The sequence below is a fragment of the Electrona antarctica genome (assembly GCF_951216825.1).
Source record: "Electrona antarctica genome assembly, contig: SUPER_24_unloc_1, whole genome shotgun sequence".
Taxonomy (NCBI): Eukaryota; Metazoa; Chordata; class Actinopteri; order Myctophiformes; family Myctophidae; genus Electrona; species Electrona antarctica.
The window spans coordinates 575,320-647,408 of NW_027638775.1; the positions used below are offsets into that span (position 1 = coordinate 575,320).

General features: G+C 43.6%; 2 protein-coding genes across 2 annotated transcripts; both read right to left on the reverse strand.

Annotated features, from left to right (window-relative positions):
- Positions 1-15,607: 15,607 nt before the first annotated feature.
- Positions 15,608-22,738, reverse strand: LOC306917690 (uncharacterized protein). The gene is made up of 4 exons (XM_079530599.1): positions 21,926-22,738; positions 20,887-21,081; positions 19,574-19,978; positions 15,608-16,534 (listed from the first exon to the last, which is right to left on the reverse strand). The coding sequence occupies exons 1-4, from the start codon at positions 22,209-22,211 to the stop codon at positions 15,621-15,623; spliced, it is 1,800 nt and encodes a 599-aa protein (XP_079386725.1). The 5' UTR covers positions 22,212-22,738; the 3' UTR covers positions 15,608-15,620.
- A 27,228-nt stretch (positions 22,739-49,966) lies between these two features.
- LOC306917694 (uncharacterized protein) lies at positions 49,967-52,791 on the reverse strand. Its single transcript, XM_079530603.1, has 3 exons — positions 52,715-52,791; positions 51,786-52,188; positions 49,967-50,414 (listed from the first exon to the last, which is right to left on the reverse strand). The coding sequence occupies exons 2-3, from the start codon at positions 52,032-52,034 to the stop codon at positions 50,280-50,282; spliced, it is 384 nt and encodes a 127-aa protein (XP_079386729.1). The 5' UTR covers positions 52,035-52,188; positions 52,715-52,791; the 3' UTR covers positions 49,967-50,279.
- Positions 52,792-72,089: the final 19,298 nt, after the last annotated feature.

Sequence of the window (72,089 nt, forward strand, 5' to 3'; positions counted from 1 at the left end):
ATGCATAACAGCTTTTGATCTATAAAGTGACGTTTGAGTGACACATTTTATATTTCGTCACTGTCAGGCAGAAGACTCTTAATTATCCCCCCCCTGGCCTCCCTGTATTTTAACTTTATCACTGTCAGGCAGAAGACTCTTATCCCCCCCCTGCTGGCCTCCCTGCATGTATTTTAACTTTCTGTGTGTGTTTTTTTTTGGGTAAATTAACTCCCTACGTGATCATACACTACAGCAGTCACACACAAAAGTTGTCAAAAGTAGCAGATCCACAAGCTCCACAATTCAAATGTAAAAAATGGCACGAGTAGCAGATTGAGTACATAAATATCAGCTTTTTTTTATCCTTAAAAGTAATTGAGGTTTTCAAAAACTAAGGGCCTATATCTCGGCCTCGCCCTTAGAGTATATATGAATAGAGACGGCACCCAGATGAAACCCTGAGGCGAAATGGACATAGTGGCCGAATTTGATATTGCAGCGTGGGCCCAAACACATGAACGCGCTGGTCCGTTGACTATCATTGTGCACATTCACGATGACACGTGAACGCTGAATGCCTGCAATGATAGTCAGCGGCAGCGCGTTCATGTGTTTGGGCCCAATCCATCCCAGAATGCACTCTGTTCCTACCCAGAATGCAGTGAAATCGCCTCATGCGCTTTTGAGCAACTTAATGCAAGTGGATGGGAGGAGAACACAGGTGCCGTCTCTATTCATATATACTCTAAGGCCTCGCCCCGCTCCCATTGGGCTACCAAGATGGCGGCAGCACCAGGAGGGGGTGGGGCGGAGGGGGGCGGGGCAAGGCGAGGCCGAGATAGGCCCTTATTATTTGTCTAGAATGTTTACATTATTCCCCGCCAACGTTTAAGGTAAAACAAAACCCTGTGAACCGGAAGTAATAATCTATCGTTTCTGGGGCACTCTCTAAAGACTTTCGTTTGACAGAAGCGCTAAAACGGCATCGCGAGGTTGCTGGGATTTTTTATTGAGCTCCTAAAACATGGATGTTTTGTATGATCACTTCAATCTGAGCTTCAATTCTGAGTAAAACGCTGCTAAAGATCGTCGCTAAAGATATGGACGGAGGGAAAATATTGAATGACGACACAACACGGAAGCAAAGCGCTTCCCTGTGACAGAGACGCCCGTCGCCAAGAACTGGTAAATATAACATTTGCGATGCTGGATCGCATTATAACACTAAGGCCTCACTTACACCTTTTGATCTAGCATACAACATTGATGCATGCTAGATGTAAGCAAGATGTAAGTGTCGGCCGCCCCAATGCATTTCCAATGGAAGTCACATGGTTTGATACAACATTTTGGACTACAAGCTGTTGTATGGCTTTCGGCTGTGTTTCGACTGCCCCCATCCCCCTCATACAACACAAATGTTGTGTCAAACCATGTGACTCCCATTGGAAATGCATTGCGAGCTTGCATCAGCTATACATCTCATACAACAAGCATACATCAATCTGTTGCGACCGTGTGAGTCGCCCCTATGGGTGCGTCCGATCACGTCCTAGGAGATCTGTTGACTAGTATAATCCGTCCAAACACGCCCTTAGCTCCGCCACCAGGTGGAACCAACGCAACTTGTAAGGCAGCATCCCTCGACACTCCTTACTTACTAAATACTGCTATTTAACCCATTGATGCCTGGTGCAACCTATACGTTGTTCTACCCTTGATGCCGGCGCTCTCTCTGTGTCTCATCAGCTATTGTTATAATTTAGCTATTGAAAAATAGCAGATCTACAAGCTCATAGCGCGCCACCGAGTGGCGCGCTATGAACTTGTAGGTCTGCTATTTTTGAAAAAACATAACTATTTAAAAAAATAATGAATCAAAATTTGAAGGTTTTCAGAAACCTTAGGTCAGGCCCTAGAAGGCGTTCCCAGATTCAGCCTCAGGTATCAATGGGTTAAGCTATACAGTATACATGTACACATATTTTGGCATTATGTATGTAGCATTTATTTGACAGTATATTCATAGTTCAGTGAGGAAATGTCTGCATTTTGCCATCTTCTCGTTTCCTCACAAGGAAATGGTGTCACAGACAGAGCTGAAATCCAGTAGCAATGCTATACACACAGACATCTGTGAAGGGAAAATACAAATCTTTGATCTAGGGACTACTAATAAGCTCTACTGTAAAAGCCTACATTCATGTTGACTTGGGAAGAGTGGGAGTGACTCAGCAGTGAGAGCAAATGCTTTTTATTTTTAAATAATGCATCCCCAGCCTGAATATTCTTCACTTTTTAATCATGCATTTCACATTTCCATGTTTAAATATTTTAATTGTATCAGACTATCCAGTACAGACGGTAGGCCAAATACAAGTTTGTCTGCTGCAGATCTACAAGCTCGCAACGTCGTGATGGGACACATTGTAGCTCTGCTTTTAGTTTGCCGAAAATGTTGCCAATTTTCTTCAAATATTTGCCAGTTATGATTTAAGTCAACTCCAAAGTTAGTCGTATACAACTACAGTGCGCAAAAATGGAACCAATTGGACCCTTATGGGCCCTTTTGGTGACTAGACTATTTGACATTCAATGTTCTTTTTCCACAAATTAGTCTTGGGGGTCTTATACTCGGCACAATACGGTACTTCATAAGAACATAGACAAACAGACAGACACGTAAACTAACAAAGCCAGTTGTAGGAGTGGTTTACACCACTCAATAATACAATATGTTGAGTTATAATTGTACCACTGTGTTTTTGACTTATTTCTCTGCCCTTGATTTTCTATACTGCTGTAAATTTACATTGTCAGTAGTTATGATTGAATTGATGAATTTGGATAATTCTTTCCATCTAGATGACCAAGTTCCTCAAACTGAACAGTGACAAAACCGAGGTAGTCCTCATTGGTTCCAAATCCACACTCACCAAGCAACCCAGTTTCACTCTCACCATTGACAACTCCTCAGTTTCCCCCTCCCCTCAGGTTAAGAGTCTGGGTGTCGTCCTCGACAGTACCCTATCATTCCACACCCACATCAACACCACCATCCGGTCCGCCTACTTCCACCACAGAAACATCAACCGCCTCCGCCCCTCTCTAACTCCCCACAGTGCCGCAATCCTGGTTCACTCTCTTGTCACCTCCCGCTTGGACTACTGTAATTCCCTTCTTTTTGGTCTCCCCCACAAACTTCTCCATAAACTCCAACTGGTCCAGAACGCTGCTGCCCGTATCGTCACCAGAACCCCTGTCATCAGTCACATCACCCCTGTACTTCACCAACTCCACTGGCTCCCCATCAAATACCGCATCGACTTCAAGATCCTTCTCCATACTTTCAAGGCCATCCATAATCTCGCCCCCCCATACCTGTCTGACCTTGTCCATGTCAACATCCCCACCCGGTCTCTTAGGTCTGCCTCCTCAATCACCCTGAAAGTTCTCCCAGCCCGTCTCTCCACCATGGGGTCAAGAGCCTTCAGCCGCTCTGCCCCCCACCTCTGGAACTCCCTCCCCCCTGACATCAGAAACATGGGTCCTCATTCACAAAGGAGAAATACACCAGAGTGTAACGGAAGCGGAACGGAAGCGTAAACAGATGCGGGAAATTCCGTCCGATCACGCAACGTTGTTTTGCCGTGCAATTCAAAGAGCGGTGTGTACCACAGGTACGCAGGTGTATGTTGTGAGGTACGCAGGTGAATGCGAGCGGGTGCCAAATGATCGGAAAATCAGTGGATAACTTCATTTGCATTGATCCACGCCCCATTTCACACCATAAAAGGCGTCAAGCATGACTCAGCAGACAGCAGTAAAAAAAAACAAAAAGAACTATAGGCCTTACAGCTCAAACGAAATAGAGGTCCCCCTGACGGAATGCAACAAAATAATGATATTTTCCAGTATAGTGGCTTCACAAATTAAAATAAAAATGATTGCTGGAAAGAAATTAGGCTATATTAGGAAATTAAAATAAAATGATCTGACCATGTCAAGCGCCGGAGCGACGACCACCACCTGCAGTCTCTTTTTTTACATCCATATACCATTACATTTGTGCGTGATTCTTTATATTGTCTATAGCCTACCATTAAAATATATAAATCATTTTCCCAAGCTTACAAAACGGTGAACGCTGCTCCGCACCGCTGCAGCAATGTCAAGCTGACTTACGGTATAAAATGCAGCTTGGCCATTTATTTATTTAAGTTCGGGACCAAGGCAGCAAGCTAGCGTATACTTGGCAATTATATTATAAAGCCTTTTCTTTTCTATTGAACAATTGCTCACTCACACCTTTGCAGAGGTAAAACATATATCCGATATTTTTATCAGAGCTGCATTGATTCATGCGGGGAATAGATTAATATCATCTCACTGTCATCTGTCTGAATGCCATGTGGAGAATGGATTTGTTCTGATCATGGACACGTAGGCATAGGCCTATAGCTATTTAAAATTTCAACCTATACGGCGGAACCATATTCCTCTTTGTCAGATCTAAGTGCAGGTTCATTTATGATGATGTCGTCATATTAAAATGATTCGCGAATTTCGCGGGACATTTGGCACCAAACTTGATTGATCTCATCAATGTATGCCTAGCTATAAATTCCCCATATTATAATGAATTAAGGTGCACTGGCTTAAAACTATGACTGGCCGAATTGCACGCGCTGATGCAATAATGTGGACTTCTATTTTTTTATAGGGCTAATTAGCCCTTGTGACTGCTGTCTGTCTGTCAGACCGGCATGTCTGTGAACCATAGAAATAATCTGTTCTGTCCGGGCCGGGCTCACCGCACCGTTATATTCATTTTCCAATTAATTCGTACAGTGCAGAATGCAGATAAGTGTATGTTCTTATTATAATTGTGAGTTTGTTTTTTAACATGCAGCGCGAGTCCGCGAGAGCCGATCTACAAGCTCACAACGCGTTGCACTGCGAGTAGAAAGCTGTCAAGTGCAGCGCAATCGCGCATGCTAGAAATATCCTAATAAATGCATGCATTTAGGCATCCAAGTGATACTTGCACATTTTTTTTTTATGTGCTGACCAATGTTTTGGACACATGCCTACATATTTTATCTGAGATTTGGGGACTTTTAATTGATTCAGAATGAAGACTAAAGCCTTCTGAATAAATACGCAAGCAGTACACGACCCTCTGAGCTGGCGCAGCTTTCAGCGGAATTTCCGACCAACCCACGTCACCGTCAAGTTCACGTTCAAGTTCATGAATTCCCACGTAATGTGGAAATCCACGTAAATGCCTGTCCGCTCACGCTCCGCTCACGTTACGTAACGTTATGAGCGTAAACGCCGTTGTGAATGAGGACCATGGACTCTATCACCATATTCCAAACTCACCTCAAAACCCACCTGTTTAGGCAGGCATATGGCTGACCTCTGCTGCAAGCTGTGCCCTAGTTTTGTTTTGCTTTTAACTGTGTTTTGTATCAACTGTTTTTAACCTGTACGGCGACCTTGAGTGCCCTGAAAGGCGCCTTATAAATAAAATGTATTATTATTAAGTGGGGTCCGGGGACCTTCAGGGGTTCTAGAGGGAGTTCCAGGGGGCCCCCAGCTAAATGATAGTTAGCAACCAAATGGACCCTTATGGGTCTGTAACTCAGAGTGTACAAATGGAACTAAATGGTTCCATTTGTACACTCTCATAGTTAAATTAACATTGATTTGAAAATATAAATTGGGGGACCCAGAGATAGAAATACCAGAAATGGGGGTCCGTAGACTAATGCATGTCAAATTGGGGGATCACCGCTAGAGCCGTAAAAAAAAATCTTCTCTTATGGGGGGGGGGGGGGGGGGGGGGGGGGGTCCCTGGCATATGTTTTCAAATTAGTGTCAATTTGGGGGTCCTTGACATGAACAAGTTTGGGAACCGCTGGTCTAGATATAGCAGTAATATATAGTTTCATTTCCATCTAGTGGCTGTTATAAATCATCACACCATCCCTTTTTCTTGTAAAATCACAACAAAATACTTTTAAACATTTCTGTTGAACTCTGTGAAATTACACAACTCTTAATATATACATACAAAGATAAAGATAAATAGTATTAGAAAATAGATAAAATAGCAAAAAAGCTGTGGGATATCATACAATATATAGTGCAAATGTATCGGCTAGCAGCAGTTGAAATCCCATCCAAAAAATAGAAAATCATCAACACTGGTGTGTGTGTGTGTGTGTGTGTGTGTGTGTGTGTGTGTGTGTGTGCGTGCGTGCGTGCGTGCCTCAGGCACAGTAGAGGCGTACAGACAGTTGGACTGTCTGTACGGCAGCCCTCCTCCTCGCCTTCAGAACGAGACTTTGACCTGTGCGTCCACGAAGGCAGCGCCCAACGCCTGCACTGCGTCGCCAAGGTCTGCCACTCACTCACTCGTTAACTAAAACACCTGAAACAGACAGGGGAAGCATATTGTTTTTTAAATGACCGGTTAGTTTGATTAGAAAGTTCTGCATTGTCCCTATAACTCATGCATCAAATCACAAAACGTGTCGGCTGAGTACAGAAGGGATTCTTCTAATGGTTTGTTTGATTTATTGATTGATTGATTGATTGATTGATTGATTGAATACTTTAATAACAGCTTGCAAAGAAGTACAGAGATACAGATAATGCTAAAAGGATAACACAGGCCTTGTTTCCATTCTAGTTCTATGTATCCAACTCATCAAGCGTGGGCATTGTGTGTACAGGTTGACCTTGCAAAACAGTGCAAATAAAAGTGAGATTAGACAAAAGTTGCCTGCTAGTGATTGTAACCATGTTTTGCAATTATATACTCTGTTCATATCTCTCTCTCTCTCTCTCTCTCTCCTGCCCTGCCTACACATCTGTCAGACCCCACTTCTGCATTGCTGTACTGAAACGTCACACACCTGTCCTCAGACGATTGAGGGTTGTCCACTCCATGCGGGGCAGGTGCTGGCAGGAGCATCTGTTGCCTCCTTGATGTAGTGGTGAAGCCTGGATGTTCTGCTGCCTTCCACTGATCCCTCCATCTCGCCATCACCCAGGAAGCCTTGGAGGTGTCAGCTGGTGTTGTGTGAAGCAGTTCCTGGGCCTGTGTGGCAAAGGGGCACAGGGACTTGTTGTATGGTTAACCCATTCTGGGTGGGAACCCCTTTTGGTGTTTTAAGCATTATGTTATACTTTAGCTATTGACAAATAGCAGATCTACAAGCTCATAGCGCGGCACCGAGTGCGGCACTACGAGCTTGTAGATATGCTATGTTTGGAAAATCTTGAAAATGTGTTGCAAATATTAGAATATATATTCTTTTTTTTTTTCTTATAATTTTTATCCCACAATTTTGTAACCCATTTTTTCACCCCTGTGTCAATTATCTAATGTGATCCTGGGCTCTACACACCCTCCGCCAACCTAGTCCCCATATATGGGAGACATGGGGAGAGCAACAGACTTGAACTCGTGCTTCCTTCATGCCTGAGTGTCCAAGTTGCTCCTTTACACCTGACAGGGGGGAGTTTCCCTGGTTGGACGTAGCGCGTGGAAGGAACACGTTATTCCAACCAGTTCCTTTCCCCTCCATCAGGCGCCCCGGCTGGCCAGGGGGAGGCAGTTTAGAGACCAGGATTACTGCATGTTTTTTGTGAGGGTACCTACCCTAGGGGACACGGGGAGAACATGCAAACTCCACACAGAAAGGCCGTTTCGCCAACGCCGCCTCGGGTATGGGCACTGATGACGCGGAGGAGGAAACACGCCGCCAGCACCCACAGCGTCCCGAGCGGGAATCGAACCCAGGACCTTCTAGCTGTGAGGCGACAGCACTACCAACTGTGCCACCATGCCCCCAGAATATATATTCTTTCAGAGCGAATGTTTTTAACTCCAGTCTTTGCTTCTCGGAGGGGGGGGGGGGGGGGGGGGGGGTCAGCGGCCAAATACTGATAATTCTGGGGGTCCGTGACATGAAAAAGGTTGAGCACCACTGACATGAAAGCATAGGTTTTTCATGATTTAGAAGACACTTGTAGGATCGTCCTCAGGTCTACAACTGTTGAAAATATACTAAATAAAGTATCAAATAAATAAAAAAAGACAGTCATCCGCTTGCAGCGAGCTATACACCTTGAAAAGTACAGTCATGACTCTTACTAAACACCAAAACTCAAGTGTACACTTAAACTGTATGTTGGCTTGTTTACTGTTGAGTGAGAGACCCACAGTTTGGAAAACACTGCAAGCTGTCTGGGTATATGTTGATATGACAATTAAAATTGCATTGCTTTTTTTATTTATTTTTTTATTGGGTGGTTGAGTGGTTACATACATTCACACCTCATTCTTAGTTCTTACTAAGCCTCTCTCTCTCTCACACGCACACGCACACACACACACACACACACACACACACACACACACACACACACACACACACACACACACACACACACACACACACACACACACACACACACACACACACACACACTCACTCACTCACTCACTCACACACACACACACACACACACACACACACACACACACACACACACACACACACACACACACACACACACACACACACACACACACACACACACACACACACACACACACACCTACATGTCTATCCTCACCCACCTACCTACCCTGCCGGTATTTGGGCCCGACGTTCTTTCTATCCATCCTGGTGTTGGTTCACTATGTTGTCGCCAAGAACGAGCTCAATATTTACAAAAACATACCACCGTCACTCTATTCTGAGTGATGCGGGCTAAAGTTTAAAGCCCAGGAGAAGGCCGTCGCTAGCATTTCAGACGCCGCCCCCCTCTTGGGGACGTACACGTTTTTACACCCTATTCGAGTGCAATCTGAGCTCAGTCCAAATGAAAGCATTTGTTTTATTGAGCATAGTTAAGTTGACAAAACGGCACAGGAGGATGAATCACGCACAACATTACAACCTTGACTTGGGCTGAAAACCTTACGCCCAAATACGGAGATGACTGGTGTCATAGTGGTGATGTTATACTGTACATGAGTGATGTCATTATACTGGTGGTCACATGGAGTCTGGTTTAGTTGACTCGATGTCTTCTGGTTTTCCTTCATTTAGTGACCTTGTTGGCAGTGAGCACACTGTTGGTTGTCATGGCTACCAGTTCCCACCTGATGTCGTGTGGGAGTTCAGACTGATCCAGACTGTAATGAATAACTGCTAGTTTACATAAAGTCTTAAGAGAAGGACTCAAGTCTAAGATGTACAGCTCATCAGTGACTTTGCAGTCTCTGCGTTTGTATCCCCCAAAAAGGATGATACGATCTCCCACCATGCAACAGCTCATACCGATCATTGGACTCGGTCCTTTCCCCTTGGGCTCAACCTTCTTCCAGGAGAAGGTCTCTGGACGGAATTTCCACAAATCATTGAAGCGTCCATACTTCCAGTTCCAGCCACCAAATACGTACAGCTCTCCATTGTAGATAAATGCAGAATGACCACAACTTCCTAATGGAAGACGCCGTGCAGAAGGTGTGTACAGCCAGTGGTTGGTCTCTGTGTCAAACACTCTGATGGTGTTGTTGTTGTAGTAGTCGTTACTGTCACACAGGCCCCCAAATATAAACATCTTTGTCCCGATGATGATGGTGGCAGATTGACTGTATGAAGCAAATGGTGCAGTTCCCCTGTTGTTAATTAAAGACCAGACCATTGTGTTGGTGTCCAACTTGTACATGTCATTATAGTATACAGTCTGGTTGTATCCTCCATGGATAAACATGACCTTCTCCAACACACAGGCTGAGTGGTACTTACGCTCTGGAGCAGTACCAGAAACCATGCTGGGTTTGAACCATCTGTGGCCGTCGACATCAAATGCAAAAAGCACATTGCAGTAAGGATAGCCCCCCCAGATGTAGACTGTATCTTCAACCAACACAGCTGTGTGGCCGTAGCGCCTGGATGGAACCTCAAGGTGACCGTCTCCTCTTCCAGGTTCTACTGGAGGTAACTTCTTCCAAAAATAAAGACACTGTGTTGAAGACATGGGCATCCATTTGTTCCATGTTGTTATATCTAACTCCGTCACAGCAGCCTCCAAAGGCATAAAGTTTGTTCCTCACTGCTACAGCAGCATGTTCGGCTATCTTTGGTCCTCCTGCTGTGGAAACTGTCCAAGACAACATGTCTTTCTGTATTTCTGTCTGTCTGGTTCTGTGTCTTCTAGTCGCTCTCTTCTCTCTCGACGTCTACAGTGCATAATCTTATATATATCTTCCGTTGTTTGAAATCAAACGCAACACAAACTGTTGCCATGCACGCCTTAACAATACCAATTCGCACAGCAATTATTTTCTGCACCATTTGACTCAAATGTCTGTGTGTCATATTCTGCTATACTTGTGGGAACATTTGGTCCTCACTAGTGCAAGGGGATTTGGGAAGGAGCAGTTCACCGCAAACATTTTACTTATTACTTGCGCAAGCAGAGCGCGCAAGTAAGGTGCTTTATCCGGCTCTTTGATGTGTATGCCGTGGTACATACGATGGTGACGTAACAGAGATAGGTTTCATATTACATACATGTATACATAGAGACATTACCTTTAATCCACCCGACACTGAAACATATCTTTATTACGTCACCATCAAGAGACGTTAGAGGGTTATACCCGGCATTGATACATATCTTAATTAGGTCACACTCAAAATCAGTATATGTACCACGGAATACGCATACAAAACCCAAGTGACCACAATATACTATACTTTTCAACTTACAACTTACATATACATACATACAACTTACATATACATACATATGTTCATTACGTCACACTCAAAATCAGTATATATACCACGGCATACGCATAAAAAAAACCAGGCGACCATAGTACTTTTCAACTTACAACTTACATATATACAGTACATACGTTACCTATTAGCTAACCAATATTGAAACATATCGTAATTGCGTTACCATTGACGGACAGTTATAACCCGACTTCAGTATTTAATTCCAATGTTTTACAAAGAGGCTGAGATATGAAAGTCCGTAGCAGCAAGGAAAGCGTGCAAATATTGTGGTCGTGTTGGGACGTATGCATGTGAGCTTGGTAGCTATATATATATACTGGACCTTGATACCAACCAAATAATACAAATCCTGTTAGTGTGGAGGTTGATGGAAAGATCAAGACAAAACCAATAGACATTGCCAATCATTTTGCTGACCATTATGAAATCAAGGTAAATAATCTCAGGTCCAATATGCATGTAAATGCCTCAAACGAAGAACTGGTGGGAAATATAGATGCACAGATTATGCAGGGGAAAGAATGCAGTTTTGTCACCAGACATATCTTTTGGTGAAATTGAGAAAATGTTGTTGTTGCTCCCTGAAAACAAATCTCCAGGGCATGACCTCATTGACAATGAATTACTAAAATATGCTGCCCCATTTATCGCTAGACCTGTGAAATACCTATTTGATATTTCTCTGCAACAAGGCAAGTTTCCGACAATATGGAAGCATGCAAAAATCTGCCCTATTCCTAAGAATAGTAAGTCCGCTTTTACTGCCCCAAATAGTCGACCAATCAGCCTACTTTCCTCCCTAAGTAAAATCTTGGAGAAAGTAGTTAGTGATTATATATGGAAATACATGGAAACAAATAACCTATTAACTCGTGCCCAACATGCATACCGTAAAAACCATTCCACTGAAACAGCTCTCATTGACATGACGGATACCTGGCTGAATGCTCTCGACCAAGGTAAACTTGCATCCATTTTACTCTTAGATTTCACTGCCGCTTACGATCTGATTGATCACACAATTCTTCTAAAGAAATTAAATCATTATGGCTTCAGTCAGAATTCTATCAACTGGATGAAATCCTATCTGTATGGCAGAAAGCAGTCTGTATATGTCAACGGCTCATTTTCCTCACCTCGTTCTACTTCCTGTGGAATTCCACAGGGGAGTTGTCTTCGTCCTCTATTATATATTATATACACAAATGATCTTCCATTAGTACTAACCAAGGGGCCAGTGAGGCTATTCAACGTTGAAGCGCTGGGCCCTAGTGGTAGGAGGAGGGACTACAGGCGGATCCGTGTATTCATGACCGGGAAACCCCGTGCATGAGCTGGGCTTTAACATTGAGCGCTCGGTTGCACTTCCGCATTTGACCACCAAAATGTGATGGTCAAATGCGGAAGTAGACGTTCTGAGACGGTACTTCCGGCAGTCTTCCGGGTGCTTCAAAACGCCACTGAGCAACTTCCACTGACATGAATAGCTGGGGGGGCGGAGCTTCGCGCCAGTTCAGTCTCTATCCTTTTATATACTCTATGGTACTAACCAACTCAAATGCACACATGTTCGCTGATGACACAACCATCACTGCAGTAGCTGAATCACAAACTCAGTTGCACGAGCACCTGGCAAATGATTTTAAACACGTTGTTAAATGGGTTGAGAATAACAAATGAGTACTGAACACTGATAAAACTAAGAATATGGTCATATGCACCAACAGAAAAAGAAATGTGTTAGGGCCATGGAACTTATCTTATGGAGGGGTACAGATAAATTAGGTCACAGAAGTCAAACTACTAGGAATTAAAATACAAAATAATTTATCATGGACAGCTCATACCACAGATATCTCTAAAAAGGTAATGCAAATGGCAGGAATGGTTGGGCGAATTGCAGGGCTTCTATCTGAAGAGACGTTGAGGCTAATATCCCGTAATCTGATTTATAGTCATGTAAACTATTGCTGTGCAGTATGGGGCAACGCAGCTCAGACCGATATGAGAAGACTGCAGATCACACTAAACAAGGCAGCTAGAATGTGGGTATGAAACAGACTGATTGATTGATTGATTGAAATATTTATTAACAGTTTGCAGAATTACAGTACATTTCAAGCACAAACTCAATACAAAGGCTGTTAACTGTGAGTGGACGACCCAATTAAGCATTACACTCGTTTCCAATAGGGTCCACCATGTTCAATTCATCAAAAGCATTTAGAGACGTACAAATAGACACTTCTATATAGACAAAGAACAGAACAGTAATTCATCATAATGGAGGTAAAAAGGGAAAAGAAACATATACAGTGAGGGAAAAAAAGGGGTGGGCGGTATTCATGTTCAGCTCCGTTCATTTGTTTGTTTTCCTTGGAGGAGCTGCGTTGGGTCCCCAAGTCGGCTCCGTGGCCGTACCTTGAGTTGGCTGTGTGGCCGTGACCGTCTCTTGTGCAGACACGGGTTAACTGCATAACAGAATGGGATGGCCCACAGCACTTGAATGCATAAGAAAACAGTCTCTTGCATTGATTTCTAAAATAAAAACATATAATAAACCAGTAAACATAAAGAATAAATTAACATTAGTTCGCGAGAAACATCAGGTCAACACAAGATCAAGACACAAAGATATTTATGTTCTACCAAAAATAAGTATGGGAAGTATGGGAAGCCGATCTTTTATTTTTAGGGCAGTTAAATTATGGAACTCATCATTATAGCTGGGATTGCTTTTATTGATTCACTATTATGTTGTGATTTCTGTTTAGCTTTGTTTTTTTAGTTCTAGTTTCTGTGTTGGTATGCGGTCAGGTTTTCAGCTGGCTCAGGGAAGAGGATGACCCTGCCATGCATAGTCCACTATAGATAGGTGAATGAACTGTATCTGTCTGTGGGCAGGCATATTCTGTGCCTGTGTGTGCGTGAGTGTGTGCGGTTGTATGAGTTGAGGATTAGGTATCTGAAATGTATTTTTGAAATGCAATGTACTATTTTGTAATGTAATATAATGTATTCTGTAATGTATTTATTTATTTCTGGACTCTTGGAAGATTAGCCGAAAGGCTAAAAGAGATCCAAATAAAAATCAAATCAAATCAACCAAGCATATATGTACATAAAAAATCACACCCGTGTGAACTGAGTGGTGCAACTCCGTGTGGGGGTCCCCCCGGAACTTCCAGACCCACAGGAACGCGCCCAGGTTGCCAGCCCGGTTCCGGTGAGCTGCCCCGCGTCCGAAACGGTCGAGAAATAGGTTAGGACATAGTCTCAGGTTAGGACATAGTCACAGGTTAGGACATAGGGACATTGCTGTTCCTTGGAGTGGTTGCACCACTGAAAAAAATCACACCCATGTGAAGTGAAAGGCACTCTAATCACCGTACATCATCATGCTTAAAAATAAACACTATGCCTATTTGCTCAGACACTATGACGTAAAATTATCCATTCATTGTCAATGGGAATTTAATGTTTGTGTAGGACAGAAATAGGCACACTCAGATGTAGATATAGGATGTATTGTTCACAGTAGTTATGGGGTAAATACAACACATCTTTGATAACATTTCTGTAATGATAAAAAGCACACAGAGGACCTGTAGTGTTGAAACCTTTATTAAACCAAGAAAACAAACACATTATCAATATTTCCATCACCCTAACCCAGGTATAAAAGGGTTTCTTTAAAGGGACACTTCACCCTTTTTGCAAAAAATAAATAAATGTTAATGACGTTTAGAAGATTTAGAACACTTTCCTGGGGGTCTTTATGTGTGTAATATGTGGTTTTATATATTTTAGATTTTAGCAGTGAGCCCAGTGTCTCTGATGTCATCGACACCGGGCTCGCTTCCTTCCTGGACTACAATTCCTATAATGCTTTGGTGCACTGCTCCTCCTTGTGGATAGGGGGAGGGCTGTCTTACTGAGACAAAATGTAGTCCAGGAAGTAAGTGAGCCCAGTGTCGATGGCCTCACTGGGCTCACTGATAAAATCTAAAATATCTAAACCCACATATTACACACATAAAGACCCCCAGGAAAGTGTTCTAAATCTTCTAAACGTCATTAACATATATTTCTGTGTCCCTTTAAGTTCCGAAAAAAACACCTCAATAAAGACACTAATCTCTGTAGACTATAAACAATCAATAATAAAAAAACTAACTCAACCGTCTCTGGAATCGACCATATTATGTACTATGATAATGTAACAATGTAAAGAACACACATGTCAACACACAGTGAACAGCTACACAAACCCAGCAGCTTGTCAGCACTTTACTGCACCATAATTTACTGCATATCAATGAACATAATAATTCCTCTGCTTTTGAATCATTGTCATCCTAGATTAGACTGCCTGATCATATGTGACTAAATTTGACTGAGGGACTGCCATTGGATTTTTTTGAATTTTCGTTTTTTCATGTCATATTAAAGCAGGGAATCATATAAAATTGACATATTGGTTGTTCAGTTTGACCCACCAGTTTTGGAGATATGGCTTATAGAGTAATGTCTTGCAGAAAACAATAAGTTGTGAAAACAGGCTTGAAAGGTTCACTTCTGTGGTCTCTAACATTACACCTAGCTACATGTTTAAGCATTTATTTCATATTTACATTTCAGCTCTGACACTTATTTCAGACATGCTCTATTATGTGAAGAGTCTGCCTGTGCTATTAACTCATTTTTGGAAAAAAAAGAAAAGAAAAAACTCCTCTGGTGAAAAGTTGGAATTTGCGCGATGGCAGTCTCTCAGTCAAATCTGGTCACATATGTCTTACACTAAAGGCTTTTGCCTGTATGAGTCCTCATGTGTACTTTTAGACTACGCTTCTCAGTAAAGCCTTTACCACATACTGTACAAGAGAAGGGCTTTTCACCCGTATGATGTGTGTGATGTGTGATCATGTGTGATTTTAGATTACCTGTCCGAGTAAAGCCTGTACCACATACTGTACAAGTATAGGGTTTTTCACCCGTATGAGTCATCATGTGTGTTTTTAGATTACCCGTCACAGTAAAGCCTTTACCACATACTGTACACAAAAATGGTTTTTCGCCTGTATGAATCATCATGTGTCTGTTTAGATGTCCCTTTAGATTAAACATTTTGCCACACTCTGTACAGCTAAAAGGTTTCTTCCCTGTGTGAATTATTGTGTGTCTATTTAGGACACCCTTCTGATTAAACATTTTTCCACACTCTGTACAACTAAAAGGTTTCTTCCCTGTGTGACTCCTCATGGAGTCAGGTTGTTTTGATGATTTCAGGTCCTGGGACAGCTTGCGCTGCTTTTGTGTGTTTTGTGATTTCAGTGTGTTTAAAGCTGACTGATCTGTCCTAGTCTCCTCCAACTCATCACTGTCTTCAGTGTCAGATTCAGAACAGTGTGAAGAGAGGAGCTGCTCATCACTAGTTGGTTGTGATGTTCCACAGTCCTCTACATCAGCTTGTGTTTTCATGTGTTCAGTTGAGGTGCCGGCTACAGGCTCTGTCTCTCTGTTTTCATCATCATCATCTTCACTTTTCACTGCTAGTAATGTCAATGTTGACCCACCAGCCTCTTCTGGTCTTTGAAGTAGCTCCTCCTGTTCATCTTTAATGTGTGGAGGTTGTGGTTCCTCCTGGGCCAGACTGGAGCTCCTCTCCTCTTCAGGTGGAGCCTCCACTTTACACACAGGGAGGTGCAGAAAGTCTAGGAAAAAATAATACAAAGAGACTCTATAAAAGGTTTTAATCTTGTAGTGCAGAGTAGTGGCTGTAAGAGGTATCAACAGATTGAAAAATTGAACATTGAAATGTGACGGTGAACTGACTGTGCTGTAAATAGTGTGGCCGTTGTTTGTTTACACTGCAGCACTCTCATAGAAGATGTGAGACGAGCTGAATGAGAGGTAGTCATTATCATAGATATATATGAGAAAGGCTAGATGACACGTCCCCGCTGCTGGCCAATGGAGAGTGACGTTATAGAAGGGTATAGATGACTCGCCCCCGCTGCTGGCCAATGGAGAGGGACGTTATAGGAAGGCTAGATGACTCGTCCCCGCTGCTGGCCAATGGAGAGTGACGTCGCCGCATGTCGGCCATCTTGCTAAAGGTAGCTCGCCCACTCACAGCACTGTGTCTGTGTAGCATGTACTTGAGTGGTGCAAACCACTCCAACAACCAGCTTTGTCTGTACCCGTGTACCTGTACGTGTACCTGTACGTGGGACCCAAAGATATGAGCATGGTTACTATGGTCACTGACATTACGTCAGACCACAGCTGATCAGGCTATATAAGACCTTGCACCAACAGTTTGTTTTGTTATAAACGTCAGGGTCATCAGGTCATCAGGGTTTCGGGTCTCCCAACATCATACCCCTCACTCAGGTGACCCAGCCGGGGTGATCAAGTCCCGACTTACATCCCAGTAGCTACCCTCGATCAGTCCCATTAGGGAAAAACCAGGGCCACACAATCCGTTCCTCCTGAACTACTCTGCCAGGACTGGGAGGTACCATTCTGGCACGTGGAAGGACTAGGCTCTGTGGGTTGACTCCTGTCCGGGCCCCTCCTACGTCTCACCAGGTCCACTCCTGCTCTCACCAGGTCAGGCCCTGTGTGTTGCACCAGACTCCCAGCACCAGGCACTTTATTCAGGAATGGTGGATTCTCGAGCCGCAACGGTTCCGCAGGCTCCACCTTGCCCTTGGTGGAGCTGCAGGCTCCGCTTGAGGCTTGAATGGCCCTCCTAAAGGCCTCACCGTGGGTTTGTTGGGCTTCTTCCTCACGGAAGACACAGGCTGGGGCGCCAACCCATACTGCTCCTGGGTGCCGTCTACTTTCCGGCTGCCACCCGTCTCTCCGGTGGTCACCAGACTATTCCTGGTTGTCACGTAGTCTATTCCTATGAGTCACTATAAATAGAATAACTAAAACAAAATACATACATACATGGATGCACCTGGGACGTATCCTCAGTGATGTATCCCAAGATCATCAGGGTTTCGGGTCTCCCAACATCATACCCCTCACTCAGGTGACCCAGCCGGGGTGATCAAGTCCCGACTTACGTCCCAGTAGCTACCCTCGATCAGTCCCATTAGGGAAAAACCAGGGCCACACAATCCGTTCCTCCTGAACTACTCTGCCGGGACTGGGAGGTACCATTCTGCCGCGTGGAAGGACTAGGCTCTGTGGGTTGACTCCTGTCCGGACCCCTCCTACGTCTCACCAGGTCCACTCCTGCTCTCACCAGGTCAGGCCCTGTGCGTTGCACCAGACTCCCAGCACCAGGCACTTTATTCAGGAATGGTGGATTCTCGAGCCGCAACGGTTCCGCAGGCTCCACCTTGCCCTTGGTGGTGCTGCAGGCTCCGCTTGAGGCTTGAATGGCCCTCCTAAAGGCCTCACCGTGGGTTTGTTGGGCTTCTTCCTCACGGAAGACACAGGCTGGGGCGCCAACCCATACTGCTCCCGGATGCCGTCTACTTTCCGGCTGCCACCCGTCTCTCCGGTGGTCACCAGACTATTCCTGGTTGTCACTTAGTCTATTCCTATGAGTCACTATAAATAGAATAACTAAAACAAAATACATACATACATGGATGCACCTGGGACGTATCCTCAGTGATGTATCCCAAGGTCATCAGGGTTTCGGGTCTCCCAACATCATACCCCTCACTCAGGTGACCCAGCCGGGGTGATCAAGTCCCGACTTACGTCCCATTAGGGAAAAACCAGGGCCACACAATCCGTTCCTCCTGAACTACTCTGCCGGGACTGGGAGGTACCATTCTGGCACGTGGAAGGACTAGGCTCTGTGGGTTGACTCCTGTCCGGGCCCCTCCTACGTCTCACCAGGTCCACTCCTGCTCTCACCAGGTCAGGCCCTGTGCGTTGCACCAGACTCCCAGCACCAGGCACTTTATTCAGGAATGGTGGATTCTCGAGCCGCAACGGTTCCGCAGGCTCCACCTTGCCCTTGGTGGTGCAAATTGCTTTACCCAGCTAACACTTTTCACTGTTTTTAATGTTTTTTCTTAGTGTTTATTTATTTTATTATTCCTAATAAAGTAGTTTTTATTTTTGTTGTTACCCCTGCCCCCCATGTAAAGCATCTTTGTTTACTCAGAAAAGCGCTATATAAGTTTGAGATATTATTATTATGTCTATGGTACATTATTATTTATTCCATCTAGCCTTTATGTCTATGGTCATTATTATTTAGAAAGTAAAAGTAGTAGTAAAAGTTAATAGTAAGCCTTGCCGAGCCATGAGGCCCATGGGCAGGAGCCTATCTCCTGTTTCTGTAGCGTGAGGCAGCTTGATGTACAAGTACACCCCCTAGACATGACGCTAGTATATCACAGGGACTTACCCAAAATCCAACCCTTGATGCTGAGTGCCAAGCAGGGAGGCACTGGGTCCCATTTATATAGTCTTTGGTATGACCCGGCCGGGGATAGTTAATAGTATACTGAAGTAGAATTAATTGCAAAGCTTCAGTGAACGCATTAATACATTTACAACCAAACCATCGTCCCATTCAGAATACATTTAGATCAATGCATCGACGTAGTCACATTGTTAATGCCTAAGTCGATAACCGATTCATATTGGTTCATATATTTTCACCTTCAGTACCGACCCACTGTCACCAATAAAATAAATAGACATCTTTACACCCTCAGTACCGACCCACTTTCACCAATAAAATAAATAAAGACAGATTGCTTTAAACTTACTGGGATCCATGTGGTCTTCAGGTCCATGTTTAAGGTAGTCTTCAGGTTCCTGTTTAAGGTGGTCTTCAGGTTCCTGTTTAAGGTGGTCTTCAGGTTCCTGTTTAAGGTGGTATTCAGGTTCCTGTTTAAGGTGGTCTTCAGGTTCCTGTTCAAGGTGGTCTTCAGGTTCCTGTTCAAGGTGGTCTTCAGGTTCATGTTCAAGGTGGTCTTCAGGTTCCTGTTTAAGGTGGTCTTCAGGTTCCTGTTCATGGTGGTCTTCAGGTTCCTGTTTAAGGTGGTCTTCAGGTTCCTGTTTAAGGTGGTCTTCAGGTTCCTGTTCAAGGTGGTCTTCAGGTTCCTGTTTAATAGAACCAGTCGTGGCTGGAGAACTGATCTTCACCTGCAGACTGGACTCCACACACTGCTCTAAAATGAAGGAATACAATAAATACTTTAAAGATGGAGTGCCACAATAAGTTTGAGATATTATTATTATGTCTATGGTCATTATTATTTATTCCATCTAGCCTTTATGTCTATGGTCATTATTATTTAGAAAGTAAAAGTAGTAGTAAAAGTTAATAGTAAGCCTTGCCGAGCCATGAGGCCCATGGGCAGGAGCCTATCTCCTGTTTCTGTAGCGTGAGGCAGCTTGATGTACAAGTACACCCCCTAGACATGACGCTAGTATATCGCAGTTTAATAGAACCAGTCGTGGCTGGAGAACTGATCTTCACCTGCAGACTGCACTCCACACACTGCTCTAAAATGAAGGAATACAATAAATACTTTAAAGATGGAGTGCCACAATATTTGTATTTTTCCAGTTTTTCACGTTTCTATGAGGTGACAGTACTTCATTAGACCACCTGGTGTGTTTCGTATGTGCAATGGTGTATTCCCTTTGTATTTAGGGTGTCTTCCTGGAGGCTGGAACCCTTGACAGTCAATGAAATAAACACTGGTGTGTGTCGTAAGTGTACGACGTATAATTAGCGCACGCACCCACGCACCTCCCCCTATATTCTTTAATACGACAACCTCTGTGGGCAGAGCTGCCACATACACAAGTGTGCATTTTGAACACAGCGGCGGCAGGGTGCTCTGAGTCTGTACCAAACTGTGTGACAGCTGTCAGTCATTTGATTTTGACACATTACCAGCTGACAGCAGGCATGAGCAATGGCTGAATTAAGCAATATTACACGAGTGGGTGTTCTTTATCGTCATTAATGCACGCCTGCGGTGCTGTAGGAACTCGCCAGAAAGTAGCAGGTCATAACATGTCGCTTGTTAGATTAGAATCGATAAAGTGATATTTGATTTTATAATACCTGCGAGAGTGTCACAGCTCATCTCCCAGTCTAGTAAGGTCAATGATGACACATCAGCCTCCTCCTCCTGTTCCTCTTTAATGTGTGGAGGTTGTGGTTCCTCCTGGACCAGACTGGATGTCCTCTGATGTTGTGGAGGTTGTGGTTCCTCCTGGACCAGACTGGATCTCCACTTCTCATATTCAGATGAAACCTCTTTACACACAGACAGAAGGAGGAGAGAATAGGTTAGCATCAGCTCAACAACTCAAATGCTTTTTTATCATGTCAGGATGACATTGTTTAAAAAACACAAGTAGAGGCTCCTGGAATAGACAAGCCTGTGTCTGTGTGTCCGCACTTGTTTTGGTTTTTTTCTTCATCTGAACAACTATTCTCTATGAGGCAATAAGGGCCTTTCTCTGCCCCACCCCTCCCATTTGTTTATATTGTGTTTAGGATCCAAGATGGCCGCAGCACCAGGAGGGGGTGGGGCGGAGGTGAGGGGGTGGGGTCGACATATGCCCTTACTGGGCTGCGTTCACACATTCAAGACACCAGTCTTTACTACTACTTTTACTTGTGTCTGCGTTTAATGGCTGCTCCAATGCATTTCCAATGGAAGCCCATATGGTTTGACCAAACATTTTGTTTGATGGGGAGGAGGGGGGGCAGAACACATCCATCAAAGCTGTGTTCAGACACAAGGCAAGTGTCTTGAATGCAGCCCAGTAAGGGCATATGTTGACCCCGCCCACTCACCTCCGCCCCACCCCCTCCTGGTGCTGTGGCCATCTTGGAAACTAAACACATGGGAGAAGGGTGGGGCCGATAAAGGCCCTTATTCTATGGGCAATATCGGTAGAAGGCGCAGTGGAGTAACTAAAAGGTATTTTTTTCCCGGTACAAATTATAAATTGTACCTGCAGTGTGTAGTTTGGTGTGTGTGTGTATGTGTGTGTGTAACTGCAGTGTGTAGTTTGGTGTGTGTGTGTGTGTGTGTGTGTGTGTGTGTGTGTGTACCTGCAGTGTGTAGTTTAGTGTTGTGTCTAACACATACCTGCAGTGTGTAGATCGATGTCCATATCAAAATCAATGTCCAGCAGTTTGTTTTGTTTCTCCAGCAGAATCTCTAGTGTCTCCATCTCTCTCTGGAAGAGGCTGCACATCCACACCGCGGCCACACGGAGGCGCTCCAATACAAACACTCTGACATGATCATCAAGCTTCGCACAACAAACATCAGGACCACGCTGCTGTTTGTCCAAAACACACAATATGTCCTCTCCCACCACTGACGTCATGTGTTCATGTATCTTCAGCCGTACAGACTCCATTTGACTCATTTTACCTCCTTGGATGAGACATTTACACCAAATAGACTCTCTTCGAAACTACCGCTGTTTCCTTGGCTTCAACGCCGACAAATTGAACTCGATGCTGGGCTGAATGAGTGAGGATACACCTCTGGAGTGCCAAGAGATGATTTCGGGTCGTCACGTTTCAGTGACACCGAAGAACCGACTTAATGTAATATAAACATAGGCTATATAATGTGTAAATGTTTCTGTTCCTACTGTAATATAGAATGTGTGTTAAATATACTTATAACTTATAGGCAATAGTGTGTAAGAGACTTCCAAACTACCGCTGTTTCCTTGGCTTCAACGCCGACAAATGGAACTCGAAGCTGGGCTGAATGAAGGAGGAAACACCGCTGGAGTCCCGAGACCGAGATGGCTTCAGTTGTTAAGACTCGGCCGTACCTTGAGCTAGCTCTCCTGGCGTGGCTGCTCCAGAGAGTTGGAGATCGGGGGTCGATTCCAGCTCAGGGTGATAAACGTTACGTTGTTAAATATACTTAGAACTTATATAATGTGGAAAATGTCTCTTTTCTCTAGATGAGGATCAACAAAGAGCTTCTCTCCGATTACGCCATTACGCTGAAAAGTGAAAACACACAACACGCATCGACTTCCGGTTCAACCGACGAACCGGAAGTCGATGTGTGACACTGTCACACCGAGCATGCGCCGCTGCCTATATGCTGCCACCTGGTGGAGGAGGTGTGTAACTGTTACTGAATACATGATGTAAGGATGAATGAATGGACTGCCTTCCACTAGGTTCAGGAATAACATGAATGTTAAACAATGTTACTGAATACATGGATGGTGATTGATGATTGACTTTCTTTATTTATAGGAATACTAAACCCTTATCTCGTTTAAGGAGCACACCACCAATAAGCCATGAAACAACAGGTAACAGAGTATGTGGAATGCAACATTGTGAAAACATAATCTTCTTCCCACACTGCATGGAAGTGATATGTTTTAGGCTTCTTTGCCGCACGCATCTTGATATAAGATTGATATCCTTTTAATTTGTTTAATTGTTAACAACACAACAGACTTGATCTTGATATATGATTGATATCCTTTTAATTTGTTTAATTGTTAACAACACAATGCAGTGCCTTGAAAACAAGGCACTGCATTGTGTTGATTGATAGATTGAAAAATGTATTAACAGTTTGCAGAATTACAGTAGGCTACATTTCAAGCACAAACTCAATACAAAGGCTATTAACTGTGAGTGGACGACCCAATTAAGCATTACACTTGCAACAGGGTCCACCATGTTCAATTCATCAAAACGTTTAGAGACATACAAATAGACACTTGTGTATGTTTTTTTGTTTCTTTTCTCCTTTTTCCATGGCAGCTAGTGGTAGGCGGTCTACCTGCGCAGCGCTTGCGATCGACATAATGGGCATCCCTGATCTACCACATCTGGAGGCATGATCATTGAGAGCCCCACTCTCCTCCATGAAGGGATTTCTCAGGTCCTGTTTAATAATGCAATCAGAAAATGACCTTGTAGCCAGCTGGCCTTTTTGCGTATTGTTCATGACGGCTCCATTCTTCTGACTTATAGAGGGTATGCGCGTGACATCATCATCATACCCGGAAGTTATGCGGGAATGCCTACCGAGTGGCAAAACACTACTTTCTGGCCTTGACAGCCCATACATCCAAACAGAAAAGTCCTATTTGATTCCATTAAATGACGTTAAACAACATTAAATTCACTTTGTCACTCACTTTGCCACTCGATTTGCCACTCGATCTGCCATTCACTTTATGCATGCGCATACCCTCTATAGGTGGCCTCAATTTCCTGCGTGCCAACTCATTCTAAAGAGAAGATTCCAAAGCCAGTACACCATCTCTATTTCTTTCAGATTCAGAATGTCGCTTGGCTTTGAGGACACAGCCAAAATTGGCGTCTGTAATTCGTCCTTTGCGGTGATCATGCCAGTCTTGGTTGTCCGCTTCATGGCCAGCAGTCATAGTGTTATGGATGACGTAACATCAAACTAACCGTTACGTCATTCTCCCTTCTTTATAAGGCTGAGTCCAGCCAGAATCACCTTATCGGACAATAAACTTGCGAAGGGAACCTAAATTCTAAATCTAACCTCCTTAACTTCACGACTTGGTTCAAAACCTTAATTTAATCAAGACAGACCCTCTGTATTTTCCCTGCGTTTGGTATCTTCCCCTGTCAGACTCCCCAGCTTCGATTAAGGTATCTAAATCAAACCTTAACAGTATTTTCCCACCACCTCAGGTCGAAGCGGAGTCCCCATGCATGGACACATCTAGGAAACCCAAGGACTTTAAAATCAAGCACGTAGTACCTACCCCATCTTCTTCCAACAAGGGACCCACTTCTGATATGAAGACCAGCCCGAAGACCAGGCAGTGTCCCCCCCTCCAAACAGGGGGACACTGCCTCCACTCTCGCACAACTACTGGTACAACTTACTGCTAGCCAGCAGAGACAAGAGGTTCTCTTGACTAACCTTGCTGGGAATCGACCCGTTCCCTTAGGAACAGACATCTTAGGAATCGAACCCTTAGGCAGTTACTATTGTCTGACGTTCCAGTATATTTTCACAAGTGTTATGAGTCAATGACAAAAGTAAGTGCATGTATATGTTGATGTATTGTAACTATTGTTGTGTTTTAAGCCTCGTAATGCGTGATTCATGTTGTGTAAGAGATGCAAGCATGGATGTTATCTATAAACTTCTGTTCAAAGTGTGAAAAGAAACACTACTAATATCTACAGATGCAGTTTAATATTGAGCATACAGTATATGGTGTGATTTCTTACCTGCATGGTATAGCTTGCATAGCCTACTCATTGTGATGGAGCGGTATTTATTATTTGTTTGTCATTTTGGCAAAGTACCGGCGTCTAACTATAGATGTATTCTGTTTGTTACTACAGAACTGCTGTTTATAAAGACTGTGGAATTAAAAGGAAGTCAAGTCTATGTCCATCATTGCATTCTGACCGATGCACCATCTTGGTGAATGCACAAATCACAAAGAACTTGCACCCCCATATTTCCCTATTTTATACTCGTCATGATGTGCTTTCAGTGGTTTACGATTTTCCACCACTGTGGTATAGACAACACAGTGGCTGGGTTATGTTTACACCCTAAAATGGTACATATCAGGGCTATTATCTCTGTGCCGTAGCACTTGCCCTAGCCTCGACGACCTTAGGTGTATGCATACGCTCAATTTATGTAATTTAGATAGCATGTGTTATGTACTAGACATAGTGCTCTATAGTGTATACGCATAGTTTCATTATATAGATATTCCACTATAGGTTCTTAGCTTACCTATGATTCATGATGCCTAAATTGTTTATGAGAGAGCCATTACCATTCAAGCTTTTCATAGCACATGTACAGGTGACAAAAACAAGGCCGGGGAAGTGAAACAAAAAAACAATTAGGTGTGCAGAAACAGACATAATTTCAAGGCTATCCGTTTCAAATCTATCTTGCTGATATCATTCAGATGTTCTTCGAATGTATCTGAGTGATCGTTTTCCATCGCCCTCATTTATCTTTGTCACATCTTGAAAACATGAAGACAAACTGTAATCTCCCTGTCTGTGCACGCACGCACACAAACGCACGCCCGCACTCACGCACGCACGCACGCACAGGAAGCCATTAACATCCCCCGCCCCTCTTCATTTCCTCATGGTGGAGTCATGGTTTTTCTGTGGTATCGATTGTGCCGGGGGCACGCCTCATTAATGGCCTCGCTCAAGATGAAGTCAGCTGCCGATGGATGAGAGAGAGAGAGAGAGCGATGTTTACTCGGCACCAACCGCATCGTGACGGACAACGCAGGGAACTGGATTATACACTAATCTGATTATTAGTAACGACAATGATGATACTGCTGTTTTTAGAGCTAGAGTAAAGTAAACTAAACAGGTAACATTAACAAAAGGACACTTTTATATGCTTCGATTTGCAAAGGGCTTCTCAATTTCTAGGTTAACTGTGATGACTCATTTAACCCAATAAAACAGGGAAGGCATCTGTCCCATTTTCCCATTTGCTACTTAAAAATCACACCCGTGTGAACTGAGTGGTGCAACTCCCCTCTTCCCTCGCCTCTGTCTCTCTCTCACTCTCTCTCTCTCTCTCTCTCTCTCTCTCTCTAATTAGCAGGCACCAGCTTGCAACACTATCTCTCTCTCTCTGTTTCTGGCACAACAGCGCCACTTTTGCCCCTACTGGTACTCTAAACATAGTCACAGGTAAGGATGGACATTGCTGTTCCTTGGAGTGGTTGCACCACTCAAAAAATAGGAGCTATACAAGCTCAGCTAGTACAGCCGCTATTTTGGAATGTTTCTGAAAAATCTTGAAAGTGTGAGAACTGCTGGTCTGGAAGGCATTTGCAGAACCTACGTCAGGTCTTAAGACTCCAGATTATTATTTTTCTAACATAGTACTAAAGAACTCCTCTATTTGTCCTCCGGCGACTATACTCATGATATGACCTTCATGGGCGATGCTGGCTCACAGAAAAACTATACTCATGATATGACCTTCATGGGCGATGCTGGCTCACAGAAAAACTATACTCATGATATGACCTTCATGGGCGATGCTGGCTCACAGAAAAACTATACTCATGATATGACCTTCATGGGCGATGCTGGCTCACAGAAAAACTATACTCATGATATGACCTTCATGGGCGATGCTGGCTCACAGAAAAACTATACTCATGATATGACCTTCATGGGCGATGCTGGCTCACAGAAAAACTATACTCATGATATGACCTTCATGGGCGATGCTGGCTCACAGAAAAACTATACTCATGATATGACCTTCATGGGCGATGCTGGCTCACAGAAAAACTATACTCATGATATGACCTTCATGGGCGATGCTGGCTCACAGAAAAACTATACTCATGATATGACCTTCATGGGCGATGCTGGCTCACAGAAAAACTATACTCATGATATGACCTTCATGGGCGATGTTGGCTCACAGAAAAACTCCAGAGAAGCAAACACGCAACCCCACACACATCTGAAGAATGTGTGTGTGTGGGTGTGCACGCGCACACGCACGCACATGTAGCACTCTGAATTTAAATGAGAATTGAATTGAATAGTCTCCTGTTCACTAATGGAGAGGTCCTAACAACCTCCTGACAGTAGGGGGCGCCTACACTGCAGGGAACTACACTAGCAGCTACACACGCAGCTACACATCACACTTACAGCTAAACAGGAAGTGAATACTTCAGATGTGGTGTTCTGTGCAACGTGGTGTTCTGTGCAAATGTGCAGCAGAGATAAACAGTGTGCCCTTTCTTCTGTTTTTCAGGTAAATGTAATGAGAAAGGTAGAATAGTGTAATAGTAAATAGAACAGTCTGTTTATCTGTTTAAGTTCAGGTGTAGTTTGATGCAACATGATGGTAGGAATGATCAATGTAATCAGAATGTGTCTGTATGGTAATTGTATTGGTAGTCCACTGAGTTAATACATTAATAGGGATGTAGCCTACTGATATGAATGAAAGGGAAAATGAATAATTGGTCTGTGGAAATGTGAGAAGGGTAAATCCGCGAGGGAGTGTGTTTAAAAATAGAGATGTTAAAATGTTATGATTGTTATGGCTAAGAGTTATACTGAAGATACTACTACTACTACTTATACTACTTAAGAATGTTTGGGGAATCTTTAATGAGGTTTATATTTGTTTTCTGTAATGTGGTTATTAATTAATGGATGGTAATGTATTATCTGAGGTGTCTGTAAAAAACACACATCACACTCACAGCTAAACAGGAAGTGAATACTTCAGATGTGGTGTTCTGTGCAACGTGGTGTTCTGTGCAAATGTGCAGCAGAGATAAACAGTGTGCCCTTTCTTCTGTTTTTCAGAAATAAATCAAAATAATTAAATGATACAGTGGCTGATTCATTCCACGTCAGACCTGTAACATTTTGGTGCCGAAACCCGGGATCCGGACATCAACCTCAGTAACAAAGTTAACAAGAGGACCAAGATTGTTCGTCTATTACCCTGTCCCAGAAAATGGAGCTTGAGGAGCTACAGGAACAGGCCAGTGCTGCATTGGGGAAGCTTCAGAAAGAAGAACTGGTCCAGGTCGGCCTGCAGGCAAAGTGCAAGGGACTGGACGCAGCGAAGCAAAGCAGACGTGGCCTTGTCAAGCTGATTGAGGCTACCATTGATGAGGTGGCCGAGAAGGAGGACGCAGAGGGGGCGTGCCATTTCATGAAAGACTTATTAAACACAATAGAAGGCTTCAAGGGCAGTGGGGGAGAACAGGACGTGCTGTTGGAGCTGAGGAAAAGATATGTCAATCTAGAGATGGAGCAACAGAAAGCCAGAGACCAGATGGGGGAACAGATAAAGTCACTCAGTCAGAGGCTGGGCCAGCCTGACAGCCTGGCAGACAATAGTACCCCTCAAAAGGAGACTGGACTCGCCCCAGAAGTGACTATAAAGAAGGAGTTTAAGATTTGGGGTCAGATTGGAGAAGGCGGCCAGAAGGAGAGGCTGAGCTACACCAACCTGCTCCACCAGATTAACGGGGGTCTAAAGAAACACTATAAAGACTCAGAAATCATCGAAGCAGTAATCCGAGCCATAAGCCCTGGCCTACCATTGCGAAGCATGCTGGAGTCTAAGAGAGACCTCACAATTCCCAAGTTAAAAATCGTGTTGAAGGGCCATTTCAAAGTGGAAAGCCCCTCTGACCTATATCATCAGCTGATCAACCTCCTGCAAGAGCCGAAAGAGACAGCACAAAGTTTCCTCTTCAGAGCCATTGAACTCAAAGACCGTCTTATTGCCACCACAGATGATGAGGGGGAAGAACAGTATGGAGCAGAACTAGTCCAAAAGAAATTCCTCAGGTCAGTGTACACCGGACTGCAAAGTGATTCACTGAAATTTGATATGAGGCATGTGCTTGAGAACACAGCAATAACAGATGAAGAGTTGATTGAACAACTGAACATGTCCTCACGGTTGGAAGAAGAAAGGAGACATAAGTTTAAGAAAACCGTCCACATGAGGGCAGCAACCGCCAGTGAACTACAAACAGACCTGACCATCAATTACAGTCCCATCCAATCGGGAGGAGATCGGCAACAGTCAGAGTCCCCACCGCAGAGTAGTGTGGCGGGGAAGACAAAAGTTGTAACAGAGAAGAGAGGGGAGTCTGCGACTAAAGATGTGGTGCACGAGTTGAGAGCAGAGATGGCAGAGATTCGGGAACTGCTGAAAGACTGTATGGGGCAACGTGGCACATCTCAGCCTGGGCAGCTGATGAGAAGAAGGCAGATTAGGGCTTGTGAGACATGCATGACCCAAGGAAAGATGGACTCATGTGACCACTGTTTCAGGTGTGGAGACGTAGGGCACTTCGCATGGGGGTGTCGCCAGTCCAGATCGAACCAGGGAAACTGAAGAGGACTGCTGAGAAGGGGAGCACTGCAGTTCAGAACACATTCCCCATGAGAGCAAAAACTACAAACGCAAAGCAGGAAGGGGATATGGGCCCTGCAAGCAACAAAGAACAAATTGAGACTCTCCGGATAGGCTTCCTGAACCCTAAGAGTCAAGCTACATTAGTGGATGTGGTAGGGAAGAAATGCATGGTGAACTGTTTTTTTGACAACACCCCAGTCACGGCCTGGTGGGACACTGGTGCTCAAGCTTGTATGGTGAATGAAGATTGGAGACAGACATTTCTCCCACACACCCAAGTGAGACCCCTCAGTGATTTATTGGGACCAGTGAAACTCAGTGGGTTAGCTGTAAATCAAACACAGATACCTTTTTGTGGGTGGGTGGAAATAGAAATCAGCTTTGGCCAAACCAAAAATTCCCCGAAAGCTGTACAAGTACCCATTCTGGTAAGTCCTGACCCAAAAGTGGCTGAAGACCCCATTATTGGGTTTAATGTGATTGAGTGCATACTGAAAGAGGGGGTAACACCAGAGTTAATCTCCACCCTTGGAGCAGTCTTCACCCTGGAGGAAAAAGATGTAAAAAAATTGGCAGAAGTACTCATCGCCCCTGTAGAAAAACATGAACATACGCCAGTGAAAGTGGGAAATGTATGCATTAAAATACCACCTGGGGAACTAGCCATTGTGAAGGGCCGCACACACGCTGGCATTTTAGAAGATAAGAAGGTGATGCTCTTTGTACCAAACGGAGGACTAGACTGGCCTGAGGGGCTAAGCAGTGGCGAGATGCTTGTCACTCTACAGAAGGGGAAATCATCATGTATCAGAATTCCAGTGATGAATTCTACAAAACACACACTGACATTAGACAGGAAAATGCAGGTGGGCCACCTAGAGCCAGTGAGCGGATTATATCCGGCTTTGCGCAGCACTTTTGGGGCCAGTGATGATAAAGACACAGACAAAGAGAAGCATCCGCCAGCGATCAGTGGTAACAGAGAAGAGACCGGAGACGACGGGCCCCCAGAAGAAAAATGGGACCCCCCAGTGCAACTAAACCACCTGCCTGAAGAGGAGCGGAGGAAAGCACAGCAGTTGCTCAGGGAAGAATGTAAGGCATTTTCACGTCATGAGCATGACATTGGATGTATTCCATCATTGAAGATACATATCACTCTCCATGATCCCACCCCTGTGAAGAGAACATACATGTCTATCCCTAAGCCACTGCATCAGGAAGTAAAGCAGTATTTGCGTGACCTGTTGGATAGGGGGTGGATTCAAAAGTCAAGATCACCATACTCCTCTCCAGTGGTGGTAGTGAGAAAAAAAGATGGAGGACTACGGCTCTGTTGTGATTACAGAGAGTTAAACAAGAAGTCGGTTCCAGACAGACATCCGATCCCCAGAATCCAGGACTTAATTGACAGTCTATGTGGGAGTTCCTGGTATTCAGTTTTGGACCAGGGGAAGGCTTATCACCAGGGTTTCGTGGATGAGGAGAGCCGGCCATTAACCGCATTCATCACACCCTGGGGCCTGTTTGAGTGGACCCGGATACCCTTTGGGTTGAGCTCTTCACCTGCGGAATTCCAGAGGGCCATGGAGGAATGCCTGGAGGGGATGAGAGATGACATCTGCTTACCCTATTTGGATGACAACCTGGTCCATAGTCACTCCTTTGATGAACACTTGAACCACATCCGTATGGTATTACAGAGCTACCAAAAGTTTGGCATTAAACTCACGGCCAAGAAATGTGAAATGTTCAGAAGGAGTGTTCGGTTCCTAGGCCGGTTAGTGTCAGAGCAGGGCTACACAATGGATCCAGCAGACATTGAGCCAGTGCTGGCTTTGAAAGAAAAGAGGCCTGCCACCGTGGGAGAGTTGAGAAAAGTATTAGGCTTTTTGTCGTACTACCGGCCGTACATAAAGAACTTTTCACGCCGTGCCAGAGCCCTATATGGGCTGTTGTGTCAGCCAAGTGATACAGACAGGAGGACCGGAGCAGCAGCTCCAATTGAACCCGTGCGTGGAAAGAAAGGTCCCAAAAAGAAACACCACAGTCAGCTGGCCAGTAGTACCCCCATATGCTGGACAGAAGAACACCAGCTGGCATTAGAGGAATTGGTGGACTGTTTGACCAACCCTCCAGTGCTGGGCTACCCAGATTTCTCCCAGCCATTCGTACTACACTGCGACGCCTCCCAGGAGGGTTTAGGGGCCGTATTATACCAGAGACAAAACGGGGACATGGTGGTAATTGGATACGGGTCAAGAACCTTGAGCCCAGCTGAGAAGAATTACCATCTGCACTCCGGGAAATTGGAATTCCTCGCAATGAAATGGGCAATATGCGAGCGTTTCAGAGATTACCTTTACCACGCCTCATCATTCACCGTCTACACGGATAATAATCCGTTGACTTACGTCTTAACCTCAGCCAAACTGAATGCAACCGGCCACCGCTGGGTGGCAGAACTGGCTGACTACAATTTCAACATCAAGTACCGCCCTGGCCGGGCGAACAGTGATGCTGATGGCCTTTCCCGGATGCCCCTGCAAATAGAGAAATGGGATGAGTACACAGAAGACACTCAAGTTAATGCGGTGAGTGCGGCGCTGAAGGGTGTGTCAGTACAGATGGAGACCCTCACCACCTGGATCAGCCCAGTAGTCTTAGAGACTTTGGGTGGTGACACAGTCTGCTCAACATTGTCACAAATCCCTACAAAACAGCTAAAGACTGCTCAGGAAAAGGATGAAGTCATTGGACGGGCCCTGTGGTATCTCAAAAGAGGCCAACCACCCACAAATGTTGAAAGGAGAAGAGAACAGAGAGAGGTGGGCATCCTTCTGAGAGAGTGGAAGAAGCTCCACCTGGACACTGAAGGAATCCTTTATCGTCAGACCCCCAGAAGACGTCAGCTGGTGCTGCCCCGGGAGTTTCTCCCCTGCGTCTACAAGGAGCTGCATGAGGAGATGGGGCACCTGGGAGCTGAGAGGACTATATCACTAGTAAGGGAGAGATTCTTCTGGCCTCAAATGCAAAGTGATGTTGAGCATTATGTGACTGAAGTCTGTGAGTGTCTTAAGCGTAGGAAGCCGAATAAACCCACTAGAGCCCCTCTAACAACAATCAAGTCAACTTACCCCTTTGAGTTGGTGTCAATTGATTTTTTGCACCTAGAGACATCCAGACAGGGCTATGAATACATTTTAGTGATCATGGATCACTACACAAGGTTCGCCCAGGCTTATGCCACAAAGAATAAATCTTCCAAAACAGTGGCTGAAAAATTGTTCGAGGACTTTGTGCTTAAGTTTGGATTCGCGACCCGGTTCCACCATGACCGAGGTGCTGAGTTCAATAACAAAATTATGGCAAGATTGCATGAACTGTGTGGCATCCAGAACTCCATGACAACCCCGTATCACCCCCAAGGGAATGGGCAGGTGGAACGGTTCAATCGGACTTTGCTGTCAATGTTACGGTGTCTACCTGAAGAACAGAAAAGAGATTGGCCGAAATCCCTCCCCAAAGTAGTGCATGCCTATAATTGCACAAAACATGAGGCAACCGGGTATTCCCCCTTTTACCTACTTTTCGGGCGCTCCCCAAGACTTCCAATTGACTTAATGTTCAACCTGAATCCAGATAACTCAGAGAACACACATGCGGAATATGTACAAAAATGGAGAGAGCAAATGACAGAGGCCTACCAGATCGCATCCAGAGCAGTAGAGAAACATGCTGAAAGGGGGAAAAGCCATTATGACAGGAAAGTGTATGGCACAGACCTACCGCCGGGAAGCAGAGTCCTCATCAGAAACCTTAATGAGCGAGGTGGCCCAGGCAAATTAAGATCCCATTGGGAAGACAAAATACATGTTGTCATGGGCAAGAAAAATTAAGACAGTCCCGTCTTTGAGATCCGACCAGAGGATGGAAAAGGAAGGAACAGGATAGTTCACAGGAATCTCCTTTTGCCTTGTGACTCACTCCCACTGAGTCGAGACGTTGATGCAAAGAAAAGGCAGAATCAAAGAAGGCATCTTCAGCAAAGACATGTGGCAACTTATCAGGGACAAGATGATTCAGATGAGGAGTATGAAGGTGTTCTCATTCCTGTAATTCCAGTGGGAAAAGAAAACAGTTCAATGACCACCATGCTAGATGACATGGATATGGATAACGGCAGGCACGAAGGGAATGTTGAGGCAACGGGAGGGGAAGAGGAATCTACAAGTGAGCCAGAGCTGGAGACGGACAGCCTAATAGCCCCGGAATCAACCGGGTCTGACGAAGAATCTTCAGATGGGGAAGGACAGGACAGCTCCACTGATTCGGTGGACAGACAGGATCAAAGACTGTATCCTACCAGGAATAGGAGAGCACCGTTGACCTTGACCTATGACAATTTAGGACAGCCATCCCTGGGTCAACGAGGGGCCGGGGTACAGAGTCTGATAGTATCCTGCAACCAGAGTGCAGCGAATGGATTTTGGAGACCATGGCAGATGTGAAGCACAGCAAGGACTAATTCACACAGTCACTCCTTACCACAGAGACTCTAGTGTATTTGAGACTGTGAATGACTATGGACTGAAAAGAAAATGAGAGAAGTAAACCCAAGGTAGCTGAGAAGTGTATTAAAAAAAAGTGATGTGTTTTTTTTCTTTCTCTAGTGGGGGAGGGTGTAGCACTCTGAATTTAAATGAGAATTGAATTGAATAGTCTCCTGTTCACTAATGGAGAGGTCCTAACAACCTCCTGACAGTAGGGGGCGCCTACACTGCAGGGAACTACACTAGCAGCTACACACGCAGCTACACATCACACTTACAGCTAAACAGGAAGTGAATACTTCAGATGTGGTGTTCTGTGCAACGTGGTGTTCTGTGCAAATGTGCAGCAGAGATAAACAGTGTGCCCTTTCTTCTGTTTTTCAGGTAAATGTAATGAGAAAGGTAGAATAGTGTAATAGTAAATAGAACAGTCTGTTTATCTGTTTAAGTTCAGGTGTAGTTTGATGCAACATGATGGTAGGAATGATCAATGTAATCAGAATGTGTCTGTATGGTAATTGTATTGGTAGTCCACTGAGTTAATACATTAATAGGGATGTAGCCTACTGATATGAATGAAAGGGAAAATGAATAATTGGTCTGTGGAAATGTGAGAAGGGTAAATCCGCGAGGGAGTGTGTTTAAAAATAGAGATGTTAAAATGTTATGATTGTTATGGCTAAGAGTTATACTGAAGATACTACTACTACTACTTATACTACTTAAGAATGTTTGGGGAATCTTTAATGAGGTTTATATTTGTTTTCTGTAATGTGGTTATTAATTAATGGATGGTAATGTATTATCTGAGGTGTCTGTAAAAAACACACATCACACTCACAGCTAAACAGGAAGTGAATACTTCAGATGTGGTGTTCTGTGCAACGTGGTGTTCTGTGCAAATGTGCAGCAGAGATAAACAGTGTGCCCTTTCTTCTGTTTTTCAGAAATAAATCAAAATAATTAAATGATACAGTGGCTGATTCATTCCACGTCAGACCTGTAACACACACGCGCACGCACACGCACACACACACACACACACACACACACACACACACACACACACTGTGATGCATAACAGCTTTTGATCTATAAAGTGACGTTTGAGTGACACATTTTATATTTCGTCACTGTCAGGCAGAAGACTCTTAATTATCCCCCCCCCTGGCCTCCCTGTATTTTAACTTTATCACTGTCAGGTAGAAGACTCTTATCCCCCCCCTGCTGGCCTCCCTGCATGTATTTTAACTTTCTGTGTGTGTTTTTTTTTGGGTAAATTAACTCCCTACGTGATCATACACTACAGCAGTCACACACAAAAGTTGTCAAAAGTAGCAGATCCACAAGCTCCACAATTCAAATGTAAAAAATGGCACGAGTAGCAGATTGAGTACATAAATATCAGCTTTTTTTATCCTTAAAAGTAATTGAGGTTTTCAAAAACTAAGGGCCTATATCTCGGCCTCGCCCTTAGAGTATATATGAATAGAGACGGCACCCAGATGAAACCCTGAGGCGAAATGGACATAGTGGCCGAATTTGATATTGCAGCGTGGGCCCAAACACATGAACGCGCTGGTCCGTTGACTATCATTGTGCACATTCACGATGACACGTGAACGCTGAATGCCTGCAATGATAGCCAAGAGGAGAATTAGCAAGAGAGACCACTTTGCTTTACTTCCTGTATCTGCGTGAGGTGGGCGGTAACATTATTAGGAGACAGGAAGAATGTTGGAGTCTATTCATTTCCAATGGGAGAGTGAACGTGAACACAGCTTCTGAACCATTCCTTAACTCCATGGTCACTGAACTAAATACTGGACCAAATCATCACAAGGCACACAATATTTACAAGATATTCATAGTAAAATGGCTTCTTTTAGCGAGACAAATCAGGAGAAAATCGACTTTGTTAATGACATTTCTTTATCCCAGCAACAAACTCTCGCGAGATTTGAGATGAGTCCGGAAGCCTCTCTCTGTCCATCTGCAATTTCACGGACAACACATAGGGGGCTCTGACCCCATATTTAAGATGATAATATGTGAATATTATAATGTGAAATGAATGGACATATTTAAAACGATTAGAAATGATCCTTATGTGCCCAAATTAGAGCTGGCATACTTGGTCTGCATATTGAGACAGGCAGATATGTAGGCACGGTTGAGGAGGATAGATTATGTAGTCTGTGTGATCTAAAGGAAATTTTTATTGTCCATTCTACAACTCTATTAGGGAGAGACTTTTTAATGAGATAGATACAAATCATGAATTTATATGGTTGGAGGACTTCGAGAAACTAAAACGACTATTTCAAAAGTACACCTTGTCAGTTGTTTTCAATGTACTTTGTTAAATGACTTGTCAGTGTTGTTGTCTTCTTCTTCTATCAGGTTTCATGCCGGTCGGCAAACCTAAATGGTGCATTACCGCCACCTACTAGACTGAGTGTGGAAACAGTGTTGTTGTCATGGGGGGAGGGTGGAGGTCGGGGAGAAGCAAACCACGCCTACTATATTTAGGAGACCATTTGTAGGCTTTGTGTACCATTTCGCCTCTAGTGGTTCCAATGAAGGTGGCCCATCTTCATACATAAACCATCTTTGAATGATAGTCAGCGGCAGCGCGTTCATGTGTTTGGGCCCAATCCATCCCAGAATGCACTCTGTTCCTACCCAGAATGCACAGTGAAATCGCCTCATGCGCTTTTGAGCAACTTAATGCAAGTGGATGGGAGGAGAACACAGGTGCCGTCTCTATTCATATATACTCTAAGGCCTCGCCCCGCTCCCATTGGGCTACCAAGATGGCGGCAGCACCAGGAGGGGGTGGGGCGGAGGGGGGCGGGGCAAGGCGAGGCCGAGATAGGCCCTTATTATTTGTCTAGAATGTTTACATTATTCCCCGCCAACGTTTAAGGTAAAAAAAAACCCTGTGAACCGGAAGTAATAATCTATCGTTTCTGGGGCACTCTCTAAAGACTTTCGTTTGACAGAAGCGCTAAAACGGCATCGCAAGGTTGCTGGGATTTTTTATTGAGCTCCTAAAACATGGATGTTTTGTATGATCACTTCAATCTGAGCTTCAATTCTGAGTAAAACGCTGCTAAAGATCGTCGCTAAAGATATGGACGGAGGGAAAATATTGAATGACGACACAACACGGAAGCAAAGCGCTTCCCTGTGACAGAGACGCCCGTCGCCAAGAACTGGTAAATATAACATTTGCGATGCTGGATCGCATTATAACACTAAGGCCTCACTTACACCTTTTGATCTAGCATACAACATTGATGCATGCTAGATGTAAGCAAGATGTAAGTGTCGGCCGCCCCAATGCATTTCCAATGGAAGTCACATGGTTTGATACAACATTTTGGACTACAAGCTGTTGTATGGCTTTCGGCTGTGTTTCGACTGCCCCCATCCCCCTCATACAACACAAATGTTGTGTCAAACCATGTGACTCCCATTGGAAATGCATTGCGAGCTTGCATCAGCTATACATCTCATACAACAAGCATACATCAATCTGTTGCGACCGTGTGAGTCGCCCCTATGGGTGCGTCCGATCACGTCCTAGGAGATCTGTTGACTAGTATAATCCGTCCAAACACGCCCTTAGCTCCGCCACCAGGTGGAACCAACGCAACTTGTAAGGCAGCATCCCTCGACACTCCTTACTTACTAAATACTGCTATTTAAGCTATACAGTATACATGTACACATATTTTGGCATTATGTATGTAGCATTTATTTGACAGTATATTCATAGTTCAGTGAGGAAATGTCTGCATTTTGCCATCTTCTCGTTTCCTCACAAGGAAATGTTGTCACAGACAGAGCTGAAATCCAGTAGCAATGCTATACACACAGATATCTGTGAAGGGAAAATACAAATCTTTGATCTAGGGACTACTAATAAGCTCTACTGTAAAAGCCTACATTCATGTTGACTTGGGAAGAGTGGGAGTGACTCAGCAGTGAGAGCAAATGCTTTTTATTTTTAAATAATGCATCCCCAGCCTGAATATTCTTCACTTTTTAATCATGCATTAAATATTTTAATTGTATAATCAGACTATCCAGTACAGACGGTAGGCCAAATACAAGTTTGTCTGCTGCAGATCTACAAGCTCGCAACGTTGTGATGGGACACATTGTAGCTCTGCTTTTAGTTTGCCGAAAATGTTGCCAATTTTCTTAAAATATTTGCCAGTTATGATTTAAGTCAACTCCAAAGTTAGTCGTATACAACTACAGTGCGCAAAAATGGAACCAATTGGACCCTTATGGGCCCTTTTGGTGACTAGACTATTTGACATTCAATGTTCTTTTTCCACAAATTAGTCTTGGGGGTCTTATACTCACAATACGGTACTTCATAAGCCCTTAACAACGACTGGGTCAAATTTGGCACCACATATAGGCGAGGTAGAAAAGGAAGGCTGTCAATGCCTATTGGGTCAGTTTTGGCACATGCCAATGTAGGACTGGAAGCCCTTTGGCACCATCAAGTGGTTTGGAGAAAAGATTACATTCATTTGAAAAAGCAGGATGTGGAGACAACGTCACATATGGCTCTAGGCTGGGCCGGCCGTGGATAGTTGGCACAGACGGACAGCCAATGAAACGAAGCCTTGCCTTGTTGCCAGGCAGTTTTGCCATCTTTTTAACCCAATCAGAATATTTCACTTTTCTTTGTAGGGGATTTGGAGACTGGAGTTCGATTCCCACTCATGGAAGATATATTAATAGTTAAAGTTAGTTATTGATCAGTTAACTGCCTGGTAATGGCATACCTGGATGTAAAATAAAAATCACACCCGTGTGAACTGAGTGGTGTAAGGTCTTATATAGACTGATCAGCTGTGGTCTGACGTAATGTCTGACGTAATGAAATCACACCCGTGTGAACTGGGTGACCATAGCAACCATGCTCATTTTTTGGTACGAACAGACAGACAGACAAACAGACAGACACGTAAACTAACAAAGCCAGTTGTAGGAGTGGTTTACACCACTCAATAATACAATATGTTGAGTTATAATTGTACCACTGTGTTTTTGACTTATTTCTCTGCCCTTGATTTTCTATACTGCTGTAAATTTACATTGTCAGTAGTTATGATTGAATTGATGAATTTGGATAATTCTTTCCATCTAGATGACCAAGTGGGGTCCGGGGACCTTCAGGGGTTCTAGAGGGAGTTCCAGGGGGCCCCCAGCTAAATGATAGTTAGCAACCAAATGGACCCTTATGGGTCTGTAACTCAGAGTGTACAAATGGAACTAAATGGTTCCATTTGTACACTCTCATAGTTCAATTAACATTGATTTGAAAATATAAATTGGGGGACCCAGAGGTAGAAATACCAGAAATGGGGGTCCGTAGACTAATGCATGTCAAATTGGGGGTCCTTGAAATTAAACGGGTTGGAAATCACCGCTAGAGCCGTAAAAAAATAAATCTTCTCTTATGGGGGGGGGGGGGGGGGGGGGGGGGTCCCTGGCATATGTTTTCAAATGGGGGTGTCCATTTGGGGGTCCTTGACATGAACAAGTTTGGGAACCGCTGGTCCAGATATAGCAGTAGTATATAGTCATCATCATTTCCATCTAGTGGCTGTTATAAATCATCACACCATCCCTTTTTCTTGTAAAATCACAACAAAAAACTTTTAAACATTTCTGTTGAACTCTGTGAAATTACACAACTCTTAATATATACATACAAAGATAAAGATAAATAGTATTAGAAAATAGATAAAATAGCAAAAAAAACTGTGGGATACAATATATAGTGCAAATGTATCGGCTAGCAGCAGTTGAAATCCCATCCAAAAAATAGAAAATCATCAACATTGGTGTGTGTGTGTGTGTGTGTGTGTGTGTGTGTGTGTGTGTGTGTGCGCGCGTGCGTGCCTCAGGCACAGTAGAGGCGTACAGACAGTTGGACTGTGAGGTGATGTGGCAGCCCTCCTCCTCGCCTTCAGAACGAGACTTTGACCTGTGCGTCCACGAAGGCAGCGCCCAACGCCTGCACTGCGTCGCCAAGGTCTGCCACTCATTCACTCGTTAACTAAGGGGCGATTCACACTATGGTCCCGGGTGCGCACTCGGGACCACTTGGCAGATGTTGTGGTAGTGTGAATGATGTGTACCGTTCCCGGGAGCGGATCGCCCAACCGTCCCCGAGACCGCATGGGGGGCGGGTCTCTGGACCGTTGAAGTGTATTCAGATACGGATCGTTCCAATGTGAATGCATGCGTACCTAAAGAAAGAAGTGGACTATTTTTTTTTAGAACGTGACATGATCTCTAGTCGACGAGCCAAGCGTCAACAACAAAAAAACACAGACGCTGCACGACGCGTAACACCAGCGCATTTCTCAACGTCTCCTGTTGAATCTGCTATACGTGCAGCACCGCAGTACGCGCTGATCTTGGACTACACGTGGCTCTTGGGCTTTGCTTGGCATAATTTCCAAAGTAAATCAAAATAATAATAATGCTAAAGTAGAATCCATAGCAAACTAATATCAACACGACACTGGAGCACAGAACTGACACAGTGAATAGCAGGCAGGCTGACAGTGAAGTAGTATAACGGCAAAGAGCCAAAAGAGGCAATGCAATGCAGTGTGTCTGGATTTATTGGAGACAATGTCGCAGAGTTGATGGTCAGTGTCCGTGCGCGCCAGCCATCAAGCACACCGCCATCTGGAGGATCAAAGTGTGTTATGCAAGTGTACCCGGGTGCGCTGTTGAATCTCAGGCAATGTGAATCATGGCCATCGGGGACCAGGCAACCGTATTCGGAAACGGTTCCAATGAAACGGATTCAGTCCCTCTCAGTGTGAATTGCCTATAAAACACCTGAAACAGACAGGGGAAGCATATTGTTTTTTAAATGACCGGTTAGTTTGATTAGAAAGTTCTGCATTGTCCCTATAACTCATGCATCAAATCACAAAACGTGTCGGCTGAGTAGAAATACAGAAGGGATTCTTCTAATGGTTTGTTTGATTTATTGATTGATTGATTGAATACTTTAATAACAGCTTGCAAAGAAGTACAGAGATACAGATAATGCTAAAAGGATAACACAGGCCTTGTTTTCATTCTGGTTCTATGTATTCAACTCATCAAGCGTGGGCAGTTTGTGTACAGGTTGACCTTGCAAAACAGTGCAAATAAAAGTGAGATTAGACAAAAGTTGCCTGCTAGTGATTGTAACCATGTTTTGCAATTATATACTCTGTTCATATCTCTCTCTCTCTCTCTCTCTCCTGCCCTGCCTACACATCTGTCAGACCCCACTTCTGCATTGCTGTACTGAAACGTCCCACACCTGTCCTCAGACGATTGAGGGTTGTCCACTCCATGCGGGGCAGGTGCTGGCAGGAGCATCTGTTGCCTCCTTGATGTAGTGGTGAAGCCTGGATGTTCTGCTGCCTTCCACTGATCCCTCCATCTCACCATCACCCAGGAAGCCTTGTAGGTGTCAGCTGGTGTTGTGTGAAGCAGTTCCTGGGCCTGTGTGGCAAAGGGGCACAGGGACTTGTTGTATGGTTAACCCATTCTGGGTGGGAACCCCTTTTGGTGTTTTAAGCATTATGTTATACTTTAGCTATTGAAAAATAGCAGATCTACAAGCTCATAGCGCGGCACCGAGTGCGGCACTACGAGCTTAGTTGTAGATATGCTATGTTTGGAAAATCTTGAAAATGTGTTGCAAATATTCTTATAATTTTTATCCCACGATTTTGTAACCCATTTTTTCACCCCTGTGTCAATTATCTAATGTGATCCTGGGCTCTACACACCCTCCACCAACCTAGTCCCCATATATGGGAGACATGGGGAGAGCAACGGACTTGAACTCGTGCTTCCTTCATGCCTGAGTGTCCAAGTTGCTCCTTTACACCTGACGGGGGGAGTTTCCCTGGTTGGACGTAGCGCGTGGAAGGAACACGTTATTCCAACCAGTTCCTTTCCCCTCCATCAGGTGCCCCGGCTGGCCAGGGGGAGGCAGTTTAGAGCTATAGGCCTACACCTTGAAAAGTACAGTCATGACTCTTACTAAACACCAAAACTCAAGTGTACACTTAAACTGTATGTTGGCTTGTTTACTGTTGAGTGAGAGACCCACAGTTTGGAAAACACTGCATTAGCTGTCTGGGTATATGTTGATATGACAATTAAAATTGCATTGCTTTTTATTTTTTTTGGTTATTTTTTTTATTGGGTGGTTGAGTGGTTACATACATTCACACCTCATTCTTAGTTCTTACTAAGCCTCTCTCTCTCTCTCTCTCTCTCTCTCTCTCACACACACACACACACGCACACACGCACACATCTACATGTCTATCCTCACCCACCTACCTACCCTGCCGGTATTTGGACGTTCTTTCTATCCATCCTGGTGTTGGTTCACTATGTTGTCGCCAAGAACGAGCTCAATATTTACAAAAACATACCACTGTCACTCTATTCTGAGTGATGCGGGCTAGAGTTTAAAGCCCAGGAGAAGGCCGTCGCTAGCTTTTCAGACGCCGCCCCCCTCTTGGGGACGTACACGTTTTTACACCCTATTCGAGTGCAATCTGAGCTCAGTCCAAATGAAAGCATTTGTTTTATTGAGCATAGTTAAGTTGACAAAACGGCACAGGAGGATGAATCACGCACAACATTACAACCTTGACTTGGGCTGAAAACCTTACGCCCAAATACGGAGATGACTGGTGTCATAGTGGTGATGTTATACTGTACATGAGTGATGTCATTATACTGGTGGTCACATGGAGTCTGGTTTAGTTGACTCGATGTCTTCTGGTTTTCCTTCATTTAGTGACCTTGTTGGCAGTGAGCACACTGTTGGTTGGCATGGCTACCAGTTCCCACCTGATGTCGTGTGGGAGTTCAGACTGATCCAGACTGTAATGAACAACTGCTAGTTTACACAAGTAAGACGCGCAAACGCGGGAAGCGAACGCAGCTCGTAAATTGCAATAACAACAATTAGAATAAATTACGTACTTTTTAAGGTTTTTTCAAGTATTTTTTTAGTGTGTGTATGTGTGCGTGCGTGCGTGTTTCTTTTTTAGGTTTTTTTTTTAAAAGTTTTTTGTTTAAGTTTTTTGTTAAGTTTTTTTTTAAGTTAAGTTTTTTGTGTGTGTGCGTTTTTCCTTTTTAAGTTTTTTTTTAAGTTAAGTTTTTTTTTAAGTTAAGTTTTTTGTGTGTGTGCGTTTTTCCCTTTTAAGTTTTTTTTTTAAGTTAAGTTTTTTTTTAAGTTAAGTTTTTTTTTAAGTTAAGTTTTTTGTGTGTGCGTTTTTCCTTTTTACGTTTTTTTTAAAGTTAAGTTTTTTTTTAAGTTAAGTTTTTTGTGTGTGTGCGTTTTTCCTTTTTAAGTTTTTTTTTTAAGTTCAGTTTTTTTTTAAGTTACGTTTTTTTTTAAGTTAAGTTTTGTGTGTGTGTGTGTGTGTGTGTGTGTGCGTGCGTGCGTGCGTGCGTGCGTGCGTGAGTGTGTGTGTGTGTGCGTGCATGTGTGTGTGTGTGTTTTTGTGTGTGATACAGCTGCGCCCTCTGGTGGTGGGCGGGTGGTGTTACAGCGTGACACACAGACACACACACAGACACACAGACGTGATCTGCTGGGTCTCATAGTAAATGCTCACTGCGTTCGCAATCACTGCGTTCGCAATCACTGCGTTCGCAATAAAGTCTTAAGAGAAGGACTCAAGTCTAAGATGTACAGCTCATCAGTGCCTGTGCAGTCTCTGCGATTGTATCCCCCGAAAAGGATGATACGATCTCCCACCATGCAACAGCACATACCGCTCATTGGACTCGGTCCTTTCCCCTTGGGCTCAACCTTCTTCCAGGAGAAGGTCTCTGGATGGAATTTCCACAAATCATTGAAGCGTCCATACTTCCAGTTCCAGCCACCAAATACGTACAGCTCTCCATTGTAGATAAATGCTGAATGACCACAACGTCCTAATGGAAGACGCGGTGCAGAAGGTGTGTACAGCCAGTGGTTGGTCTCTGTGTCAAACACTCTGATGGTGTTGTAGTCGTTACTGTCACACAGGCCCCCAAATATAAACATCTTTGTCCCGATGATGGTGGCAGATTGACCGTATGAAGCAAATGGTGCAGTTCCTCTGGTGTTAATTAAAGACCAGACCATTGTGTTGGTGTCCAACTTGTACATGTCATTATTGCGAACGCAGTGAGCATTTACTATGAGACCCAGCAGATCATGTCTGTGTGTGTGTGTGTCTGTGTGTCTGTCCCGCTGTAACACCACCCGGCCACCACCAGAGGGCGCAGCTGTATCACACACAAAAACACACACACACATGCACGCACACACACACACACACTCACCCACGCACGCACACACACACACACACACACACACACACACACACACACACACACACACACACACACACACACACACACACACACAAAGCTTAACTAAAAAAAAACTTAACTTACGAAAAACTTAACTTAAAAAAAAAACTTAAAAAGGAAAAACTTTAAAAGTGAAGAAAAACATTAAAAAAACTTAACTTAAAAAAAAACTTAACTTAAAAAAAAAACTTAAAAAGGAAAAACTTTAAAAGGAAAGAAAAACTTTAAAAAAACTTAACTTAAAAAAAAAACTTAAAAAGGAAAAACTTTAAAAGGAAAGAAAAACTTTAAAAAAACTTAACTTAAAAAAAAACTTAACTTAAAAAAAAACTTAAAAAGGAAAAACTTTAAAAGGAAAGAAACTTAAAAAAACTTAACTTAAAAAAAAACTTAACTTAAAAAAAAACTTAAAAAGGAAAAACTTTCAAAGGAAAGAAAAACTTAAAAAAAACTTGACTTAAAAAAAAACTTAAACACAAAAAAAGAGAACTTAAAAAAAACCTTACACAATTACGTCATTTATTCTAATTGTTGTTTTTGCAATTTACGAGCTGCGTTCGCTTCCCGCGTTCGCGCGTCTTACTTGTAGTATACAGTCTGGTTGTATCCTCCATGGAAAAACATGACCTTCTCCAACACACAGGCTGAGTGGTACCTACGCTCTGGAACAGTACCAGAAACCATGCTGGGTTTGAACCATCTGTGGGCGTCGACATCAAATGCAAAAAGCACATTGCAGTAAGGATAGCCCCCCCAGATGTAGACTGTATCTTCAACCAACACAGCTGTGTGGCCGTAGCGCCTGGATGGAACCTCAAGGTGACCGTCTCCTCTTCCAGGTTCTACTGGAGGTAACTTCTTCCAAAAATAAAGACACTGTGTTGAAGACATGGGCATCCATTTGTTCCATGTTGTTATATCTAACTCCGTCACAGCAGCCTCCAAAGGCATAAAGTTTGTTCCTCACTGCTACAGCAGCATGTTCGGCTATCTTTGGTCCTCCTGCTGTGGAAACTGTCCAAGACAACATGTCTTTCTGTATTTCTGTCTGTCTGGTTCTGTGTCTTCTAGTCGCTCTCTTCTCTCTCGACGTCTACAGTCATTTTCAACACATAATCTTATATATCTTCCGTTGTTTGAAATCAAACGCAACACAAACTGTTGCCATGCACGCCTTAACAATACCAATTCGCACAGCAATTATTTTCTGCACCATTTGACTCAAATGTCTGTGTGTCATATTCTGCTATACTTGTGGGGACATTTGGTCCTCACTAGTGCAAGGGGATTTGTCTTCGTTCGAGATCTGTGTAAAGGAGCAGTTCACCGCAAACATTTGACTTATTACTTGCGCAAGCAGAGCGCGCAAGTAAGGTGCTTTATCCGGCTCTTTGATGTGTATGCCTTGGTACATACGATGGTGACGTAACAGAGATAGGTTTCATATTACATACATGTATACATAGAGACATTGGGCTGTATTTTGCGTGTCTTAAGTACCAGGTCTTATTACTTAACTTAAGACCTGGAGGCGTGGTCAATGCTCTTTGGCCACTCAGAATAGCCAAATGGCATTGATCACGCCTCCAGGTCTTAAATTATGTAATAAGACCTGGTACTTAAGACACGCAAAATACAGCCCATAACCTTTAATCCACCCGACACTGAAACATATCTTTATTACGTCACCATCGAGAGACTTTAGAGGGTTATATCCCACATTGATACATATCTTCATTACGTCACACTCAAAATCAGTATATGTACCACGGAATACGCATAAAAAACCCAAGTGACCACAATATACTATACTTTTCAACTTACAACTTACATATACAGGTACATACATACAACTTACATATACATACATACAACTTACATATACATACATATCTTCATTACGTCACACTCAAAATCAGTATATATACCACGGCATACGCGTAAAAAAACCCAGGCGACCACAGTATAGTACTTTTCAACTTACATATACATACAGTACATACGTTACCTATTAGCTAACCAATATTGAAACATATCGTAATTGCGTCACCATTGACGGACAGTTATAACCCGACTTCAGTATTTAATTCCAATGTTTTACAAAGAGGCTGAGATGAAAGTCCGTAGCAGCAAGGAAAGCGTGCAAATATTGTGGTTGTGTTGGGACGTATGCACGTGAGCTTGGTATAGCTATATATACTGGACCTTGATACCAACCAAATAATACAAATCCTGTTAGTGTGGAGGTTGATGGAAAGATCAAGACAAAACCAATAGACATTGCCAATCATTTTGCTGACCATTATGAAATCAAGCCATACACAGTGCTGCCTTGATCCCGCCTCTAGCTGCTGCTGATTGGCCAGGCCGTTTTGTGCCCGGGCATCAAGTCTGCCTGAGAGTTCCCAGATGGGAGCAGGAGGGGGGAACCCAGTGTACTCTCTGCTGCCCCATCTGGCGGAGTCAGGTTACCGGTGAGCTGCCCCACGTCCGAAACGGTCGAGAAATAGGTTAGGACATAGTCACAGGTTAGGACATAGGGACATTGCTGTTCCTTGGAGTGGTTGCACCACTCAAAAAAATCACACCCATGTGAAGTGAAAGGCACTCTAATCACCGTACATCATCATGCTTAAAAATAGACACTATTTTAGACACCCTGACGGTAATCCCAGAGATGAGCGATATTTGAACTAATAGAAAATGGTGAATGCATAGGCCTATGCGTTGTACGTGCGTCGTGTAAACCGGTGAATGTGCGCACACACAGGTGGTCCCCCCTCCCCTCTTTTCCTCCTTTCTCCTCTCTCTTCTAATTTATCCACCTTTTTGTTTTTGTGTGTTCTTTTTTTTTCTTTTTCTAGCATTATCTCTGCATTGGGGAAGAGTGGGTGGGTACAACGGGGTGGATGGGAGGGAAATGAGGGGTGTCTATATCTATGTACCACAAATGTATATGTACATGTATATGTATATGAACAAGGACCCCACATAGGAGGGGATTTTTTTTTTTTAAACCCAATAAAAATATATATATATAAAAAAAAAAAAGACACTATGCCTATTTGCTCAGACACTATGACGTAAAATTATCCATTCATTGTCAATGGGAATTTAATGTTTGTGTAGGACAAAAATAGGCACACTCAGTAGATATATTAGGATGTATTGTTCACAGTAGTTATGGGGTAAATACAACACATCTTTGATAACATTTCTGTAATGATAAAAAGCACACATAGAGGACCTGTAGTGTTGAAACCTTTATTAAACCAAGAAAACAAACACATTATCAATATTTCCATCACACTAACCCAAGTATAAAAGGGTTTCTTTAAAGGGACACTTCACCCTTTTTGCAAAAAATAATAATATGTTAATGACGTTTAGAAGATTTAGAACACTTTCCTGGGGGTCTTTATGTGTGTAATATGTGGTTTTAGATATTTTAGATTTTAGCAGTGAGCCCAGTGTCTCTGATGTCATCGACACTGGACTACACCGCTTCCTTCCTGGACTACAATTCCTATAATGCTTTGGTGCACTGCTCCTCCTTGTGGATAGGGGGAGGGCTGTTTTACTGAGACAACATGTAGTCCAGGAAGTAAGTGAGCCCAGTGTCGATGGCCTCACTGGGCAATGGGCTCACTGATAAAATCTAAAATATCTAAACACACATATTACACACATAAAGACCCCCAGGAAAGTGTTCTAAATCTTCTAAACGTCATTAACATATATTTCTGTGTCCCTTTAAGTTCCGGGAAAAAAAACACCTCAATAAAGACACTAATCTCTGTAGACTATAAACAATCAAAGTAATAAAAAAAAACTAACTCAACCATCTCTGGAATCGACCATATTATGTACTATGATAATGTAACAATGCAAAGAACACACATGTCAACACACAGTGAACAGCTACACAAACCCAGCAGCTTGTCAGCACTTTACTGCACCATAATTTACTGCATATCAATGAACATAATAATTATTGCATAAATATTAATGAATATGACTTGTTAAAATCCTGACCAATGTGGACACACACACACTGATGCTCATATTGTACTACCAGTAACCTATGAGCTGGAGGGAATAATGCAAGAGAAAACATGACATTCCACAATGTTGAATAGAAAATAAGATCCATACACAAGATAAAACAAAAATACATCACAAGAAACTATTAACGTGTGTTTTATTCAGTCATGTTTGTCAGATTATGTAATTCCTCTGCTTTTGAATCATTGTCATCCTAGATTAGACTGCCTGATCATATGTGACTAAATTTGACTGAGGGACTTCCATTGGATTTTTTTGAATTTTCGTTTTTTCATGTCATATTAAAGCAGGGAATCATATCAAATTGACATATTGGTTGTTTGACCCACCAGTTTTGGAGATATGGCTTATAGAGTAATGTCTTACAGAAAACAATAAGTTGTGAAAACAGGCTTGAAAGGTTCACTTCTGTGGTCTCTAACATTACACCTAGCTACATGTTTAAGCATTTATTTCATATTTACATGTCGATTTCAGCTCTGACACTTATTTCAGACATGCTCTATTATGTGAAGAGTCTGCCTGTGCTATTAAAACAAAATCTCCTCTGGTGAAAAGCTGGAATGTGCGCGATGGCAGTCTCTCAGTCAAATCTGGTAACATATGTCTTACAGGCTTTTCACCCGTATGAGTCATCATGTGTGATTTTAGATGACCCGTCCTAGTAAAGCATTTACCACATACTGTACAAGGAAATGGCTTTTCACCCGTATGAGACATCATGTGTGATTTTAGATGACCCGTCTTAGTATAGCATTTACCACATACTGTACAAGTATAGGGTCTTTCACCCGTATGAGTCATCATGTGTGTTTTTAGATCACATGTCTGAGTAAAGCCTTTACCACAAACTGTACAAGTATAGGGTTTTTCGCCTGTATGAGTCCTCATGTGTACTTTTAGACTACCCTTCATAGTAAAGCCTTTACCACATACTGTACAAGAGAAGGGCTTTTCACCTGTATGAGTCATCATGTGTGTTTTTAGATGACTCGTCATAGTAAAGCCTTTACCACATACTGTACAAGGAAATGGCTTTTTGACTGTATGAGTCCTCATGTGTAATTTTAGATGACCCGTCTTAGTAAAGCCTTTAATACCACATACTGTACAAGATAAGGGCTTTTCACACTCTGTACAACTAAAAGGTTTCTTCCCTGTGTGACTCCTCATGGAGTCAGGTTGTTTTGATGATTTCAGGTCCTGGGACAGCTTGCGCTGTCCTCCCACATTTTGTGTGTTTTGTGATTTCAGTGTGTTTAAAGCTGACTGATCTGTCCTAGTCTCCTCCAACTCATCACTGTCTTCAGTGTCAGATTCAGAACAGTGTGAAGAGAGGAGCTGCTCATCACTAGTTGGTTGTGATGTTCCACAGTCCTCTACATCAGCTTGTGTTTTCATGTGTTCAGTTGAGGTGCCGGCTACAGGCTCTGTCTCTCTGTTTGCATCATCATCATCATCTTCACTTTTCACTGCTAGTAATGTCAATGTTGGTCTTTGAAGTAGCTCCTCCTGTTCTTCTTTAATGTGTGGAGGTTGTGGTTCCTCCTGGGCCAGACTGGAGCTCCTCTCCTCTTCAGGTGGAGCCTCCTCTTTACACACAGGGAGGTGCAGAAAGTCTAGGAAAAAATAATACAAAGATACTCTATAAAAGGTTTGAATCTTGTAGTGCAGAGTAGTGGCTGTAAGAGGTATTAACAGATTGAAAAATTGAACATTGAAATGTGACGGTGAACTGCTGTAAATAGTGTGGCCGTTGTTTGTTTACATTGCAGCACTCTCATAGACGAGCTGAATGAGAGGTCATCAGAGGTCATCAGGGTTTCGGGTCTCCCAACATCATACCCCTCACTCAGGTGACCCAGCCGGGGTGATCAAGTCCCGACTTACGTCCCAGTAGCTACCCTCGATCAGTCCCATTAGGGAAAAAACAGGGCCACACAATCCGTTCCTCCTGAACTACTCTGCCGGGACTGGGAGGTACCATTCTGGCGCGTGGAAGGACTAGGCTCTGTGGGTTGACTCCTGTCCGGGCCCCTCCTACGTCTCACCAGGTCCACTCCTGCTCTCACCAGGTCAGGCCCTGTGCGTTGCACCAGACTCCCAGCACCAGGCACTTTATTCAGGAATGGTGGATTCTCGAGCCGCAACGGTTCCGCAGGCTCCACCTTGCCCTTGGTGGTGCAAATTGCTTTACCCAGCTAACCATTTTCACTGTTTTTAATGTTTTTTAGCTCTTAGTGTTTATTTCTTTTTCCTAATAAAGTTGTTTTTATTTTTGTTGTTACCCCTGCCCCCCATGTAAAGCATCTTTGTTTACTCAGAAAAGCGCTATATAAGTTTGAGATATTATTATTATACGTCTATGGTCATTAATATTTATTCCATCTAGCCTTTATGTCTATGGTCATTATTATTTAGAAAGTAAAAGTAGTAGTAAAAGTTAATAGTAAGCCTTGCCGAGCCATGAGGCCCATGGGCAGGAGCCTATCTCCTGTTTCTGTAGCGTGAGGCAGCTTGATGTACAAGTACACCCCCTAGACATGACGCTAGTATATCGCAGGGACTTACCCCAAATCCAACCCTTGATGCTGAGTGCCAAGCAGGGAGGCACTGGGTCCCATTTATATAGTCTTTGGTATGACCCGGCCGGGGATAGTTAATAGTATACTGAAGTAGAATTAACTGCAAAGCTTCAGTGAACGCATTAATACATTTACAACCAAACCATCGTCCCATTCAGAATACATTTAGGTCAATGCATCGATGTAGTCACATTGTTAATGCTTAAGTCGATAACCGATTCATATTGGTTCATATATTTACACCTTCAGTACCGACCCACTGTCACCAATCAAATAAATAGACATCTTTACACCCTCAGTACCGACCCACTTTCACCAATAAAATAAATAAAGACATCTTTACACCCTCAGTACCGACCCACTTTCACCAATAAAATAAATAAAGACAGATTGCTTTAAACTTACTGGGATCCATGTGGTCTTCAGGTTCATGTTTAAGGTAGTCTTCAGGTTCCTGTTTAAGGTGGTCTTCAGGTTCCTGTTTAAGGTGGTCTTCAGGTTCCTGTTTAAGGTGGTATTCAGGTTCCTGTTTAAGGTGGTCTTCAGGTTCCTGTTCAAGGTGGTCTTCAGGTTCCTGTTCAAGGTGGTCTTCAGGTTCATGTTCAAGGTGGTCTTCAGGTTCCTGTTTAAGGTGGTCTTCAGGTTCATGTTCATGGTGGTCTTCAGGTTCCTGTTTAAGGTGGTCTTCAGGTTCCTGTTTAAGGTGGTCTTCAGGTTCCTGTTCAAGGTGGTCTTCAGGTTCCTGTTTAATAGAACCAGTCGTGGCTGGAGAACTGATCTTCACCTGCAGACTGGACTCCACACTGCTCTAAAATGAAGGAATACAATAAATACTTTAAAGATGGAGTGCCACAATATTTGTTTTATATATTTTTCCCCCAGTTTTTCACGTGTCTATGAGGTGACAGTACTTCATTAGACCCCCTGGTGTGTTTCGTATGTGCAATGGTGTATTCCCTTTGTATTTAGGGTGTCTTCCTGGAGGCTGGAACCCTTGACAGTCATTGAAATAAACACCCCTATATTTTTTAATACGACAACCTCTGTGGGCAGAGCTGCCACATACGCAAGTGTGCATTTTGAACACAGCGGTGGCAGGGTGCTCTGAGTCTGTACCAAACTGTGTGACAGCTGTCAGTCATTTGATTTTGACACATTACCAGCTGACAGCAGGCGTGAGCAATGGCTGAATTAAGCAATATTACACGAGAGGGTGTTCTTTATCGTCATTAATGCACGACTGCGGTGCCGTAGGAACTCGCCAGAAAGTAGCAGGTCATAACATGTCGCTTGTTAGATTAGAATCGATAAAGTGATATTTGATTTTATAATACCTGCGAGAGTGTCACAGCTCATCTCCCAGTCTAGTAAGGTCAATGATGACACATCAGCCTCCTCCTCCTGTTCGTCTTTAATGTGTGGAGGTTGTGGTTCCTCCTGGACCAGACTGGATGTCCTCTGATGTTGTGAAGGTTGTGGTTCCTCCTGGACCAGACTGGATCTCCACTTCTCATATTCAGATGAAACCTCTTTACACACAGACAGGGAGGAGAGAATAGGTTAGCATCAGCTCAACAACTCAAATGCTTTTTTATCATGTCAGGATGACATTGTTTAAAAAACACAAGTAGAGGCTCCTGGAATAGACAAGCCTGTGTGTGTGTGTCCGCACTTGTTTTGGTGCTGAACAACTATTCTCTATGAGGCAATAAGGTCCTTTCTCTGCCCCACCCCTCCCATTTGTTTATATTGTGTTTAGGATCCAAGATGGCCGCAGGGGAGGAGGGGGGCAGAACACATCCATCAAAGCTGTGTTCAGACACAAGGCAAGTGTCTTGAATGCAGCCCAGAAAGGGCATATGTTGACCCCGCCCACTCACCTCCGCCCCACCCCCTCCTGGTGCTGTGGCCATCTTGGAAACTAAACACATGGGAGAAGGGTGGGGCCGAGAAAGGCCCTTATTCTATGGGCAATATCGGTAGAAGGCGCAGTGGAGGTATTTTTTTCCCGGTACAAATTATAAATTGTACCTGCAGTGTGTAGTTTGGTGTGTGTGTATGTGTGTGTAACTGCAGTGTGTAGTTTGGTGTGTGTGTGTACCTGCAGTGTGTAGTTTAGTGTTGTGTCTAACACTCAATGTCCAGCAGTTTGTTTTGTTTCTCCAGCAGAATCTCTAGTGTCTCCATCTCTCTCTGGAAGAGGCTGCACATCCACACCGCGGCCACACGGAGGCGCTCCAATACAAACACTCTGACATGATCATCAAGCTTCACACAACAAACATCAGGACCACGCTGCTGTTTGTCGAAAACACACAATATGTCCTCTCCCACCACTGACGTCATGTGTTCATGCATCTTCAGCCGTACAGACTCCATTTGACTCGTTTTACCTCCTTTAGGAGACATTTACACCAAATAGACTCTCTTCGAAACTACCGCTGTTTCCTTGGCTTCAACGCCGACAAATTGAACTCGATGCTGGGCTGAATGAGTGAGGATACACTGCTGGAGTGCCAAGAGATGATTTCGGGTCGTCACGTTTCAGTGACACCGAAGAATTGATTGATTGATTGAAAAATGTATTAACAGTTTGCAGAATTACAGTACATTTCAAGCACAAACTCAATACAAAGGCTGTTAACTGTGAGTGGACGACCCAATTAAGCATTACACTTGTTTCCAATAGGGTCCACAATGTTCAATTCATCAAAAACATTTAGAGACGTACAAATAGACACTTCTATATAGACAAAGGACAGAACAGGAATACATCACCGACTTAATGTAATATAAACATAGGCTATATAATGTGTAAATGTTTCTGTTCCTACTGTAATATAGAATGTGTGTTAAATATACTTATAACTTATAGGCAATAGTGTGTAAGAGACTATACTACCCCTGTTTCCTTGGCTTCAACGCCGACAAATGGAACTCGAAGCTGGGCTGAATGAAGGAGGAAACACCGCTGGAGTCCCGAGACCGAGATGGCTTCAGTTGTTAAGACTCGGCCGTACCTTGAGCTAGCTCTCCTGGCGTGGCTGCTCCAGAGAGTTGGAGATCGGGGGTCGATTCCAGCTCAGGGTGATAAACGTTACGTTGTTAAATATACTTACAACTTATAGAATGTGGAAAATGTCTCTTTTCTCTAGATGAGGATCAACAAAGAGCTTCTCTCCGATTCCGCCATTACGCTGAAAACTGAAAAGAAAACACACAACACGCATCGACTTCCGGTTCAACCGACGAACCGGAAGTCGATGTGTGACACTGTCACACCGAGCATGCGCCGCTGCCTCTATGCTGCCACCTGGTGGAGGAGGTGTGTAACTGTTACTGAATACATGATGTAAGGATGAATGAATGGACTGCCTTCCACTAGCTTCAGGAATAACATGAATGTTAAACAATGTTACTGAATACATGGATGGTGATTGATGATTGACATTCTTTATTTATAGGAATACTAAACCCTTATCTCGTTTAAAGAGCACACCACCAATAAGCCATGAAACAACAGGTAACAGAGTATGTGGAATGCGACATCGTGAAAACATAATCTTCTTCCCACTCTGCATGGAAGTGATATGTTTTAGGCTTCTTTGCCGCACGCATCTTGATATATGATTGATATCCTTTTGATTTGTTTAATTGTTAACAACACAACAGACCATGCAGACTTGATCTTGATATATGATTGATATCCTTTTAATTTGTTTAAAAAACACAATGCAGTGCATTGAAAACAAGGCACTGCATTGTGTATGTTTTTTTGTTCTTTTTCTCCTTTTTCCATTGGAGCTAGTGGCAGGCGGTCTACCTGCGCAGCGCTTGCGATCGACGTAATGGGCATCCCTGATCTACCACATCTGGAGGCATGATCATTGAGAGCCCCACTCTCCTCCATGAAGGGATTTCTCAGGTCCTCAAAAGGCATCCACCAGTGCCAGCACATCTGTCTAAAAAAGAATTATGCAGCCTCTGAATGTTTAATAATGCACATCAGAAAATTACCTTGTAGCCAGCTGGCCTTTTTGCGTATTGTTCATGACGGCTCCATTCTTCTGACTTATAGAGGGTGTGCGCGTGACATCATCATCATACCCGGAAGTTATGCGGGAATGCCTACTGAGTGGCAAAACACTACTTTCTGGCCTTGACAGCCCATACATCCAAACAGAAAAGTCCTATTTGATTCCATTAAATGACTTTAAACAACATTAAATTCACTTTGTCACTCACTTTGCCACTCGATTTGCCACTCGATCTGCCATTCACTTTATGCATGCGCATACCCTCTATAGGTGGCCTCAATTTCCTGCGTGCCAACTCATTCTAAAGAGAAGATTCCAAAGCCAGTACACCATCTCTATTTCTTTCAGATCAAGAATGTCGCTTGGCTTTGAGGACACAGCCAAAATTGCCGTCTGTAATTCGTCCTTTGCGGTGATCATGCCAGTCTTGGTTGTCCGCTTCATGGCCAGCAGTCATAGTGTTATGGATGACGTAACATCAAACTAACCGTTACGTCATTCTCCCTTCTTTATAAGGCTGAGTCCAGCCAGAATCACCTTATCGGACAATAAACTTGCGAAGGGAACCTAAATTCTAAATCTATCCTCCTTAACTTCACGACTTGGTTCAAAACTTTAATTTAATCAAGACAGACCCTCGGTATTTTCCCTGCGTTTGGTATCTTCCCCTGTCAGACTCCCCAGCTTCGATTAAGGTATCTAAATCAAACCTTAACAGTATTTTCCCACCACCTCAGGTCGAAGCGGAGTCCCTATGGACACATCTAGGAAACCCAAGGACCTTAAAATCAAGCACGTAGTACCTACCCCATCTTCTTCCAACAAGGGACCCACTTCTGATATGAAGACCAGCCCGAAGACCAGGCAGTGTCCCCCCTCCAAACAGGGGGACACTGCCTCCACTCTCGCACAACTACTGGTACAACTTACTGCTAGCCAGCAGAGACAAGAGGTTCTCTTGACTAACCTTGCTGGGAATCGACCCGTTACCTTAGGAACAGATATCTTAGGAATCGAACCCTTAGGCAGTTACTATTGTCTGACGTTCCAGTATATTTTCACAAGTTTTATGAGTCAATGACAAAAGTAAGTGCATGTATGTTGATGTATTGTAACTATTGTTGTGTTTTAAGCCTCGTAATGCGTGATTCATGTTGTGTAAGAGATGCAAGCATGTTATCTATAAACTTCTGTTCAAAGTGTGAAAAGAAACACTACTAATATCTACAGATGCAGTTTAATATTGAGCATACAGTATATGGTGTGATTTGTTACCAGTATAGCTTGCATAGCCTACTCATTGTGATGGAGTGGTATTTATTATTTGTTTGTTCATTTTGGCAAAGTACCATGAGTGTCTAACTATAGATGTATTCTGTTTGTTACTACAGAACTGCTGTTTATAAAGACTGGAATTAAAAGGAAGTCAAGTCTATGTCCATCATTGCATTTCTGACCGATGCACCATCTTGGTGAATGCACAAACCACAAAGAACTTGCACCCCCATATTTCCCTATTTTATACTCGTCATGATGTGGTTTACGATTTTCCACCACTGTGGTAGACAACACAGTGGCTGGGTTATGTTTACACCCTAAAATGGGACGTATCGGGGCTATTATCTCTGTGCCGTAGCAGTTGCCCTAGCCTCGACGACCTTACAGGTGTATGCATAGGCTCAATTTATGTAATTTAGATAGCATGTTATGTAGACATAGCGCTCTATAGTGTATACGCATAGTTTCATTATATAGATATTCCACTGTTAGGTTCTTAGCTTACCTATGATTCATGATGCCTAAATTGTTTATGAGAGAGCCATTACCATTCAAGCTTTTCATAGGACATGTACAGGTGACAAAAACAAGGCCGGGGAAGTGAAACAAAAAACCAATTTGTGCAGAAACAGACGATAATTTCAAGGCTATCCGCTATCCGTTTCAAATCTATCTTGCTGATATCATTCAGATGTTCTTCTAATGTATCTGAGTGACTGGATTATACACTAATCTGATTAGTAACGACAATGATGACACTGCTGTGTGTTTTTAGAGCTAGAGTAAAGTAAACTAAACAGGTAACGGTAACATTAACAAAAGGATACTTTTATGCCTCGATTTGCAAAGGGCTTCTCAATTTCTAGATTAACATGATGACTCATTTAACCCAATAAAACAGGGAAAGCATCTGTCCCATTTTCCCATTTTTGCATTTGCTACTTAAAAATCACACCCGTTTGAACTGAGTGGTGCAACTCCCCTCTCCCCTCGCCTCTCTCTTTCTCTCTCTCTCTCTCTCTCTCTCTCTCTCTCTCTCTCTGTAATTAGCAGGCACCAGTGCAACACTATCTCTCTCTCTCTGTTTCTGGCACAACAGCGCCACTTTTGCCCCTACTGGTACTCTAAACATAGTCACAGGTGAGGATGGACATTGCTGTTCCTTGGAGTGGTTGCACAACTAAAAAAATAGGAGCTATACAAGCTCAGCTAGTACAGCCGCTATTTTGGAACGTTTCTGAAAAATCACACCCGTGTGAACTGAGTGGTGCAACTCCCCCCCTTACCCCCCCCCCCCCCTCTCTCTCTCTTGCTCTCATTAGCAGGCAACAGTGCAGCACTATTTCTCTCTCTCTGTTTCTGGCACGACAGCGCCCCTACTGGTACTCATGAGTCACACATGAGTCACACACAAACATAGGTTAACACGAGTCACATAGGTGTCACACGGACACGGACATTGCTGTTCCTTGGAGTGGTTGCACCACTCAAAAATCTTGAAAGTGTGAGAACTGCTGGTCTGGAAGGCATTTGCAGAACCTATGTCAGGTCTTAAGACTCCAGATTATTATTTTTCTTACAGAGTACTAAAGAACTCCTCTATTTGTCCTCCGGCGACTATACTCATGATATGACCTTCATGGGCGATGCTGGCTCACAGAAAAACTATACTCATGATATGACCTTCATGGGCGATGCTGGCTCACAGAAAAACTATACTCATGATATGACCTTCATGGGCGATGCTGGCTCACAGAAAAACTATACTCATGATATGACCTTCATGGGCGATGCTGGCTCACAGAAAAACTATACTCATGATATGACCTTCATGGGCGATGCTGGCTCACAGAAAAACTATACTCATGATATGACCTTCATGGGCGATGCTGGCTCACAGAAAAACTATACTCATGATATGACCTTCATGGGCGATGCTGGCTCACAGAAAAACTATACTCATGATATGACCTTCATGGTCGATGCTGGCTCACAGAAAAACTATACTCATGATATGACCTTCATGGGCGACGCTGGCTCACAGAAAAACTATACTCATGATATGACCTTCATGGGCGACGCTGGCTCACAGAAAAACTATACTCATGATATGACCTTCATGGGCGACGCTGGCTCACAGAAAAACTATACTCATGATATGACCTTCATGGGCGACGCTGGCTCACAGAAAAACTATACTCATGATATGACCTTCATGGGCGACGCTGGCTCACAGAAAAACTATACTCATGATATGACCTTCATGGGCGACGCTGGCTCACAGAAAAACTATACTCATGATATGACCTTCATGGGCGATGCTGGCTCACAGAAAAACTATACTCATGATATGACCTTCATGGGCGATGCTGGCTCACAGAAAAACTCCAGAGAAGCAAACACCCCACACACATCTGAAGAATGTGTGGGTGTGGGTGTGGGTGTGCACGCGCACGCGCACGCGCACACGCACACGCACACACACACACACACACACACACACACACACTGTGATGCATAACAGCTTTTGATCTATAAAGTGACGTTTGAGTGACACATTTTATATTTCTTCACTGTCAGGCAGAAGACTCTTAATTATCCCCCCCCCCACACAAAAGTGTCGAAAGTAGCAGATCCACAAGCTCAACAATTCAAATGGCAATTAAAAAAATGGCACGAGTAGCAGATTGAGTACATAAATATCAGCTTTTTTTATCCTTAAAAGTAACAGTTTTTGGACTTATGACAAAGTCAAAGTCAAAGTCATAAGTTTTTTGTCACACACGTTACCGCAGTGAAATTTGTTCTCCAAATTTGACCCATCTCTTGGAGCAGTGAGCCGCAGCGTGCGCCGCGCTCAGGAATCATTTGATTAGTAGATTTGACCCCCAATCCAACCCTTTGATGCTGAGTGTCAAGCAGGGAGGCATTGGGTCCCATTTTTACAGTCTTTGGTATGACCCAGCCGGGGATCGAACCCCGACCTCCCAGTTTCAGGGCGGACACTCTAACCACAAGGCCACTGAGCTGGTTTCACTGAGATTGATGTTTTCAAAAAACTACCCCGCTCCCACTGGGCTACCAAGATGGCGGCAGCACCAGGAGGGGGTGGGGCGGAGGGGGGTGGGGCAAGGCGAGGCCGAGATAGGCCCTTATTATTTGTCCTAGAATGTTTACATTATTCCCCGCCAACGTTTAAGGTAAAAAATAAAAACCTGTGAACCGGAAGTAATAATCTATCGTTTCTGGGGCACTCTCTAAAGACTTGACAGAAGCGCTAAAACGGCATCGCGAGGTCGCTGGGAATTTTTTATTGAGCTCCTAAAACATGGATGTTTTGTATGATCACCTCAATCTGAGCTTCAATTCTGAGTAAAACGCTGCTAAAGATCGTCGCTAAAGATATGGACGGAGGGAAAATATTGAATGACGACACAACACGGAACTAAAGCGCTGCCCTGTGACAGAGACGCCCGTCGCCAAGAACTGGTAAATATAACATTTGCGATGCTGGATCGCATTATAACACTAAGGCCTCACTCACACCTTTTGATCTAGCATACAACATTGATGCATGCTAGATGTAAGCAAGATGTAAGTGTCATGGCCGCCCCAATGCATTTCCAATGGAAGTCACATGGTTTGATACAACATTTTGGACTACAAGCTGTTGTATGGCTTTCAGCTGTGTTTCGACTGCCCCCCTCCCTTTCATACAACACAAATGTTGTGTCAAACCATGTGACTCCCATTGGAAATGCATTGCGAGCTTGCATCAGCTATACATCTCATACAACAAGCATACATCAATCTGTTGCGACCGTGTGAGTCGCCCCTATGGGTGCGTCCGATCACGTCCTAGGAGATCTGTTGACTATTAGTATAATCCGTCCAAACACGCCCTTAGCTCCGCCACCAGGTGAAACCAACGCAACTTGTAAGGCAGCATCCCTCGACACTCATATTAGTACTAACCAACTCAAATGATCTTCCATTAGTACTAACCAACTCAAATGCACACATGTTCGCTGATGACACAACCATCACTGCAGTAGCTGAATCACAAACTCAGTTGCACGAGCACCTGGCAAATGATTTTAAACACGTTGTTAAATGGGTTGAGAATAACAAATGAGTACTGAACACTGATAAAACTAAGAATATGGTCATATGCACCAACAGAAAAAGAAATGTGTTAGGGCCATGGAACTTATCTTATGGAGGGGTACAGATAAATTAGGTCACAGAAGTCAAACTACTAGGAATTAAAATACAAAATAATTTATCATGGACAGCTCATACCACAGATATCTCTAAAAAGGTAATGCAAATGGCAGGAATGGTTGGGGCGAATTGCAGGGCTTCTATCTGAAGAGACGTTGAGGCTAATATCCCGTAATCTGATTTATAGTCATGTAAACTATTGCTGTGCAGTATGGGGCAACGCAGCTCAGACCGATATGAGAAGGCAGATCACACTAAACAAGGCAGCTAGAATGTGGGTATGAAACAGACTGATTGATTGATTGAAATATTTATTAACAGTTTGCAGAATTACAGTACATTTCAAGCACAAACTCAATACAAAGGCTGTTAACTGTGAGTGGACGACCCAATTAAGCATTACACTTGTTTCCAATAGGGTCCACCATGTTCAATTCATCAAAAGCATTTAGAGACGTACAAATAGACACTTCTATATAGACAAAGAACAGAACAGGAATTCATCATAATGGAGGTAAAAAGGGAAAAGAAACATATACAGTGAGGGAAAAAAAGGGGTGGGCGGTGGGGGGGATTCATGTTCAGCTCCGTTCATTTGTTTGTTTTCCTTGGAGGAGCTGCGTTGGGTCCCCAAGTCGGCTCCGTGGTCGTACCTTGAGTTGGCTGTGTGGCCGTGACCGTCTCTTGTGCAGACACGGGTTAACTGCATAACAGAATGGGATGGCCCACAGCACTTGAATGCATAAGAAAACAGTCTCTTGCATTGATTTCTAAAATAAAAACATATAATAAACCAGTAAACATAAAGAATAAATTAACATTAGTTCGCGAGAAACATCAGGTCAACACAAGATCAACACACAAAGATATTTATGTTCTACCAAAAATAAGTATGGGAAGTATGGGAAGCCGAGCTTTTATTTTTAGGGCAGTTAAATTATGGAACTCATCATTATAGCTGGGATTGCTTTTATTGATTCACTATTATGTTGTGATTTCTGTTTAGCTTTGTTTTTTTAGTTCTAGTTTCTGTGTTGGTATGCGGTCAGGTTTTCAGCTGGCTCAGGGAAGAGGACGACCCTGCCATGCATAGTCCACTATAGATAGGTGAATGAACTGTATCTGTCTGTGGGCAGGCATATTCTGTGCCTGTGTGTGCGTGAGTGTGTGCGGTTGTATGAGTTGAGGATTAGGTATCTGAAATGTATTTTTGAAATGCAATGTACTATTTTGTAATGTAATATAATGTATTCTGTAATGTAATATAATGTATTCTGTAATGTATTTATTTATTTCTGGACTCTTGGAAGATTAGCCGAAAGGCTAAAAGAGATCCAAATAAAAATCAAATCAAATCAACCAAGCATAATATATGTACATAAAAAATCACACCCGTGTGAACTGAGTGGTGCAACTCCGTGTGGGGGTCCCCCCGGAACTTCCAGACCCACAGGAACGCGCCCAGGTTGCCAGCCCGGTTCCGGTGAGCTGCCCCGCGTCCGAAACGGTCGAGAAATAGGTTAGGACATAGTCTCAGGTTAGGACATAGGGACATTGCTGTTCCTTGGAGTGGTTGCACCATGAAAAAAATCACACCCATGTGAAGTGAAAGGCACTCTAATCACCGTACATCATCATGCTTAAAAATAGACACTATGCCTATTTGCTCAGACACTATGACGTAAAATTATCCATTCATTGTCAATGGGAATTTAATGTTTGTGTAGGACAGAAATAGGCACACTCAGATGTAGATATAGGATGTATTGTTCACAGTAGTTATGGGGTAAATACAACACATCTTTGATAACATTTCTGTAATGATAAAAAGCACACATAGAGGACCTGTAGTGTTGAAACCTTTATTAAACCAAGAAAACAAACACATTATCAATATTTCCATCACCCTAACCCAGGTATAAAAGGGTTTCTTTAAAGGGACACTTCACCCTTTTTGCAAAAATAAATAAATGTTAATGACGTTTAGAAGATTTAGAACACTTTCCTGGGGGTCATTATGTGTGTAATATGTGGTTTTATATATTTTAGATTTTAGCAGTGAGCCCAGTGTCTCTGATGTCATCGACACCGGGCTCGCTTCCTTCCTGGACTACAATTCCTATAATGCTTTGGTGCACTGCTCCTCCTTGTGGATAGGGGGAGGGCTGTCTTACTGAGACAACATGTAGTCCAGGAAGTAAGTGAGCCCAGTGTCGATGGCCTCACTGGGCACTGGGCTCACTGATAAAATCTAAAATATCTAAACCCACATATTACACACATAAAGACCCCCAGGAAAGTGTTCTAAATCTTCTAAACGTCATTAACATATATTTCTGTGTCCCTTTAAGTTCCGAAAAAAAACACCTCAATAAAGACACTAATCTCTGTAGACTATAAACAATCAATAATAAAAAAAACTAACTCAACCGTCTCTGGAATCGACCATATTATGTACTATGATAATGTAACAATGTAAAGAACACACATGTCAACACACAGTGAACAGCTACACAAACCCAGCAGCTTGTCAGCACTTTACTGCACCATAATTTACTGCATATCAATGAACATAATAATTCCTCTGCTTTTGAATCATTGTCATCCTAGATTAGACTGCCTGATCATATGTGACTAAATTTGACTGAGGGACTGCCATTGGATTTTTTTGAATTTTCGTTTTTTCATGTCATATTAAAGCAGGGAATCATATCAAATTGACATATTGGTTGTTCAGTTTGACCCACCAGTTTTGGAGATATGGCTTATAGAGTAATGTCTTGCAGAAAACAATAAATTGTGAAAACAGGCTTGAAAGGTTCACTTCTGTGGTCTCTAACATTACACCTAGCTACATGTTTAAGCATTTATTTCATATTTACATTTCAGCTCTGACACTTATTTCAGACATGCTCTATTATGTGAAGAGTCTGCCTGTGCTATTAACTCATTTTTGGAAAAAAAAGAAAAGAAAAAACTCCTCTGGTGAAAAGTTGGAATTTGCGCGATGGCAGTCTCTCAGTCAAATCTGGTCACATATGTCTTACACTAAAGGCTTTTGCCTGTATGAGTCCTCATGTGTACTTTTAGACTACGCTTCTCAGTAAAGCCTTTACCACATACTGTACAAGAGAAGGGCTTTTCACCCGTATGATGTGTGTGATGTGTGATCATGTGTGATTTTAGATTACCCGTCCGAGTAAAGCCTGTACCACATACTGTACAAGTATAGGGTTTTTCACCCGTATGAGTCATCATGTGTGTTTTTAGATTACCCGTCACAGTAAAGCCTTTACCACATACTGTACACAAAAATGGTTTTTCGCCTGTATGAATCATCATGTGTCTGTTTAGATGTCCCTTTAGATTAAACATTTTGCCACACTCTGTACAGCTAAAAGGTTTCTTCCCTGTGTGAATTATTGTGTGTCTATTTAGGACACCCTTCTGATTAAACATTTTTCCACACTCTGTACAACTAAAAGGTTTCTTCCCTGTGTGACTCCTCATGGAGTCAGGTTGTTTTGATGATTTCAGGTCCTGGGACAGCTTGCGCTGTCCTCCCACATTTTGTGTGTTTTGTGATTTCAGTGTGTTTAAAGCTGACTGATCTGTCCTAGTCTCCTCCAACTCATCACTGTCTTCAGTGTCAGATTCAGAACAGTGTGAAGAGAGGAGCTGCTCATCACTAGTTGGTTGTGATGTTCCACAGTCCTCTACATCAGCTTGTGTTTTCATGTGTTCAGTTGAGGTGCCGGCTACAGGCTCTGTCTCTCTGTTATCATCATCATCATCTTCACTTTTCACTGCTAGTAATGTCAATGTTGACCCACCAGCCTCTTCTGGTCTTTGAAGTAGCTCCTCCTGTTCTTCTTTAATGTGTGGAGGTTGTGGTTCCTCCTGGGCCAGACTGGAGCTCCTCTCCTCTTCAGGTGGAGCCTCCACTTTACACACAGGGAGGTGCAGAAAGTCTAGGAAAAAATAATACAAAGAGACTCTATAAAAGGTTTGAATCTTGTAGTGCAGAGTAGTGGCTGTAAGAGGTATCAACAGATTGAAAAATTGAACATTGAAATGTGACGGTGAACTGACTGTGCTGTAAATAGTGTGGCCGTTGTTTGTTTACATTACAGCACTCTCATAGAAGATGTGAGACGAGCTGAATGAGAGGTAGTCATTATCATAGATATATATGAGAAAGGCTAGATGACACGTCCCCGCTGCTGGCCAATGGAGAGTGACGTTATAGAAGGGGTAGATGACTCGCCCCCGCTGCTGGCCAATGGAGAGGGACGTTATAGAAAGGCTAGATGACTCGTCCCCGCTGCTGGCCAATGGAGAGTGACGTCGCCGCATGTCGGCCATCTTGCTAAAGGTAGCTCGCCCACTCACAGCACTGTGTCTGTGTAGCATGTACTTGAGTGGTGCAAACCACTCCAACAACCAGCTTTGTCTGTACCCGTGTACCTGTACGTGTACCCAAAGATATGAGCATGGTTACTATGGTCACTGACATTACGTCAGACCACAGCTGATCAGGCTATATAAGACCTTGCACCAACAGTTTGGTTTGTTATAAACGTCAGATTATACTGCATACTTATAATGGACTTTCATATAAAAAGGATTTAAGCAGATAAGCATCCTGAATCATAGCCATGTTGATGGCGTTTGTAATAAACCAACCCATTTGTAAATCTGTCAAGATTTCAGCGAGTTAAGAGTATTTTTGTTTGGGCTGATTACCAGCTACCATAGAACGTACCAGAAAAGTTCACTGTAGCAATATGGCCGACTGGTGAACGACGCCTTTTTTCTCACTGGTGACCACCTACAAAGCACTTAACAACCTGGCTCCTCTCCAAACCTTCAAAACCGGTCTCAAAACACACCTCTTCCACTAAAACAAAATACATACATACATGGATGCACCTGGGACGTATCCTCAGTGATGTATCCCAAGGTCATCAGGGTTTCGGGTCTCCCAACATCATACCCCTCACTCAGGTGACCCAGCCGGGGTGATCAAGTCCCGACTTACGTCCCAGTAGCTACCCTCGATCAGTCCCATTAGGGAAAAACCAGGGCCACACAATCCGTTCCTCCTGAACTACTCTGCCAAGACTGGGAGGTACCATTCTGGCGCGTGGAAGGACTAGGCTCTGTGGGTTGACTCCTGTCCGGGCCCCTCCTACGTCTCACCAGGTCCACTCCTGCTCTCACCAGGTCAGGCCCTGTGCGTTGCACCAGACTCCCAGCACCAGGCACTTTATTCAGGAATGGTGGATTCTCGAGCCGCAACGGTTCCGCAGGCTCCACCTTGCCCTTGGTGGTGCAAATTGCTTTACCCAGCTAACCCTTTTCACTGTTTTTAATGTTTTTAGCTCTTAGTGTTTATTTATTTTTCCTAATAAAGTAGTTTTTATTTTTGTTGTTACCCCTGCCCCCCATGTAAAGCATCTTTGTTTACTCAGAAAAGCGCTATATAAGTTTGAGATATTATTATTATATGTCTATGGTCATTATTATTTATTCCATCTAGCCTTTATGTCTATGGTCATTATTATTTAAAAAGTAAAAGTAGTAGTAAAAGTTAATAGTAAGCCTTGCCGAGCCATGAGGCCCATGGGCAGGAGCCTATCTCCTGTTTCTGTAGCGTGAGGCAGCTTGATGTACAAGTACACCCCCTAGACATGACGCTAGTATATCGCAGGGACTTACCCAAAATCCAACCCTTGATGCTGAGTGCCAAGCAGGGAGGCACTGGGTCCCATTTATATAGTCTTTGGTATGACCCGGCCGGGGATAGTTAATAGTATACTGAAGTAGAATTAACTGCAAAAGCTTCAGTGAACGCATTAATACATTTACAACCAAACCATCGTCCCATTCAGAATACATTTAGATCAATGCATCGATGTAGTCACATTGTTAATGCTTACGTCGATAACCGATTCATATTGGTTCATATATTTTCACCTTTAGTACCGACCCACTGTCACCAATACAATAAATAGACATCTTTACACCCTCAGTACCGACCCACTTTCACCAATAAAATAAATAAAGACAGATTGCTTTAAACTTACTGGGATCCATGTGGTCTTCAGGTTCATGTTTAAGGTGGTCATCAGGTTCCTGTTTAAGGTGGTCTTCAGGTTCCTGTTTAAGGTGGTCTTCAGGTTCCTGTTTAAGGTGGTCTTCAGGTTCCTGTTTAAGGTGGTCTTCAGGTTCCTGTTTAAGGTGGTATTCAGGTTCCTGTTTAAGGTGGTCTTCAGGTTCCTGTTCAAGGTGGTCTTCAGGTTCCTGTTCAAGGTGGTCTTCAGGTTCATGTTCAAGGTGGTCTTCAGGTTCCTGTTTAAGTTGGTCTTCAAGTTCCTGTTCATGGTGGTCTTCAGGTTCCTGTTTAAGGTGGTCTTCAGGTTCCTGTTTAAGGTGGTCTTCAGGTTCCTGTTTAATAGAACCAGTCGTGGCTGGAGAACTGATCTTCACCTGCAGACTGGACTCCACACACTGCTCTAAAATGAAGGAATACAATAAATACTTTAAAGATGGAGTGCCACAATATTTGTATTTTTCCAGTTTTTCACGTGTCTATGCGGTGACAGTACTTCATTAGACCCCCTGGTGTGTTTCGTATGTGCAATGGTGTATTCCCTTTGTATTTAGGGTGTCTTCCTGGAGGCTGGAACCCTTGACAGTCAATTAAATAAACACTGATGTGTGTCGTAAGTGTGACGTATAATTAGCGCACGCACCTCCCCCTATATTCTTTAATACGACAACCTCTGTGGGCAGAGCTGCCACAAGTGTGCATTTTGAACACAGTGGCGGCAGGGTGCTCTGAGTCTGTACCAAACTGTGTGACAGCTGTCAGTCATTTGATTTTGACACATTACCAGCTGACAGCAGGCGTGAGCAATGGCTGAATTAAGCAATATTACACGAGAGGGTGTTCTTTATCGTCATTAATGCACGCCTGCGGTGCCGTAGGAACTCGCCAGAAAGTAGCAGGTCATAACATGTCGCTTGTTAGATTAGAATCGATAAAGTGATATTTGATTTTATAATACCTGCGAGAGTGTCACAGCTCATCTCCCAGTCTAGTAAGGTCAATGATGACACATCAGCCTCCTCCTCCTGTTCATCTTTAATGTGTGGAGGTTGTGGTTTCTCCTGGACCAGACTGGATGTCCTCTGATGTTGTGGAGGTTGTGGTTCCTCCTGGACCAGACTGGATCTCCACTTCTCATATTCAGATGAAACCTCTTTACACACAGACAGAAGGAGGAGAGAATAGGTTAGCATCAGCTCAACAACTCAAATGCTTTTTTATCATGTCAGGATGACATTGTTTAAAAAACACAAGTAGAGGCTCCTGGAATAGGAAAGCCTGTGTCTGTGTGTCCGCACTTGTTTTGTTTTTTTTCTTCATCTGAACAACAACTATTCTCTATGAGGCAATAAGGGCCGGACCTAGCAGGTTTCCTGGAAAGGTCTGCTATCATCCCCCCGAACCCTCAAAACTGGGGTCCCACAGGGATCTGTACTTGGTCCCCTCCTTTTCTCACTGTACACCAAATCCCTTGGCACTATCATATCTGCTCACAATATATCCTATCACTGCTATGCCGATGACACACAACTGTTTCTATCCTTCCCCCCCTCTGCCACTCAGGTGGAAGAGCGCATCACTGCATGCCTGGCTGACATCTCACAGTGGATGTCCTCCAACCACCTCAAGCTGAACCCAGACAAGACTGAGCTTCTCTTCTTCCCAGTTAAGCCCTGCCCTATGCGGGAGCTAACTATTTCCGTAGACAACGCCCTGGTAACGTCTGTCCCAACAGCCAGGAACCTTGGTGTTGTCCTGGACAGTCAGCTCTCGTTTAAAACTCACATCACAGCTGTCACTCGATCCTGTAGGTTCACACTCTATAACATACGACGAATTAGACCGTTCCTCACCCAGGAATCAGCCCAGCTCCTAATCCAGACAACAGTCTTGTCAAAACTTGACTATTGTAATTCGCTCTTTACTGGCCTACCGGCATGTGCACTTAAGCCTCTCCAACTGATCCAAAATGCCGCAGCTCGTCTGGTCTTCAACCAGCCAAAATTCTCACATGTCTCCCCCCTGCTCTGCTCCCTGCACTGGCTCCCAGTCGCTGCCAGCACAGAATACAAAACTCTGATGCTGGCATTCAAAGCAACCAAAGGTATGGCTCCCCCATATCTTGCAAGCATGATTGAACCCTACAAACCCTCCCGCGCACTCAGATCAGCCAACGCAGGAAAGCTGGAAGTACCCTCACTAAAAACGCCGGGACAACGCTCCACACGTCCCAAACTCTTCTCCCTTCTGGCCCCAAAACTGTGGAATGCACTCCCCGTTGCAATCAGAACTGCAGCATCACTCCCAATCTTCCGCCGTAGTCTGAAGACCCACCTTTTCGGACTCCATCATGGCCCATAGCACTTATCCTACCCCCTTAGATAGGACTTTTTAGACTTAGATAGCATTTGAAACAGACTTATAGCATGTCATGTAGACAGCACAATAATTGAATTGTATGTAGTCATAGCACATCATAGTACATATGTATAGCATAGTATAGTATATATGTATAGTTAATATGTATAGTGTCATTATATAGATATGTTCTAGTTACGTTCTTAGCTTACGCATGTTTCTTGATAAATGCATTTTATATATGTGATGTATTCCCATACTTTTGTTCTTGCCTAATGTAAGTCGCTCTGGATTAAGAGCGTCTGCTAAATGCCTAAATTGTAAATTGTGGGCCTTTCTCTGCCCCACCCCTCCTATTTGTTTATATTGTGTTTAGGATCCAAGATGGCCGCAGCACCAGGAGGAGGTGGGGCGGAGGTGAGGGGGTGGGGTCGACATATGCCCTTACTGGGCTGTGTTCACACATTCAAGACACCAGTCTTGTGTCTGCGTTTAATGGCTGCTCCAATGCATTTCCAATGGAAGCCCATATGGTTTGACCAAACATTTTGTTTGATGGGGAGGAGGGGGGCAGAACACATCCATCAAAGCTGTGTTCAGACACAAGGCAAGTGTCTTGAATGCAGCCCAGTAAGGGCATATGTTGACCCCGCCCACTCACCTCCGCCCCACCCCCTCCTGGTGCTGTGGCCATCTTGGAAACTAAACACATGGGAGAAGGGTGGGGCCGAGAAAGGCCCTTATTCTATGGGCAATATCGGTAGAAGGCGCAACTATTTCTTTCCCGGTACAAATTATAAATTGTACCTGCAGTGTGTAGTTTGGTGTGTGTGTGTGTGTGTGTGTAACTGCAGTGTGTAGTTTGGTGTGTGTGTGGGTGTGTATGTGTGTACCCGCAGTGTGTAGTTTAGTGTTGTGTCTAACACATACCTGCAGTGTGTAGATCGAAGTCCATATCAAAATCAATGTCCAGCAGTTTGTTTTGTTTCTCCAGCAGAATCTCTAGTGTCTCCATCTCTCTCTGGAAGAGGCTGCACATCCACACCGCGGCCACACGGAGGCGCTCCAATACAAACACTCTGACATGATCATCAAGCTTCACACAACAAACATCAGGACCACGCTGCTGTTTGTCAAAAACACACAATATGTCCTCTCCCACCACTGACGTCATGTGTTCATGTATCTTCAGCCGTACAGACTCCATTTGACTCGTTTTACCTCCTTTAGGAGACATTTACACCAAATAGACTCTCTTCGAAACTACCGCTGTTTCCTTGGCTTCAACGCCGACAAATTGAACTCGATGCTGGGCTGAATGAGTGAGGATACACCGCTGGAGTGCCAAGAGATGATTTCGGGTCGTCACGTTTCAGTGACACCGAAGAACCGACTTAATGTAATATAAACATAGGCTATATAATGTGTAAATGTTTCTGTTCCTACTGTAATATAGAATGTGTGTTAAATATACTTATAACTTATAGGCAATAGTGTGTAAGAGATTATCTTCCAAACTACCCCTGTTTCCTTGGCTTCAACGCCGACAAATGGAACTCGAAGCTGGGCTGAATGAAGGAGGAAACACCGCTGGAATCCCGAGACCGAGATGGCTTCAGTTGTTAAGACTCGGCCGTACCTTGAGCTAGCTCTCCTGGCGTGGCTGCTCCAGAGAGTTGGAGATCGGGGGTCGATTCCAGCTCAGGGTGATAAACGTTACGTTGTTAAATATACTTACAACTTATAGAATGTGGAAAATGTCTATTTTCTCTAGATGAGGATCAACAAAGAGCTTCTCTCCGATTCCGCCATTACGCTGAAAAGTGAAAACACACAACACGCATCGACTTCCGGTTCAACCGACGAACCGGAAGTCGATGTGTGACACTGTCACACCGAGCATGCGCCGCTGCCTCTATGCTGCCACCTGGTGGAGGAGGTGTGTAACTGTTACTGAATACATGATTGTAAGGATGAATGAAATGAAATGAAATGAAATCTATATTTACCCAGGGTATCTGGGCTAAGCTCAAGAACTTGTTTCCAGCCAGGCCCTGCTCATAGAACACATTTCATCGTAGTGGTTCAATGCCTTGTTCAAGGGCACTTCAGCGGTGGTAATTTTAACGTGTCGGACGGCTGATTCGAACTAGGAACCTTCAGGTATCAAGACCGCGCCGCTATCCGTTCGGCCACCGCTGCCACTACCAATGAATGGACTGCCTTCCACTAGCTTCAGGAATAACATGAATGTTAAACAATGTTACTGAATACATGGATGGTGATTGATGATTGACATTCTTTATTTATAGGAATACTAAACCCTTATCTCGTTTAAAGAGCACACCACCAATAAGCCATGAAACAACAGGTAACAGAGTATGTGGAATGCGACATCGTGAAAACATAACCTTCCCACTCTGCATGGAAGTGATATGTTTTAGGCTTCTTTGCCGCACGCATCTTGATATATGATTGATATCCTTTGAATTTGTTTAATTGTTAACAACACAACAGACCATGCAGACTTGATCTTGATATATGATTGATATCCTTTGAATTTGTTTAATTGTTAACAACAATGTTCTTTTGTGTATGTTCTTTTTCTCCTTTTTCCATGGCAGCTAGTGGCAGGCGGTCTACCTGCGCAGCGCTTGCGATCGACGTAATGGGCATCCCTGATCTACCACATCTGGA

Excerpts from the sequence above, each read along its gene's own strand:
- LOC306917690 (XM_079530599.1), bottom strand. The coding sequence starts at position 22,211 with ATGAGTCAAATGGAGTCTGTACGGCTGAAGATACATGAACACATGACG. Across the intron at positions 19,979-20,886 it reads GAGCTGTGACACTCTCGCAG|AGCAGTGTGTGGAGTCCAGT; the intron begins GTATTATAAAAT and ends CCTTCATTTTAG. Across the intron at positions 16,535-19,573 it reads TGAAGACCACATGGATCCCA|ACTTTCTGCACCTCCCTGTG; the intron begins GTAAGTTTAAAG and ends ATTTTTTCCTAG.
- LOC306917694 (XM_079530603.1), bottom strand. The coding sequence starts at position 52,034 with ATGAACATGAACCTGAAGACCACCTTAAACAGGAACCTGAAGACCACC. Across the intron at positions 50,415-51,785 it reads TGAAGACCACATGGATCCCA|ACTTTCTGCACCTCCCTGTG; the intron begins GTAAGTTTAAAG and ends ATTTTTTCCTAG.